Raw genomic sequence first — 69,457 nt, 5'->3', positions numbered from 1 at the left:
TATAATGGCATTCTCTCACAACAGACTTTAAATACTCAAAATAAATCCTAAAATCTTACAGTAAAACACATGAAAATGGCCAACTAATTGGGGAATGAGTGGGTTATGGCAGAACCCATGGCCCTACAATAATACCCATGCAACCCTCCTGCCCTTTCTTAAAGTAATCATTCCGTTACACTCTTTGTGTTGGCGACTCAGTTTGTATCATGTATTTCAGGTCTGTTGAAACTTCTCACCTAGTCACACATCTCTCTCTCACTATCCCCTGCGCCCCACCACACGCTCTGATGTCACATCCTGTCCACAACCACACAACTACCCCTTGGAAACTGTTTCCATGGAAACCTCAGCACCTTTCTAGAGGCTCAGGCTAAATAAAAACGCAAACAGACAGAAAGACACACTGTACACACGTGAAACATACACACCACAATCACACATTAACAAAATGCTCACACAACATGACCCACATACTGACTGACACAATTTCCACCAAACAAACACAGTCAGTAAACACTTACCAATGTACTGTGGGGTCCCAGATAGGCTCCTGTACTCCTCCCCCTGTTTGAGGTGGTGGGCCAGTCCAAAGTCAATGATCTTGATGTGAGGGTGTGGCATTGTCTTGTCAGCCAGCATGATGTTCTCTGGCTAAATGGAAAACAGAGAGTGTTACACACACAATGCCAAATCCTGACGGAATGAAAAACAGCCCAAATGGATTTAGGCAAGGGGCAACAGAGTCAGAAAAGGGGAGGCCCGTCCCACCTAATTCATGTTACGGGGAAACACTGCTTTCTCTCCGCTCTATTTCTATTCCTGTGTGTCTCACCTTGAGGTCAAAGTGGGCAATTTTCTTAGTGTGCATAAAGCCCACTCCCTTGAGGATCTGCTTCAGGAACTCTATGGCCTCCTCCTCAGACAGGCTCTCCTTCTCTGCTATGAAATCAAACAGCTCCCCACCACTGATACTAGAGCAGAGAGAGGGTGGGGGGGGGGGGGGGGGGGGGGGACAGTGAGAAAGAAGAGAGAGAAAAGGTACAAAAATGAAGTAGATGTAATTTTGTCAGGAGAATAGCTTTATCACCTACAGATGTAGGATCTTAATTTTGATCACCCTGTTGCAGGAGAACATTTAAAACTTGCAATATATTTCAGGTTTAAAAGGCTTCTGAAGTTAGTAATTTCCACTTTGAAATTAAGATCCTACATCTGTCGACTTATAATAACTAGACCAAGTTATGAAAAATTTCGCTTCAAGATCTCAAGGGGCTGTTGTTCAGTTAAATTCATAGGCTTTGAGTTGTCTGTCTGGCCTGGACTATTAGATTAGTGCCAGTAATGATAGGAGGATTAGATGGGCTGACGGGACCAAGTGCTTCTCATTGTGTTCCCATTAAACAAGGTGGGACAGAGCCTGCTGTGGGCATAGGGGGAGGGAAGACGGACGGACGGACGGACGGACAGACGGACAGACAGAGAGACAGAGAGACAGACAGAGACCAGCAGAAGTCTCTCCCTCCCTCCATCTGTCCCCACTTGACTCACAGCTCCACGATGAGCACCATCTCGGCGCGACTCTCAAACACGTCCCTGAGGGCCATGATGTTGGCGTGCTGCAGGCTCTGCAGTATCTCCACCTCCCTCTCCACGCTCCTCCTCTCCAGGCCCAGGCGGCTGCTGGCGCTCCGACGCAGCTTCAGGAACTTCCCCGCCCAGCGGACCCCGGACGCCCGCTCCAGCACCGCACGCACCTGCCCAAAGTGACCACTAGAGGGGGGCAGAGAGGGATGATATTGTAGGGAACTTTTGCATTGTGCTCTTATTACGCTGAACTACAGTCGTGGTCAAAAGTTTTGAGAATGACACAAGTATTGGTCTTCACAAAGTTCGCTGCTTCAGTGTTATGAGATATTTTTGTCAGATGTTACTATGGTATACTGAAGTATAATTACAAGCATTCCATAAGTGTCAAAGGCTTTTATTGACAATTACATTAAGTTTATGCAAAGAGTCAATATTTGCAGTGTTGACCCTTCTTTTTCAAGACCTCTGCAATCCGCCCTGGCATGCTGTCAACTAACTTCTGGGCCACATCCTGACTGATGGCAGCTCATTCTGGCATAATCAATGCTTGTCAGAATTTGTGGGTTTTTGTTTGTCCACCCGCCTCTTGAGGATCGACCACAAGTTCTCAATGGGATTAAGGTCTGGGGAGTTTCCTGGCCATGGACCCAAAATGTCGATGTTTTGTTCCCCGAGCCACTTAGTTATTACTTTTGCCTCATGGCAAGGTGCTCCATCGTGCTGGAAAAGGCATTGGTCGTCACCAAACTGTTCTTGGATGGTTGGGAGAAGTTGCTCTCGGAGGATGTGTTGGTACCATTCTTTATTCATGGCTGTGTTCTTAGGCAAAATTGTGAGTGAGCCCACTCCCTTGGCTGAGAAGCAACCCCACACATGAATGGTCTCAGGATGCTTTACTGTTGGCATGACACAGGACTGATGGTAGCGCTCACCTTGTCTTCTCCGGACAAGGTGTTTTCCGGATGCCCCAAACAATCGGAAAGGGGATTCATCAGAGAAAAGGACTTTACCCCAGTCCTCAGCAGTCCAATCCCTGTACCTTTTGCAGAATATCTGTCTGTCCCTGATGTTTTTCCTGGAGAGAAGTGGCTTCTTTGCTGCCCTTCTTGACACCAGGCCATCCTCCAGATGTCTTCGCCTCACTGTGCGTGCAGATGCACTCACAACTGCCTGCTGCCATTCCTGAGCAAGCTCTGCACTGGTGGTGCCCCGATCCCGCAGCTGAATCAACTTTAGGAGACGGTCCTGGCACTTGCTGGACTTTCTTGGGCGCCCTGACGCCTTATTCACAACAATTGAACCTCTCTCCTTGAAGTTCTTGATGATCCAATAAATGGTTGATTTAGGTGCAATCTTACTAGCAGCAATATCATTGCCTGTAAAGCCCTTTTTGTGCAAAGCAATGATGACGGCACGTGTTTCCTTGCAGGTAACCATGGTTAACAGAGGAAGAACAATGATTTCAAGCACCACCCTCCTTTTAAAGCTTCCAGTCTGTTATTCTAACTCAATCAGCATGACAGAGTGATCTCCAGCCTTGTCCTCGTCAACACTCTCACCTGTGTTAACGAGAGAATCACTGACATGATGGCAGCTGGTCCTTTTGTGGCAGGGCTGAAATGCAGTGGAAATGTTTTTTGGGGATTAAGTTCATTTTCATGGCAAAGAGGGACTTTGCAATTAATTGCAATTCATCTGATCACTCTTCATGACATTCTGGAGTATATGCAAATTGACATCATCAAAACTGAGGCAGCAGACATTGTGAAAATTAGTATTTGTATCATTCTCAAAACTTTTGACCACGACTGTACTCCTGTGATGCTAATAGGCCTAAAGCTTGTTTGAATTTGAGATGAGAGAGAGTAACAGAGTGGGGCATTGCACCTTTCTAGTACTATTTACTTAGAAGTGTATTCCTAGCTTTATATGTAAATTAAGTAAAGTTCCCCCAATTCAAATCAATTCAAATGAACATCAATTCAAGTCTAGCGCTGTTCCATTCTCTACTCCAAACCTTCTCACTCACCTGCCAAGCACCTCTCCAATCTCATAGTAGTCCTCCACATTCTGCAGCTTAATCTGAGCCATGCTTCCTCTTTTTCCCTCTCCTCCCCCCCTCACTCTTTTTCTGGTTGCGTATAGCAGCAAGATCGAGGCAGATAAACTATAAACGAATGGAAACAGACACAGACATAAATTGAAAAAGGCACACGCACGCACACTGACCCACACAACCATGGTCACTGGCAGATGTTTTGGGTTGGCGTGGGGGGGAGGGGGTTTGGAGGGATTTATCCACATTTATCATCCTCCCTACTTCGCGGCTATGCACACAACAGCGAAACCCCATGATTTGTATCACATTTGTTTTTTTAATCACTTTGCTGCGATTTTCACAAGTATGTGGTAGTTTCACAACAGTTAGTACAAAACTCAAAACAGATCCTCAAAAAGGCAGTTGTTTTAAACCACTAAGCACATTTTCAATTGACTCGATTCAATACTTAGCGTTGAAGATCTGCTCTGTAGTGCGATTGAAATCTAGGCCCCAATTCAATCTGTATTGCGAAAGTTCAGCGCTATAACGGTAAAGGTAATTTCTGATTGAGGCGACATATGCAGCGTTTACCGTGAATGCAGTCTCCCCGAACGTGGGAACATTGTCTTTAAATTTAAATCACGCTATAGCGATTTGATCACACATGGGATAGAAATTAGGGAAATTATATTTTTAGTCCATTTTTATGGGTAGTGCCAGTGTATTGACTAATGTGAAAACAGTGTAATATACTGGAATTTACAGTACTATAGGACAATTTTGCATCTTGCATTTTTTGCTATTAGATTAACTGTTAGTTAAAACAACTAAATTGTGAAGATATCATGATGTTGTGTTTTGGTGATTAAATCAATGTTCTCATGGTATTTCACAGTAAACTTATATTTTGGATCAATGGTAGTGTGGTGAAAGTTTCCAAACAAAATGAATACAAAATAAAAGGTTTTGAATAGAAGACTTGCTGTGTTACAAGTGTTACCAGTTTGGAGTTTTGTATTAAGAGTTTATAAAATTCTCCACATACTTGTGAAAAGAGCATCAAAGCGATTGAAAAGAACTGTCAATAAACAACTACACTGCTTCCTTTTAGGTATGCATTTCCTGTGTGTGTTTGATGGTTAGTCCTGCACTAACACTGATAACTTGAACAAAAGCAGACACTGACAGCGCCCTTATCCGGATGTTTTATATAGAACATACCTTTTCTGCTGTGTGTCTGTATATATATGTGTGTGTGTGTGTGTGTAGGTGTGTGTGATGACATCACCTTGCATGAGGTATGGAAGTTGTTTATGAATGGTAATGGTTTATAGAGATGTTATTACATCACGTTAATAAAGGCTTAACAAATGTTCCATTATGGCTTGTTGATTTAGAAACGAAAACAGAATTATTATTATTTACACACAACCACCCACACACAGCCTTCCCTGCTAATGCTGGAGTGCAAAGGCATGCTCTGTTTCTGTAAATATTTACAAATCCCTCATTTATCAGTGAACCCCCCAATGTGATGTCAGCACGCACACACTAACTAGCCACGGGCCAATGTGTTCTGCTTAACCACAACACAGCTGGAAATCCTTCTGTGAAAAAAGAGAAAGACAGAGAGAAGGTGTGTCCATATGCCCTGTGCATGTACAGTATGCGGTCTGTATGCAGGGCCTGGGGGATTTCTACTGTGTATGAGTGATGCATGGCATGATAACGGGATCCAATCAATAGTCAGATAATAAATCTATGTACTCCTCACACTCAGTCATGCCAAGTTCTATCACTACATATCAAATTGTATTTGTCACATGCGCTGAATACAACTGGTGTAGACTTTACTGTGAAATGCTTGCTTACGAGCCCTTCCCAACGATGCAGAGTTTAAAGATAATAATAACAATTAAATAGTAACACAAGAGGAAGAAAATAAAACACACAAGAATGGAGCTATATACAAGGAGTACCAGTACCAGATCAATGTGCGGTAGCAATTCGGGCCTTCCTCTAACACCACCTGATATAAAGGTCCTGGATGGCAGGGAGCTCAGCCCCAGTGATGTACTGGGCTGTTCGCACCACCCTCTGTAGCGCTTTGCGGTCATTTACCATACCAAGCGGTGATGCAGCCAGTCAAGATGCTCTCGATGGTGCAGCTGTATAACTTTTTTAGGATCCGAGGGCCCATGCCAAATCTTCTCAGCCTCCTGAGGGGGAAGAGGCGCTGCCGTGCCCTCTTCACTACTGTGCGGGTGTGTGTGGACCATGTTAAGTCCTTAGTGATGTGGACGCCAAGGAACTTGAAGCTCTCGACCCGCTCCACAACAGCCCCGTCGATGTGGATGGGGGCGTACTCTCCCCTCTTTTTCATATAGTCCATGATCAGCTCCTTGGTCTTACTGAAGTTGAGGGAGACGTTGTTGTCCTGGAACCACACTGCTAAGTCTCTGACCTCCTCCCTGTAGGCTGACTCATCGCCGTCTGTGATCAGGCCTACCACCGTTGTGTCGTCAGCAAACTTGATGATGGTGTTGGAGTCGTGCGTGGCCACGCAGTCGTGGGTGAACAGGGAGTACAGGAGGGGACAAAGCACACACCCCTGAGGGGCCCCTATGTTGAGGGTCATTGTGGCGGAGGTGTTGTTGTCTAACCTCACCCCCTGGGGCCGGCCCGTAAGGAAGTCCAGGATCCAGTTGCAGAGGGAGGGGTTCAGTCCCAGGGTCCCTAACTTGGTGATGAGCTTGGAGGGTACTATGGTGTTGAACGCTGAGCTGTAGTCTAGGAAAAGCATTCTCACATAGTTATTTCCGCTCTTGTCCAGGTGGGAGAGGGCAGTGTGAAGTGCAATTGAGATTGCGTCATCTGTGGATCTGTTGGGGCAGTATGCGAATTGGAGTGGGTCTAGGGAGTCTGGGATGATGGTGTTGATGTTTGTCATGACCAGCCTTTCAAAGCACTTCATAATTACAGATGTGAGTGCTACAGGACGATAGTCATTTAGGCAATGGTGGTAAACTTGAAACATGTTGGGATTACAAACTGGAACAAGGAGATATTGAAAATGTCTGTGAAGACACTTGCCAGCTGGTCTGCGCATGCTTTGAGAACGCGCCCTGGTATTCTGTCTGGCAGACGTTTTTCTCACATCTCACGCAAGGCACCATGTTATATTCCTCGAAGCAAGCATAAAAGGCATTTCGCTCGTTTTGGGAGTTCTGCATCGCAGGGCAACTCATGGCTGGGTTTCCCTTTGTAATCCATTATCGTCTTCAAGCCCTGCCACCTACAACGAGAGTCAGAGCCAGTGTAATAGGAGTCCTCCTATATTGTTATTTTACATGTTTGATGTCTCGTCGGAGGTCATATCGGGCTTTCTTGTATGCGTCCATGTCCCGTTCCTTGTAAGCGGTAGCTCTAGCCTTTAGCCCTGCGCGGATATTGCCTGTAATCCAGGGTTTTTGGTTTGGATACGTTCTTATAGTCACTGTGGGGACGACATGGTCTATGCATTTATTGATGAAGCCTGTGACTGTTGTGGTAAACTCCTCAATGCTATCGGATGAACATCGGAACATATCCCAGTCTGTACTAGCAAAACAGTCTTGTAGCCTCGCGTCTGCTTCATCCGACCATTTCCGTATTGAGCGCATCACTGGTACTTCCTGTTTGAGCTTTTGCTTGTAAACGGGAAGCAGAAGAATGGAGTCATGGTCAGATTTGCCGAAGGGAGGACGAGGGAGAGCTTTGTATCCGTTTCTGTGGGTAGAATAAAAGTAGTCTAGAGTTTTAGCTCCCCTAGTGGTGCAGGAGACGTGTTGGTAGAAGTGAGGTAGGACCACTGTACTACTTGGCTTTTCTGGGCTCATACATAGCCGCGGGAAGTAGGGATTCTGAGGGTGCTGCAGCACCCCCTGAAAAATTGAAGAAAAAAAAAAACATTCACAAAAGTAGTCACTCTTCCTTTACTAGTCCTGTATTAGCGGTCCGATATAGCCATCTGTAGCGCGGGCAAAATTGTTCAGCACCCCCAACATCTTCCTGTTGGCTCACAGTTCCTTTTGTGTCTATGTGTGTGTATCTGCTTGTCGTGTGTGTGTTTGTGTTCGCTCGCACCTGTGCGTTTGTCTCTCTGACTGTCTGTCTGACAATATGCATTGATGCAAATTTGAAATAATATGGTTACAAAAAACAGGGGGTATGTGTCTGTGTGGTGTGCATGCATGTGTGAAATGACAGGGTGTCTGTGTATGTGTGCTAGTTTGAAAAGAGAAGAGTCTGTGATGTCAGGTTGTTTGTGTCTATGCCTTTGTTGGGAATAAATGGCAGGACATGTGACGTGTATACAGTATGTGTGTGAACTTGTGACTGTGTGTGCGCGTGTATTTGCATGTATTTGACTGCATGTCATATGCATGACCCATTCTGGTCCACTACTAGACTACTGTTACACTAGTAAAATGTCTACTACAGTACATCCATTGTCAAGGACTGACTGTCCAAATGGAAAAACATATACAGATGCTGTATCTTAATTTGAGCCAGTTTTACACAACAGGAAAATAATCCTGGAGCAACAGGAAATGTGAATTGTTATGTGGATTATAATTAATGGACATTTTTTGTAGGGGTTGATTCCACAGGAGGCTGCTGAGGGGAGGACAGCTCATAATAATGGCTGGAACGAAGCGAATGGAATGGCATCAAACACATAGAAACCATGTGTTTGATGTACTTGATACCATTCCACTGATTCTGCTCCAGCCATTACCACGAGCCCATCCTCCCCAATTAAGGTGCCACCAACCTCCTGTGGTTGATACATTTTTCATTAAGGCAAATCAAGTCTGACATTTTTAAGTGGAAATTACAAACTTTAGAAGCCATTTTAAACATCAAATACACTACATATTTCAATTTCCTGCTGTGCTAAAACCATTCATTCAACAACAGGATGATCAAATTAAGATATGGCATCTGTATAGCCCAAGAGATTAGGACACAGATAAGGTATCACCAAAACGTTGTCCCACAAGACAACGAGAGAGAGATGGGGGGGAGGGGGAGGGAGAGAGAGAGAGAGAGAGAGAGAGAGAGAGAGAGAGAGAGAGAATGAAAGCCCTTAAATTGAAATTGAAATGAAAGCCCTTAAATTGAAATTGAATTGAAATTGAGAATGAGAGAGAGAGATGCTGCATGAATGAGAAGTGGATTATTTATATCAAACAATAGTGAGAATTGACATGAAGAACAGGAGGGGGATGCTTTGGCCACTTGTGTGTGAAGGATAGGGTCTAATGTGGCATCATCCATTCAAACCTGCAACAAGTGACAATTGAAAAGTTGATGCGTCATTTCTGACATTGTAACAGCTGTGTCCATTGGTTTTGTACACAGTATGACATTACACATCCCTAAAAAAACAAAAAAACAAAGCTTGATCTCCATCAAATGGAACCGACAGACAGACACGAGGGAAATGGCTCCTCATAAATAGGCCTATTCAAATAAACGGATTTTGGGTAACCTTTCGTTTGAGAAAAAGGTCTGTAGACGGTGGTTATAGTTAAACATACTCACCCAAATGAATTCACGATAGTCTCGGGCGCCGCTTTGATGTGAGGTTGGTCTTGTCACAACCTTCAACTTCTTAACTTGTGTAGTAGGCTTTACGAATTCTCGAATTTAAAGTAAAATTGTCTCCCTTGAAATTAAATAATTTGATAATAGAAGTGCCGTATTCCAACAGCAACCGGTTTCCGTGCTGGAGAGAGAGTAGGAGCCAGACTGCTTCGACGGCTCCCTTTATTTCAATGCTCTTTGGTAGCCCAAGCCTACAGGGGAGCTAGAGATACGCGACATACACGATGGCAAGCCCTCGCATACTTTTTAAATTTTTAAACCACATCAATATTCCTGTAGACTATAAAAGGTCCTAAATCAATCCACTGATTAGTCTACTACAATCACATTTATTCGATATGTTGCGTGCCATTTGCAAATAGGCCTACTGCACAGTACACAGGAGTAGTAGCCTAAAGGCAGGGTTGGGTAGGTAACTTTCTAAATGTAATCCGATACAGTTACTAGTTACCCGTCCAACATTGTAATCAGTAACGTAACTTTTGGATTACCCAAACTCAGTAACTTAATCTGATTAGGCTACTTGCAGTTACTTTTGGAGAAAAAAATTCCCATTAAGAGGCATTAGAAGAAGACCAAAAGGATCGATCATACGCATTTGGTGTGTCATCATAGTGGTGTCTCTGACTTGTGGTCAGACCAAGCACATATACAGTGGGGGGAAAAAGTATTTAGTCAGCCACCAATTGTGCAAGTTCTCCCACTTAAAAAGATGAGAGAGGCCTGTAATTTTCATCATAGGTACACGTCAACTATGACAGACAAATTGAGAAAAAAATTCCAGAAAATCACATTGTAGGATTTTTTATGAATTTATTTGCAAATTATGGTGGAAAATAAGTATTTGGTCACCTACAAACAAGCAAGATTTCTGGCTCTCACAGACCTGTAACTTCTTCTTTAAGAGGCTCATCTGTCCTCCACTCGTTACCTGTATTAATGGCACCTGTTTGAACTTGTTATCAGTATAAAAGACACCTGTCCACAACCTCAAACAGTCACACTCCAAACTCCACCATGGCCAAGACCAAAGAGCTGTCAAAGGACACCAGAAACAAAATTGTAGACCTGCACCAGGCTGGGAAGACTGAATCTGCAATAGGTAAGCAGCTTGGTTTGAAGAAATCAACTGTGGGAGCAATTGTTAGGAAATGGAAGACATACAAGACCACTGATAATCTCCCTCGATCTGGGGCTCCACGCAAGATCTCACCCAGTGGGGTCAAAATGATCACAAGAACGGTGAGAAAAAATCCCAGAACCACACGGGGGGACCTAGTGAATGACCTGCAGAGAGCTGGGACCAAAGTAACAAAGCCTACCATCAGTAACACACTACGCCGCCAGGGACTCAAATCCTGCAGTGCCAGACGTGTCCCCCTGCTTAAGCCAGTACATGCCTAGGCCCATCTGAAGTTTGCTAGAGTGCATTTGGATGATCCAGAAGAGGATTGGGAGAATGTCATATGGTCAGATGAAACCAAAATAGAACTTTTTGGTAAAAACTCAACTCGTCGTGTTTGGAGGACAAAGAATGCTGAGTTGCATCCAAAGAACACCATACCTACTGTGAAGCATGGGGGTGGAAACATCATGCTTTGGGGCTGTTTTTCTGCAAAGGGACCAGGACGACTGATCCGTGTAAAGGAAAGAATGAATGGGGCCATGTATCGTGAGATTTTGAGTGAAAACCTCCTTCCATCAGCAAGGGCATTGAAGATGAAACGTGGCTGGGTCTTTCAGCATGACAATGATCCCAAACACACCGCCCGGGCAACGAAGGAGTGGCTTCGTAAGAAGCATTTCAAGGTCCTGGAGTGGCCTAGCCAGTCTCCAGATCTCAACCCCATAGAAAATCTTTGGAGGGAGTTGAAAGTCCGTGTTGCCCAGCGACAGCCCCAAAACATCACTGCTCTAGAGGAGATCTGCATGGAGGAATGGGCCAAAATACCAGCAACAGTGTGTGAAAACCTTGTGAAGACTTACAGAAAACGTTTGACCTGTGTCATTGCCAACAAAGGGTATATAACAAAGTATTGAGAAACTTTTGTTATTGACCAAATACTTATTTTCCACCATAATTTGCAAATAAATTCATTAAAAGTCCTACAATGTGATTTTCTGGATTTCTTTTCCTCATTTTGTCTGTCATAGTTGACGTGTACATATGATGAAAATTACAGGCCTCTCTCATCTTTTTAAGTGGGAGAACTTGCACAATTGGTGGCTGACTAAATACTTTTTTCCCCACTGTATATACACTAGATGAATGATAGGGCCGCTGTGTTGAAGCCACCATGCCTCCATCTTCGCCCCCCACCATTGTCAGAAATATCTTGGAAGCTATAAAAATGCAATTATTAATGTCTACATTCGTTTTTGCTTCGTTTATTCTATTACACACACCTTAATGCATACTTTCAAATTATATTGTGTGAGCTAAACATATATATTTTAATATATCTCCTTCTCACGTCATTTCACACCTGATTCATTTAACAAAAGGCACATCTCAATAGGTGGTCCAGGTAAATCATGACATAGCACAAGTGGGGTGGTTGGCCTTTCCTCTTCTGTTCTCTATGGCTCCTCAAGCAAGGGGGATGCCAATGACATCACAGATTCCCATCAGACCAACTCCTTTAATGAATGTTACTTTTTTATTTTATTTTTACCCCTTTTCAATTGGTAGTTACAGTCTTGTCCCATCGCTGCAACTCCTATAAGGACTCATGAGAGGCGAAGGTCGAGAGGCATGCATCCTCCGAAACACGACCCAGCCAAGCCGCACTGCTTCTTGACACACTGCTTGCTTAAGCCGGAAGCCAGCCACACCAATGTGTCGGAGGAAACACTGTACAACTGGCGACCGAAGTCAGCATGCATGCGCCCGGCCCGCCACAAGGAGTCGCTAGAGCGCGTTGGGACAAGGACATCCCGGCCAAACCCTCCCCTAACCCGGACGACACTGGGCCAATTGTGCGCCGCCTCATGGGTCTCCCGGTCGCAGCCAGCTGTGACACAGCCCGAGATCGAACCCGGGTCTGTAGTGACGCCTCAAGCACTGCAATGCAGTGCCTTAGACCGCTGCGACACAAATTATATTTTTGCCCTTTAGTCTGTGTACTTTACTGTATTTATACTTGGGATTTCACTTTTCAACAGTAAAAGTAAAAAAAATCACTGGAGGACATCTTAAAAGTATAATTTTTTGAGACGACTAATGTTACTATCTGGCCCTCATACCATCATGGCCACCTAATCATCCTCAGCTTCCAATTGGCTCATTCATCCCCCCTCAATGACCTTTAACTATTCCCCAGGTCATTGCGGTAAAATGAGAATGTGTTCTCAATCAACTTACCTGGTAAAATAAGGGTAAAATAAAATACAAATGAAATAATGTCCCCACGATAACAAAAAATAAAACATTTAATTGACATACTGTAGAATTCCATTCATTCCTATGTAGGACTGCTCCTACTGGTGAGTGCCAATATGGCTGACCGGTGGCTTCAAAGCCTCTCAATGGCCAATACATAGCATCAGCAATCCAGGGTTTATATACATCATTGGTTCAGACTCGCTCAGGTGGAACAAACTTAAACTTGTGCCTTTTTTCAGTGCTGAATTGAATGTCATTGAGAAAACAGAAAGTTGTCATAACGTATTTTTATTTCTCACAAACATCATTTCTGAATTTAAAAGTAATCCAAGAAGTAATCATCTAGTTTTTCAAAAGTATCTGTAATCTGATTACTGTTATGTCTCGTGGGTTTCATAACCACGTGTGTATAACAACTCAATAATGATGAGAAGTAGACAGGAATTCAGTTCAACCATTTATATGAACTACTCATCTCAACACATATTACCATGATGCTCTGCGTATACAACTACGGTGCATATAGTACAACCCTAATACACAATAATTACAATATTTTTGCGGTTAACGTCACTGATAACGGTTACAGTTTTTTTGTAATCAGATTACATGTAACTGATTATGTAATCAGTTACTCCTCAACCCTGCCTACAGGTAGGCTAGGCCTAAAATATCCCTTGGCTGTTCTATAGGACCTCCGCTCTGTCTATGATCAACTCTCTCTGAAACCATTTAATTGCACCAAATAAGGCGAAGGAGGAGAGATGAAATATACAAGCCAACCCTCCCCTAGGAAACCCTAGGAAAATAAACAAAAGCTGTTATAGAAGTGTCATTCCTGGATGGAAATGCTGGAGAAAATAAGAGGATGCGCACTGTGGTAGAGTAGACTATATGCTTCCCGAGTTGAGAGAATGCAATTTCATCAGTGACACTGTGCCCAAATGGAATTGTGTGAGTCTTTGAGGTATTAAAGCCTATTCAGAAGAATAGGCAGTATGGTTTCTACTCCACAACACCACACATGAACATTAGTATTCCCAGGATATTACCAAATGACCTCGATTTTGGAACAGGCCCCTCTGTGCACTGTTATTATGTGTAGCCTATAAATTTGATCCAAAAGTGCATGGCATTTCATTAATTCATCTCACCTTTCATCACACTCATACCAGACAAAAATGTTCTGCAAGCCTAGAGTGTAGACACCTGTCAAACAACGATTCATATATACACTAGTTTTGAAGCCACCGCACCTCCATCTTGGCACTCTCCAACCGTTGTCAAAAATATTTTGGGAGCTATAGAAATCCGTTTATTAAAGTCTACATTTATTTTTGCCATGTTTATTATATTCCATATACCTTAATGCATACTTTTAAATTATATAATGTGAGCTAAATATATATATATATTTTAAATTTTAATATGTAAAAACATTTTCCTTAAAGTATACATTTTAGAAAGTTCTAATGTTACATTTTTAAATACATGGAATTTTTTCCTTTAAACATTTCATTAAAATACTGTAGAATTCCATTCATTCCTATGGAGGACTCCTTCTTCTAGGGAATGCAAATATGGCCGACCAGTGGCTTCAAAGCATCTCGCTGGCCAATACACAGCATTTGCAATCCAGGGTTTATATGAATCATTGGTGTCATCGGTTTACGTTCGGACCCCCATTTGTGTGTAAAATTCAGGTAAAGATATTGTGACCTCTACTGGTTTCATAAGGTTATAACACCATGGCAAACTAATTATTATGCAATTTATGTAGGCTACTAATACCTCTATAGTATATCATCCATGATGGGTATGGAAAGTGTTTGGCTGAGGCATTTGACTCATCTGAAGAGAAAGTAGTTGGAAGCTATCCACAATAAAATCGTATTACCATGCATAGACCTAGGCTGTGTTCAATGGTATTTATCAAACGAAGTAGTCTAGAAGTTACAGAAAAATTATTTGTCTTCCCGAAAATATAAATTATATGCGGGAATATTGCCTAATTAGCCTATTTTAAAGGGATAGTTCACCCAAATTACAAAATGACACATTGGTTTCCTTACCCTGCAAGCAGTGTATGGACAAGGTAACAGTAATCCATGCTTTGTCAGTGGAGGCTGCTGAGGGGAGGACGGCTCATAATAATGTCTGGAACGGAGCAAATGGAATGGCATTAAACACATGGAAACCATGTGTTTGATGTATTTGATACCATTCCACTGATTCTGCTCCAGCAATTACCACGAGCCCATCCTCCCCAATTAAGGTGCCACCAACCTCCTGTGGTTGGTTTTATTTCCCTGGCACTGTTTCCAAATGCTAATGTTTCAGTATTTGTGGCACAAATCTCATTCAAGTCATGGGACCGATATAAGCATTTTCCGCGCATCATGTACAAATCATACGAAAGTATAAAAAATGTAGCGTCAAGCTTATCAAAGTCACTTTATTTGAACATGATGCGCAAAAAAAATGCAAATATCTGTTCCATGACTTAAATCGGATTTGTGCCACAAATGCATTTGGAAACAGTGTCAGGGTAACTAAACCAAAGCATGGATTGCTGTCATACCTTGTCCATTGACTGCTTACATGGTAAGGAAACAAATATGTAATTTTGTAATTTGGGTGAACTACGCCTTTAAATGCTAAATAGATAACATCTACTGAAGAAATCTGATAGGCCTCTTGTAGCCTACACCAATATTTAGAATTCTCTGTTCATCTATACTTAATTCTGTCAGTGACAAGGCTGTGTGTCCACCAATATTGCTTTTGGAATTAGATCCAAGAAAGGGTAACCAACATAAGGTGCTACAAATATTACACACCAATACAATAACAAACACGTAACATTAAACAAAATATTTACTGTAGGCTATTTCCACAAATTCTCACTAATTATTTTCACCCCAAGAAAGTCACATATAAATATAATATAAGACTGCTTGAAATACACACTTTGCTGTTTTTTTGTACATTTGTCAGTAGGAAAATATTTTGTTCCTATCGTACTTTCCCTTTAATGTTTTTTTAGAAACATACCCTTTAATAATTTACCTGGCCATACCTGAATTTCCACCCACTGAAAATAAGTTGCACAAAAACAATAGAGGTGGGAAAACGACGTAAGAGACATTCCATAAAATTCCCACGCTCGTTGTTTGATAAGCGCTGAGGTTGGGTGAGTGTTACACTTTTATGTATTTTCAGTTGTATTTTCCAGCTTTGTATAACTAGCAGTCTTCTTGCGTGGTTGAAAGTCCAACATTTTATCTAGTGCGCTGGTATGAGAAACTTCCGTGTTGTGATCTGGAGTGCGCTTTGAAGGTCTGTGTACAACATTTGTCTTGACAGTTAACACATTCAGGCAACTTTATAACTCTATTTGTGTCTGTAATATATTTTATTTAGTGGTTTCATATTGCAAGCGTATTTTCTTTGTTAGTCATGCGTAAATAGAGCCTTTCTTCTCTTAGACTACTCAAACAGCACAGGCCATAATGAGATGCATTGGGCGGAGCTTTGTTTGCAAGGGGCAGGGAGGGATTCTACTTGTCTTATCGTTCTTTTAATTTTAATTTTATATTATTATTATACTTTTTTTCATTTATCAGACGCTATTATCCAGAGCGACTTACAGTTAGTGAGTGCATACATTTTTCATTCTTGGCTTACCTTACCTGTCGTGGAAAAGTGTCCACCTTAGAGACTTTTGTGTGATAATTAATGACACTAGAATGCTGTCTGGAGTTACATCTTATCGGTTTTGGGGCATCATCTCTTGCGTGGGAAGACATGTATGACCTATGAATGTGCACTCTGTAAATGTACTTTTCTTTGTAGGTGAAGAAGAGCAGTTTACCATAAAACCAATAGAGCTGGGACACAAAGAAAGAAACAGACAATGTGATGTGACTTCAGTCAAAGTAAAAACACTCAATCAAGCATAGACTTACCGGTACTAACAGATTCACCAAGACAGATGGACGAAGTCTGGAGACATTGAACACCTAAAAAAACAATGTCTGAGATCCTACCGTCAAACCTGGAGCTTCTAGAAGACAGCCCCTCCAAAACCAGCGGGGTGACTGCTAAACCCCAAACCCCAACATGGGGGGCAGAGGAGGAGAAGGTGATTAAAGAATTGGAGGAAGATTTGGAAAAGGGGAGGGAAGGAGTGGTGGAAGAAGAAGAAATGGTCAGCTCGGCTAAATTGGAGCCTACCACTCTGCAATGGTCGGATGACAGGGGTGTAGAGAAAACAACGAAGAAAGGAAGTGCATTGACTGCGAAAGAAGATAAGGGAAGGGGAAAGGGGGATGACCCAGAGGGAGAGAGGAGGAACGTGCGCTCCATGTGCACCTCTCTTCAAGAAGGAGAAAGCCGGACGGAGAGCGAGAGAGGGCTGGGGTTGGGAGCGGAGAGAATGGGGGAAGAATGGATGGAGATGGAGAGAGAGGTGCAGGACCCCGGGCTGTGTAAGAGAGGGAAGAAGGTGCAGGTAGATATAGAGGTGGAAGATGGTATGAACTCTTTGCCTGAGAAGGCAGCACAGGTCTTCAACCCATCCGTCACCATCCTACACTCCTCTAGTGCTCCGACGTCTCCCAGAGAAAGTGAGGCATTCTGGGTTGTGGACGCAGAGAAGAGCCCCCTCCTCGTTCCCCGCAGAACCCCACCTGATGGCTACTACCACCACTGGCCAGTGGAGGGGAGGTCCTCAAAATGTAAAGAGATGCACCAACATTTCATCTTTCTGTCATTTGGCCTTCAACCTCTCTTTCTCTCCATGTCTCTTGTCTTTCTCTTTGCTAGTCTCTCCCTTGTTCATTCGGCTCTGCTCAAATAATTTTGCGAGTGCAAATTCATCCTTCCCTCTTCCCTTATTTGAGGTAATCTAATCTATAAGTGGTAGTGTTTCCGTTCGCTTTCTTTTACTTCACAGAGGGCAGGAAGACTAATAGTCTCTCCTTTCTTCTCCCCTCCAGGTGGGTGTGACTGTGCCAACAGGGATGCTCTCAAAGTGGGCGTGTCTGTGTTCACTGCAGCTCTCATTTTCCCCCTCCTGGTGTGGGGGGGCTATGTCTTCCTGCCTTTTGATGCCCCACTGCTGGACAGTGCCCCCCTCAGGCTGGTCTATACGCTACGCTGCTCTGTTTTCGCTGTGGTGCCCATCATACTGGGTGAGTGGCTCATTGGTCATTCAGCAGATGTTCTTTACCAGAATTACTCAGGTGTGAACAGCAAGGTGGGTCGAACAACAACACTAACTTCACAAGCTAACCCTCATGTTGTCCTCCCAGGCTGGTTGGTGCTGGGTGTCTCCAGGATGCGGTTGGGTGACGTGAAGCCGCTGTGTGAGGTGGAGGCCTGGCAAGTGGGTGTGCACCGGCGCTATGTGGATGACTCCATCACCCTCTTCCTTCTCTACTTCCTGCAGCTGGCCGTAATGGCGCCCTACCTGAGCCAGAACCTGCTCAAACTGGTGCCCCTGCTCACCATCATCTTCGCCTTCGGAAGGTAAAGAAACAACAATTAAAGAAGAAAAAAAATAAGATGTTTCTTTTATTGTCACATACACAAGAGAGATGCAGTGAAATGTGTTGTCCAATTTCAGTGCTCAGTCAGTCATAACCCTATACCTACCCTATATGACATGTGATCTCAATATAAGGCGGTCTGGGCAGACTATAGAAATGACTGCATCTGTCTAATGTCCATCTCTCCTCTGTGCCAACAGGCTGATGTACTGGGTGGCAGCTGCACTGGGCAGCAGTATTCGGGGCTTTGGCTTCGGCCTGTCCTTCCTGCCCACCGTGGCCATGCTGGGTGCCAACCTCTACTTCATCGTCACCATGGACGCTGGGGGCACCATCTTCGCCCAGGATGTGGTGCACCAACAAGACCCACCCCCAGACTCCCGCCAGAGGTTCTGGGGATAGGGGGATGGAGGAAAAACAGAAGGACTGGAACGATGGGGAAGAGGGACAGGATCTGTTTTACCTACTGGTGGAATTTAACTTTCACAGGGTTACTATGTAAACGGTAGTGGATCGTTCTAGAGTGTGATTAAACCATACTGATGATGTGTATAATAGACTGGGCAGTGGTAGTCAGTGATAGAGCATGTAAAAACAATAATTGGAGAAAGGGTGTCTACGTTATATTTCATCTTCTTGCATGGCATTAAACCGTCACTTTAGTGAAAGAGTAGAATGTATTCTGTAGAATATCTGCTAATTGACAGAAGGACAATTAAGTACCATGGAATAATGTTGAAATCACAATTGTTGTCTCAATGCAAAGAGTTAATGAAAATAGAGTTTGTAGTTCCACTCAGAATTGTGCCACTTGGGGAAGTTTCGACAACAACCAAACCACTGTCTTCCTCAGAAATATCTAGCTAGGCCTGCTGCAGACAAATAGTTTGCTGAACTGTACTGTTTGGTTTGACAAGTATATCTGTACTTGAGGCATCCTGTAATCTATTGTATTTGGTAATGAATCTGGTATTACAGGCTAATAACATTAATTGTATTGACATTTGGGATGTAATATCAGGTTTATAGAGAAAAACTAAGACTTGCTCTAGACCTTATAGTCAATCAATTTCCTCTTGAAAATGTTCAATATAACCAATCAAAAAATCATGTTCTGTGATAAGGTCATCGACTACTGAGTGGACATTTTGTCTCATATCTTCATGACTGTATTTCCTTTTAAAAGGATGTCCACACATTAGCAATGCAATTTTAACAGCTAACAAGTCATTTAAAGATAATGGATTTAGTACAAAGATTCTGACATTGAGAACCATTTTACAATTGGAGAATGTGGATTGCATGGCATTTTGTGTCCCCACAAAAATGGCAACGTCCTTATAGAAATCCAACCTGTCCCAGCAAATACCTACCTGCCCAAGCGGTCCAACCTCCATGCCTTTATCTCTGAAAACGAATCCTTTCACAATACAGCACAGCCCTGTAAGGGCGATTGTGAATGGAGTTGTTACTGTATTTTAAAATAGACCAATAATAGAAATGTATCTATTTTTAAATGTTATGAATTAAATCTGATTTTTACAGTGCAGGTATAGAATTTATGAAATGTATAACTACACTGATTTCATTCTACATTTCCAAGTAAACTTCAGCTAATTACAGTCTAAAAGTGTAGAGTCTATTTAATGTCTATGATAGTCTTTTCTTATGATTTTCTTTTACTTTTTATATATTTTCTCAAAATGATAAATGTAAATAAATTATACTTAACAAGTGATATTTTTATTGGCCTTTCATTTGCATCTTTAGGGAAGCTGGCAATTTTATTGGTATGAAAGCTTTTTAGTGACCAATAAAAATCAGCAAGCATTTAAGGTAGACCTACAGTCGTGGTCAAAAGTTTTGAGAATGACACAAATACTAATTTTCACAAAGTCTGCTGCCTCAGTTTCGATGATGGCAATTTGCATATACTCCAGAATGTCATGAATCAGTGATCAGATTAATTGCAATTAATTGCAAAGTCCCTCTTTGCCATGAAAATGAACTTAATCCCCCAAAAAACATTTCCACTGCATTTCAGCCCTGCCACAAAAGGACCAGCTGCCATCATGTCAGTGATTCTCTCGTTAACACAGGTGAGAGTGTTGACGAGGACAAGGCTGGAAATCACTCTGTCATGCTGATTGAGTTAGAATAACAGACTGGAAGCTTTAAAAGGAGGGTGGTGCTTGAAATCATTGTTCTTCCTCTGTTAACCATGGTTACCTGCAAGGAAACACGTGCCGTCATCATTGCTTTGCACAAAAAGGGCTTTACAGGCAAGGATATTGCTGCTAGTAAGATTGCACCTAAATCAACCATTTATCGGATCATCAAGAACTTCAAGGAGAGAGGTTCAATTGTTGTGAATAAGGCGTCAGGGCGCCTAAGAAAGTCCAGCAAGCGCCAGGACCGTCTCCTAAAGTTGATTCAGCTGCGGGATCGGGGCACCACCAGTGCAGAGCTTGCTCAGGAAGGGCAGCAGGCAGGTGTGAGTGCATCTGCACGCACAGTGAGGCGAAGACTTTTGGAGGATGGCCTGGTGTCAAGAAGGGCAGCAAAGAAGCCCCTTCTCTCCAGGAAAAACATCAGGGACAGACTGATATTCTGCAAAAGGTACAGGGATTGGACTGCTGAGGACTAGGGTAAAGTCATTTTCTCTGATGAATCCCCTTTCCGATTGTTTGGGGCATCCGGAAAACACCTTGTTCGGAGAAGACAAGGTGAGCGCTACCATCAGTCCTGTGTTATGCCAACAGTAAAGCATCCTGAGACCATTCATGTGTGGGGTTGCTTCTCAGCCAAGGGAGTGGGCTCACTCACAATTTTGCCTAAGAACACAGCCATGAATAAAGAATGGTACCAACACATCCTCAAAGAGCAACTTCTCCCAATCATCCAAGAACAGTTTGGTGACGACCAATGCCTTTTCCAGCATGATGGAGCACCTTACCATAAGGCAAAAGTGATAACTAAGTGGCACGGGGAACAAAACATCAACATTTTGGGTCCATGGCCAGGAAACTCCCCAGACCTTAATCCCATTGAGAACTTGTGGTCGATCCTCGAGAGGCGGGTGGACAAACAAAACCCCCACAAATTCTGACAAACTTCAAGCATTGATTATGCCAGAATGGGCTGCCATCAGTCAGGATGTGGCCCAGAAGTTAATTGACAGCATGCCAGGGCGGATTGCAGAGGTCTTGAAAAAGAAGGGTCAACACTGCAAATATTGACTCTTTGCATAAACTTAATGTAATTGTCAATAAAAGCCTTTGACACTTATGGAATGCTTGTAATTATACTTCAGTATACCATAGTAACATCTGACAAAAATATCTCATAACACTGAAGCAGCGAACTTTGTGAAGACCAATACTTGTGTCATTCTCAAAACCTTTGACCACTACTGTATGTGCATTACAGTTGTTCTGAATGAGCACCTGTTTTCGGATGGTGCTATTGCTGCATTCATAACCAAGTGGGAAGGTGGTATTTATCACCTATGACTGGGAGAAATCCACTTGAACACACTTCCAACTCGTAATTACTATTGGAAAACCATAGAGATAGTTAGAGGATCCAACATTGTATCAGTCCCATTATGGCGTCTGTGAGAGCATGGGCTGCACCATTGAGGCCATCTCCATTTTGAAGTAGTACATTTTCTTCTACTACTACTATGAGTTGGTAAATAAACTGAAAGGGTGCATACATGCCACCTGGAGTGTGTTGTTTGAACAGGTATAAAGCCTTGGTGATTTAATGCCACCTGCAGTTATGGAATGTTTGCTCACGAGTGTAATTCATTGGCTGATCCCTCCTGATGACCTGGATGGAAATATATAATCTTTCCTTAACCTGTAGGAAGTCCCACCCAGTTGACTACTTAAAAATGGTGAAACTCCTCAACGGCACTGCCCATGCTAAAACTGGCTTTTAGGCACTAGAGTCCTCTATCTATCTCTGTGGGAAACTCGTCTATCACCCCTGATCGCAGACTTCTCCCACATGCTGACCTCTGACCTCACCTACTAAGGAAATTACCTTGATAACAGCATTTTCAGCAGTTAAATGTAACAACAAAACATTGTTTATAAAAAGCAATCTATTGATATGTTTTTTGAAAACTATAATTTGTTTACAAGCATGATAGCTGTACTTTTAGTTTATGGTTGACGCAGCTTGTTGGCCATTAGCCAACTGGCGTTTGTCAACGAGTTCAAAGCATGTGAATGCATACAACTGGTCGGAGATATCCGAGTTCCCAGTTGTTTTGAACGCGGCATAACATCAAGCCTATGACATAGGCCTACATTTTTCGAATAACTGGTTCCCATTTTTGTCGGAGGTAAAATATTGTTCACGTACACCCAAACTTCTCCTTTATTTATGGTCTGGCCACAGGGAAGTCTGTGTTCAGAATGACAAGAAAGCTACCCCTTGCACGTGAGTTTTAAAGTAGGCCTATCTCATCTGTACCCCAGGGGTATTTACCACTAAAGTTATCGAAGTGAAGGAACGAGGAGTAAAATATGGCAGCTGCCCCAGCTAGAAGAAAACACGGCGCATGTCTGCTTCGAATCAAAGAAAATTGTCCATTGCGAAAATTTAGGAAAAACAGGTGTTACGGTAAGAACACAATTGTTTTCAAGAATTGATGGATAAAAATATATAGCCTATAAAAATGCATAACATTTACGTATAGACGAATTATACCACCCAGGAAGTTAGAATTGAAGTTGACACCACAGATCCCTGTCGGCCTTGCACTGTATGAATTTGACAGTAAAACGTCTATTGAATTTGATAGCCTAAATGCTATAGCCTGATAATACATTAGGGGTAGGCCTATTCTAAATAATAATCTTACATTTTAAAGTTTTATTTACTATAAAGCTACACTATAAAATGTGTATAAAAGGGAGCAAATGCACACATTTTCCACATGCAAACACCTTTATATATAGTGCTGAAGGAATAACATTCTAGAAGAGAAACATTACATAATTTGTTTACCAGTATACATTTTATGTCAACATAAACATAAACAATGGAGTAAAACGGCCTTATATTACGATAAGACTACTGTACTTATCAAATAATGAATAATAAGTAATATTCATCCAAATCAAATGGTAGGCTATATTGCATTAGTTGAAATTACTGGAAATCTGACTGTGGCTTTAAAATAAGTAGTCTGTGTTGTTAACTGCCAATGCTGATGCTCCACCACCATTGTTTGCAACAGTTTTGAGGAAGTTGGAGGCCAAAGTAGTAAGGCAACATTTAGTCCCAACGTATCATGCGGTTGCTTAAGACTTGGCCATCAGGATTGCCATACCTGTCCGAAAGTACCCGCACTACTCTACGCCTACACCTGAACACCTCCTGTCAAGTACTTCAGTTGCACTTGCTGTCAAGAGCTGGTTGCCCAGGGTGGGTGCATGTCAGCAGTGTAAAAAGGCTTCCTGCATGGTCTCCTCTCCTTCAACTGGACTAATCTGAAAATAATTTGAAGTAAAATCGTTGAAGCTAACTACTGAAAATTGCTTTCACCAGTCCAGTTCTTTCACATCAGTGCAGATGAAGGAAATTAGATAAGGAGAGGAAATCACTTCAGAGTATTGATACTTAGGCCTAATTGTCTTTTTTACATTTCCCTTTGGCAGATGTTACAGCCGCACCTTCGGCTGGTGGTGGGGTGTGTTCAGGAGACTTCAGTAAGCACCCCATTTCTGCATCCAAAACCGGACCTATCAGCACCATCTATGTAGAGCCCCTCCCTCCCTCCTATCAGTCTATTTACCATCCCCACCAATCACAGGACCCCATTGGTAAGACCATTAAAACACTTGCATGGCCATCTTTCCAAATGTCTTGTTGAGTGGTCTCCAAAGGCTAATTGTTAACTGACCTCTTTTATCAGGAGCTGTGATATGGTAGTTACTGGTTATTATTAGTATTAGAAGTTACCTCTCTCGATCTCTCTGATAATCCTATTATAAATGGGAGCAATATTTTGGGAACATTGCTCTCACCTATGCAGCTTGTCAGATCAGTGATTGTTTTGTTGAAGTAATGAAGAATGTATGCTATTGGGAAGTGCTTCACAGAGCTATACACTGAGTATACAAAACATTAAGAACAACTGCTCTTTCCATGACAGACTGACTAGGGGCCTCATTTATAAACCGTGCATATGCAAAAAATAGACCCCAAAACATGCGTGTGCCAGTTTTCACACAAAAGTTGGCATTTATAAAAACTGAACTTGACATGAAAATGTGCTCACCTTCCCACAAACTTTAGACCATGCGTAAACACAGTTTCTAGTGGTTGAAGTATTGCATTGCAAGCAGGCAAGTAGATTAGTATTTTGTGTAAATAGGGGATATGAACAGGTTAAACAGGTTAATAACAAGATGCAATCATTTGACGTTAGTGAGAAGAGAGAAAATCTATTTAGTTTATCTTTGCATTTTAAAATAATTAGAAATAGGCATCTATTTCCTAAGCTATTATTTATTTAATTTCCATGATCATTGCATTGTAAATTCCTCACCTTCTCTGTGATGGTTTCATACTCACGAGGTAGCATAGGCGGTTGTAGGTTACTTCTGTAGCTTACATCAGAATACTGTAATTTCACATTTCTCGAGTAGACAATATTGCATTTATACACATAATCCATATTTTCATAACCATTGCAGAATAGATTAGTCACCTTTTCTGGCCATGATGGGTTCATATTCCCGAAGTAGCCATAGCCTACAACAAATTACCATGCGTATCTCATTTAATTGACCATTCGCTATGCCCCGCCCCAGGATTTTGGGCAACCAATCGTTTGAAACGCATCAAAGCTATTAAGGGATTTACAAAAACATTGTTTAAATGGCTAAATAATTTAACAGTGCACCAGGGGTACTTGCTACTGTGATTCCTGTAGGGCTGACCCCAATTAGTTGACTGGCCAGTTGTTTGGTCGATAGGCTGCTGGTCGACCAAGATTTTCTTTAGTCGAGCAGTAGCAAATATATATACAGAACCAGTCAAAAGTTTGGACACACCTACTCATTCAAGGGTTTTTCTTTATTTTTACTACTTTCTACATTGTAGAATAATAGTGAAGACATCAAAACTATGAAATAACACATATGGAATCATGTAGTAACCAAAAAAGTGTTAAACAATTCAAAATATATTTTTTATTTGAGATTCTTCAAAGTAGCCACCCTTTGCACACTCTTAGCATTCTCTCAACCAGCTTCACCTGGAATGCTTTTCCAACAGTCTTGAAGGAGTTCCCACAAATGCTGAACACTTGTTGGCTGCTTTTCCTTCACTCTGCGGTCCAACTCATCCCAAACCATCTCAATTGGGTTAAGGTTGGTGATTGTGGAGGCCAGGTCATCTGATGCAGCACTCCATCACTCTCCTTAATGGTCAAATAGTCCTTATACAGCCTGGAGGTGTGTTGGGTCATTGTCCTGTTGAAAAACAAATTATAGTCCCACTAAGCGCAAACCAGATGGGATGGCGTACCGCTGCAGAATGCTGTGGTAGCCATGCTGGTTAAGTGTGCCTTGAATTCTAAATATATCACGACAGTGTCACCAGCAAAGCACCATCACACCTTCTCCTCCATGCTTCACGGTGGGAACCACACATGCAGAGATTATCCGTTCACCTACTCTGCACCTCACAAAGACACGGCGGTTGGAACCAGATCTCTCAAATTTGGACTCATCAGACCAAAGGACAGATTTCCACCGGTCTAATGTCCATTGCTTGTGTTTCTTGGCCCAATCAAGTCTCTTATTATTATTGGTGTCCTTTAGTAGTGGTTTCTTTGCAGCAATTTGACCATGAAGGCCTGATTCACACAGTCTCCTCCGAACAGATGATGTTGAGATGTGTTTTTTATATTTTTTATTATGGGGTAGATCAGCTTTAATATTGCAGATAGATTGTAACTTCCATCAATGTACAGTGAGGGAAAAAAGTATTTGATCCCCTGCTGATTTTGTACGTTTACCCACTGACAAAGAAATGATCAGTCTATAATTTTAATGGTAGGTTTATTTGAACAGTGAGAGACAGAATAACAAAAAAAAAATATATATAAATTGATTTGCATTTTAATGAGGGAAATAAGTATTTGACCCCCTCTAAATCAGAAAGATTTCTGGCTCCCAGGTGTCTTTTATACAGGTAACGAGCTGAGGGAGTGCTCCTAAGCTCAGCTTGTTACCTGTATAAAATACACCTGTCCACAGAAGCAATCAATCAATCAGATTCCAAACTCTCCACCATGGCCAAGACCAAAGAGCTCTCCAAGGATGTCAGGGACAAGATTGTAGACCTACACAAGGCTGGAATGGGCGACAAGACCATCGCCAAGCAGCTTGGTGAGAAGGTGACAACAGTTGGTGTGATTATTCGCAAATGGAAAAAACACAAAAGAACTGTCAATCTCCCTCGGCCTGGGGCTCCATGCAAGATCTCACCTCGTGGAGTTGCAATGATCATGAGAACGGTGAGGAATCAGCCCAGAACTACACGGGAGGATCTTGTCAATGATCTCAGGGCAGCTGGGACCATAGTCACCAAGAAAACAATTGGTAACACACTACGCCGTGAAACCCTGAAATCCTGCAGCGCCCGCAAGGTCCCCCTGCTCAAGAAAGCACATATACATGCCCGTCTGAAGTTTGCCAATGAACATCTGAATGATTCAGAGGAGAACTGGGTGAAAGTGTTGTGGTCAGATGAGACCAAAATGGAGCTCTTTGGCATCAACTCAACTCGCCGTGTTTGGAGGAGGAGGAATGCTGCCTATGACAATATCCCCACTGTCAAACATGGAGGTGGAAACATTATGGTTTGGGGGTGTTTTTCTGCTAAGGGGACAGGACAACTTCACCGCGTCAAAGGGACGATGGACGGGGCCATGTACCGTCAAATCTTGGGTGAGAACCTCCTTCCCTCAGCCAGGGCATTGACAATGGGTCGTGGATGGGTATTCCAGCATGACAATGACCCAAAACACACGGCCAAGGCAACAAAGGAGTGGCTCAAGAAGAAGCACATTAAGGTCCTGGAGTGGCCTAGCCAGTCTCCAGACCTGAATCCCATAGAAAATCTGTGGAGGGAGCGGAAGGGTTCGAGTTGCCAAACGTCAGCTTCGAAACCTTAATGACTTGGAGAAGATCTGCAAAGAGGAGTGGGACAAAATCCCTCCTGAGATGTGTGCAAACCTGGTGGCCAACTACAAGAAACGTCTGACCTCTGTGATTGCCAACAAGGGTTTTGCCACCAAGTACTAAGTCATGTTTTGCAGGAGGGTCAAATACTTATTTCCCTCATTCAATTGCAAATCAATTTATAACATTTTTGACATGCGTTTTTCTGGAGTTTTTTGTTGTTATTCTGTCTCTCACTGTTCAAATAAACCTACCATTAAAATTGTAGACTGATCATTCCTTTGTCATTGGGCAAATGTAAAAAATCAGCAGGGGATCAAATACTTTTTTCCCTCACTGTAATTGTCTGCATCACTTCCAATCCCCCATTGTTGATGAATGCATCCAGGTCTCCCTCAACGGAACTGGGACCTGCCTGTTTCATCATGTAGCTCACAATGCCTTCTATGGGAACATGGGACAACATTAAATGAGTGATACATACACTAAAACACATACAGTGGGGAGAACAAGTATTTGATACACTGCCGATTTGGCAGGTTTTCCTATTTACAAATCATGTAGAGGTCTGTAATTTTTATCATAGGTACACTTCAACTGTGAGAGACGGAATCTAAAACAAAGATCCAGAAAATCACATTGTATGATTTTTAAGTAATTAATTAGCATTTTATTTCATGACATAAGTATTTGATCACCTACCAACCAGTAAGAATTCCGGCTCTCACAGACCTGTTAGTTTTTCTTTAAGAAGCCCTCCTGTTCTCCACTCATTACCTGTATTAACTGCACCTGTTTGAACTCATTACCTGTATAAAAGACACCTGTCCACACACTCAATCAAACAGACTACAACCACTCCACAATGGCCAAGACCAGATAGCTGTGAAAGGACATCAGGGATGAAATTGTAGACCTGCACAAGGCTGGGATGGGCTACAGGACAATAGGCAAGCAGCTTGGTGAGAAGGCAACAACTGTTGGCGCAATTATTAGAAAATGGAAGAAGTTCAAGATGACGGTCAATCACCCTCGGTCTGGGGCTCCATGCAAGATCTCACCTCGTGGGGCATCAATGATCATGAGGAAGGTGAAGGATCAGCCCAGAACTACACGGAAGGACCTGGTCAATGACCTGAAGAGAGCTGGGACCACAGTCTCAAAGAAAACCATTAGTAACACACTACGCCGTCATGGATTAAAATCCTGCAGCGCACGCAAGGTCCCCCTGCTCAAGCCAGCGCATGTCCAGGCCCGTCTGAAGTTTGCCAATGACCATCTGGATGATCCAGAAGAGGAATGGGAGAAGGTCATGTGGTCTGATGAGACAAAAATAGAGCTTTTTGGTCTAAACTCCACTCGCCGTGTTTGGAGGAAGAAGAAGGATGAGTACAACCCCAAGAACACCATCCCAACCGTGAAGCATGGAGGTGGAAACATCATTCTTTGGGGATGCTTTTCTGCAAAGGGGACAGGACGACTGCACCGTATTGAGGGGAGGATGGATGGGGCCATGTATCGCGAGATCTTGGCCAACAACCTCCTTCCCTCAGTAAGAGCATTGAAGATGGGTCGTGTCTGGATCTTCCAGCATGACAACGACCCGAAACACACAGCCAGGGCAACTAAGGAGTGGCTCCGTAAGAAGCATCTCAAGGTCCTGGAGTGGCCTAGCCAGTCTCCAGACCTGAACCCAATAGAAAATCTTTGGAGGGAGCTGAAAGTCCGTATTGCCCAGCGACAGCCCCAAAACCTGAAGGATCTGGAGAAGGTCTGTATGGAGGAGTGGGCCAAAATCCCTGCTGCAGTGTGTGCAAATCTGGTCAAGACCTACACGAAACGTATGATCTCTGTAATTGCAAACAAAGGTTTCTGTACCAAATATGAAGTTCTGCTTTTCTGATGTATCATATACTTATGTCATGCAATAAAATGCAAATTAATTACTTAAAAATCATACAATGTGATTTTCTGGATTTTTGTTTTAGATTCTGTCTCTCACAGTTGAAGTGTACCTATGATAAAAATTACAGACCTCTACATGCTTTGTAAGTAGGAAAACCTGCAAAATCGGCAGTGTATCAAATACTTGTTCTCCCCACTGTACTTATTATGGAGACGGTATGTTTTACATTACATTTACGTCATTTAGCAGACGCTCTTATCCAGAGCGACTTACAACATTAGTTATCTTGTTGTTATTAGTTGCTATTAGTCCCAACCTTCAGCTCCATTCAACCCCTCCCAGTATTATTATATTATTGATCAATTGACTATGACTTTTCAGATAATGTACGTTAGCTAGCTAAATTAGGAATACAACTCTCATCTGCTGTCAACATCAGGATTAGATTTGAGAGCACAAGTTAGCTCCAAAAGTGGTTAGTAGCCTAACTTTGACTGCATGCTGACAGTGCATTCAGCCATTCAGTGGCTAGCCACACTACAACCTTCATTTTACCAGATTTCTGTGAAGTAATTGTAATGACAGTCCACTACAACATAACAGAGAGTATCCTGATTAGCAAGGGGTAGTCTGTGTTTAATTTAATTGTATCTTGAAAACCCGGAAAATGTTGTCCGAGGTTGCAACCGTAACTAAGGGGGGCGGGGCTTAGCGAAGGGTCAATTGGCCTATTAGATATGCTTTTATTTAAAGTATATTGCTCTATGCATCAGGAAGGAAGCATGGTTTATAACATACCAACTGTCTGTTCACCTGTATGTTATAAACCATGCTTCCTTCCTGATGCGTGGTTTATAACATACAGGTGAACAGACAGTTGATATTTTGCATTGGCTACTGCTGCAAGGAGACAATGTTTCAGAATTTGGGCAGTGCGGCATAAGCATAGGTTCGAGAAAAAGTAAATGCAAAACATTAGGCCCTATTAAATTAAATTAGGGGAGGGGGAATGGTTAGTGGAAAATAATAAACGAAAATATATATTTTGTAAAATATATTTTAAAAATATATATAAAATCATTTTTACAGGTCCACAGCAATTTGCAATTGTTGTCTTTCATAAACTTTTTGTCTGTCGGATAGCCTAGGCCTACAGCAAATATCACTGCAAAAGTGTAACGTTCTGCCTTCATCTACAAAGACATTTGATCAAGTTCGCTATTGCTATTTCCTTTAGAAAACTGCCTCGGGTTAATTGTAATACTTCCAAAGTATACAGAAAATAAGGGCGCTATTGTCACCATAAAAGGTGAATGATGGGCATTTTTCAGGCGGAGTTTTAATGCTCGTTCACGCGCGCAGTTTCAGAACGGGTCTGATTTATAACGGAAACATGCGTATGTATGGCGTGCACCAAGTTTATAAATCTCAATTTTTGTACCTGCGAAGTCTTTTCAGAAATGGCGCACAAAGATATTTAGTGTGACATTTAGGCAACGTTTATAAAAGAGACCCCAGGTGAATGCTATGATCCCTTAAATCCACTTCAATCAGTGTAGATGAAGGGGAGGAGACATGTTATAGAAGGATTATTAAGCCTTGAGACATGGGTTGTGTGTGTGCCATTCAGAGGGTGAATGGGCAAGACAAAATCATGTAAGTGCCTTTGAACAGGGTATGGTAGTAGGTGCCAGGCGCACCAGTTTGTGTCAAGAACTGCAATGCTGCTGGGGTTTTCACACTCAACAGTTTCCCATTTGTATCAAGAATAGTCCACCCAAAGAACATCCAGCCATCACACAACTTTTGGAAGCATCGGAACGCTTTCGACACCTTATAGAGTCCATGCCCCGACAAATTGAGGCTGTTCTGAGGGCAAAGGGGGGATGGGGGGGTTGCAACTCAATATTAGGAAGGTGTTTCTAATGTTTGGTATACTCAGTTTATACTTCTCACATCACTGATCACTTCCCTTTTTCTGGCCCTCCGCTGAGAGCAGCCGTGGATATGGAGGTGGTCCAACCCCATGCCCCTATTACAGGGGTCATGAGTCTCCCCCCATCCTCTGTACTGGCTCCAGGGCCTCTGGTTCCCAACCTCCAGCCTGCCTGCAGGCACAGGCGCCTCCCCTCCGCAGCACCCAGTGAGGCCAGCATGGGTGAGTCAACACACTTAACAGCGGGTACCGTCTGTGCCTTGTACTCATTCCTTAATTAAACAGTGTCAGTCACAGGTGCGTAGGTTTTAAAAAGTCATATCATGCTCAAAAAGTTAAATCAAAAGATACATACCCACACACTGTTGAAGAGTTTGGAAAAATTCAACATGCTAATACCTTCATTGCTTTGGAATGACTGTGCCGATTTCCTCTCCAGAGCTGGACAGCGGTGTCGACCCAGAGACTGGAGAGAGAGCCCAGGGATGACACCACACTCTTCTGCTGTTTCTACTGGCTTGATCATGGAGATCTGGGTCAGATATATTCAGTGTTGCAGATTTGTCTAGAACAGGTCAAGTGGTTTGGAACCTGGCTGTACGGACTAGCCCAATGTTGTGAAATACTTTTCTCATCTCCTTTACATTGGTAGGTGAACAAGCTTTAAAAAGTATCCATCAAGGAATATAGTAGGAGTGTTTTTTATTAGGGTGTATTGAGGCTTTTGGTACACTGCTATATGCTTCTGTACAGGGCAGGGAAAGGCAAACCTTGAAAGGCATTTCATTGCTCCCGTTTCGCATATTCACTGAGCCACAGAAGTAGAAGTGGCCAGATGACAGTCTACAAAGTAGGCTCCCTATTGCTTTGAATGGTCTTCTCAGGTCAGCGTAGAGACGAAGCCCAGGACTACATGTACTTGCAAGGTCTGTTGACAAGTTTAAAGTTGCAAACATGAGTCTAAAACAGGTAAACCATGACTTCATCCTATTGCATGGTTTTATGACTTCCTAAAAGGCCTATTCAACACATTCAGGGATGGGAGTTATGGCCCAGATAAAATAGAACCTTTTGATGTAACCAGAAGTTATTTTTATTATCTGTTGTGTACGCAGATCTTGTTTATTTCAATATGCTGTGGTGAATTGCAATGTTTTTTTTCTCATGCATTTAACTTTAATAAAGTTGAAGAGGATCTTTTTCTTCTCCACATTTGTTGCTCACTGAGGAAAAACTATCCTTAACAAAAGGCTCAAAACAGTATAACCTGTTTTAATTTAACTGGGTACTACAGTGCTATAAACAAATTCAAGTTTATTTAATCTGCCATGACAAAATAAGAGATACAATTAACTGTGAGTGAGTCAGACAGCATTCGATTTGAATTTTATAGCAAATCAAAAATAACTCACAAAAGCGATACATGGCTACGGAGTGACGCTTGACTATCGACACATTCTTGGTTGAGAACAGACTAACATATGTCTTTTTGCTAAATAGTGTCGCAAAAGAGAACAGTAGGCTGTACTATGTACACTGCCAGTCTGTTTGCCCACTGGTCTACCAACCCATTCCTTTCCTCCTCCATTCCCCACCCTCTCTATTCGGCCCCCTGTCCTCCTCCAGCCTGGTCATCGCCTTTCTTCTTGATTCCAGACACGATGTCATCAATGCGGAGCAGCAAGATGGCCGTCTGAAAGGCAAGAAGAGACCAACATTACATTAGTGGGGTTCACTTTGAAACCAGTGACTGTTTATTCAATCACAAAAGAAAAATAGACACCAAATGTGCTCCAAGTTTCATTGTATTCACTTTGATGTGAAGGAGATGAGGCACTGGGAAGCACTCATCCTTTTTAGAGTAGTAGAAGTGAAAATATGTTGTTTTTGCATGGTGTCTGACTGCATTCACTACTGAGAAAGTAACACAGAATTCATCCATGCCTTGTACAATATTTGAAACTGTTAGTCTCAAGCATTTGTTGCAGATACATTTGAGGTGAATATCACTTTCAACAGCAGCCCATTGGCCCCTCTTACCTCCACAGCAGTCTTGTAAGTCTGGGCCTTGACAGCCAGTGGCTCACAGATGCCCAGCTCCATCATGTCTGCCAATGTGCCAGTCTCTCCGTTCACTCCCCATGATGCACAGGCCTCCAGGGTGTGCTTGGCCTAGAGGTGGGGGGTAAGATTCATTTTTTTTTTTAAATTCTGCTGTGCCCAACATAATTAAAAAAGGTACCTATTTTAGAGTAAACACACACATACCCTGAGGGAGGTGAGCACACGGATGGTGGAGGCTCCACAGTTTTGGATGAGTGTACGGGGGATAACCTCCAGGGCCTGGGCCACAGCGCGGTAGGGCCACTGCTCCACCCCGGTCAGGGTCTTGGAACGCTCCATCAGCCTCTTTGACACGGCCATCTCCACCGCCCCGCCTCCAGGGAGTAGAGAGGGGTCCAGTAGCACGTTACGACACACCTGCATGGCATCCTGCAAGTTACGCTCCACCTCCTGAGGGAGGGAGAGAAACATTATCAACACTGTTTGGATCCACAATGAAGCATTGAGTGATAAGATAGCATGAGGTCCTTCTGCTGTAACGGAGACGTCTTGCCATATTCTTTGTGCATGAGGGGTGAACTTGTTACGTACAGCCAGGATCTCTTTGCTGGCTCCTCTCAGCAGGATGGTGCAGGCTTTGGGGTCTTTGCACTCTGTGACGAAGGTGAAGTACTCGTCTCCAATCTTCTTGATCTCAAACAGGCCAGCGCCGGTTCCCACGTCCTCCTCACGCAGCTCGTCTGTACGGCTGGCGATGCGAGCCCCACATGCCCTGAGAATGATATTAGCATTAAGGCATTTAACAGACAATTAAAAAAGTTACCACATCTTCAGAATACTACACCGTGTGTGGAATGGACCTTACCTAGAAATGCGGTTGTTGTCAGTCTTTCTGACGCGGCGGATGGCTGTGATGTTGGCCTTCATCAGATAGTGCTGTGCCAGGTCTGGGGAGATGAGAGTGGAGGGATGAGAGGAGTTTCTCTGGTCAGTGCAGGGGGAGCTTTGGAGGATTAACAGCCCTTTCTAGAATTGTACATTCAGATTTTGTGTGTGTAGTACCTGAGATGCCCTTCTCTGTGAAGATGAGGTCTGGCTTGAGGCGGATGATGTCTTCACAGATTGTCTGGATGTACTCTTCCTCCATCTGAAGGATCCTGGAAAAGTCTTCCTCACGTGTGATCTCAATGTCAGTCTGCATAGGAACACCATTTATTGGATAGTACCTGCAACTGTTACATTTATCCTGCATGTGTGTGCTGGTAATGTATTTGTGTGCATGTGTGAATGACACATTGAGTGTGTGTACATGTGTTTTCAGTACCTGGCTCTCGCCCTTCTTGTACTCCAGGGAGCAGTCCAGCAGGATGATGCGGGGGTTCTTAATCATTCTGCGCATGCGTGGGTGAGTGACGTCCTTGTTGACCATCACGCCTTTTAGCACACATGAGTCCTCAATGAAGCCACCAGGCACCTATAACCATAGCAAAACCATGAGGAATCAACCAACCTGGTGTGTCATTTTCCCAATGACCACACACACACAACCTCTTTGGCATACTTATTGATGTCAATCTTGTAACTGAAAGACGTATAACAGATACATGCAAACGTTAAAGCTTACCTTCTCCACTTTAGCGTACAGCTTGATGTTGATCTCCTTGCGTCCGTGCTCCTCCAACTCCACAGTGCGCACGGCGTCCAGGGCAATATTACACGCCATGGTAGACCAACGGCTCAAGGCCTTGGTGCAGATGGCAGAGTTGATGATCTTCAGCATCTGGGCCCGGTCATTTACGTCCACTGGGGTGCTGGGAGGGAACAGAGACCGTCGGTCAATAGAACTGAGAGTAAAATTGTGCAATTGAGTGTTCATCAGTGAGTATGTAGGTGTATACAATCTACCTGATGTCTTTGAGCATGTCGAGCATGTCGTCCAGGGCGTGTCTGTAGGCACTGATGATGACTGTGGGGTGCATCTGCTGCTCCAAGAACTGCTCTGCTACAGACAGCATCTCTCCAGCTAGAGACAGACAAAAGATTCAAGATGTTAGCCAAGAGCTGTTTTAAAATGTGCACACTCAGTACGATGGCTTAGAGGAGGATTGATTCTTACGCATGAAATGAAATGCTTCCACTACCGGGACACTTACCGAGGATGATGACTGACGTGGTGCCGTCTCCCACCTCCTCATCCTGGGTGCGGCTGATCTCAATCATGGACTTGGCTGCCGGGTGCTGCACTTGGATCTGTGTTTGTTTACAGGCAAGAGAACTTTAACAGACCTGAATTTGTTTACATTCACCATCTTCCAAAGCAGTGTAAGGGTGCTTATGTGAAATGTAGTGCAGAAACCTCACCTCTCGGAGGATGGCGTTGCCATCATTGGTCATGACAATGCCCCCCATGGGGTCTAGCAGCATCTGTTAGTAGATGGGGAAAGGTTAAGACAGTTGTATTTTGGTGTTACTTCAGGATTTAAGTATCTAGGGGCAGGAATTGTGTATTGGTACAAACCTTCATCATGGCTCTTGGTCCCAGGCATGTTCTGATGACGTCTGCTATTGCCTGTAAAATTAGACTTTGTAAGGCTGCAGGCATTTTTCTTGTTTCATTACTGCAATTAACACAAATGTCAATCAGAAAGAAAATGATGGGGTAACAGGAAGTCGGAGAGGAGTGGTTTGTCATCTTTACCTTTGCTGCACCGATGTTCCCTTTCTGGACCTTACGTCCAGACTCTCTTTTCATATTCTGGCCTAATGAGAGAGGAAGATAATTGAGGTGGCAGGAGACGGAGTGTCTTAACTAGGTCTATGCTAAAAATAAATGACTGTGATCATGATACTGCAGTTTGTACAGTGTATTTGACAACATGACGGACAAAATGGTAGACCAATAAGTGTGTAGTTAGATAGGAGTACATTTCATTTCTGAAATTACATTTGCAACATCGTTAGTTATTGTTTTGCCACTGCCCAAACCAAATCCTGAGACCATCCCCCAAAACTGGAAGACACCAGGGAAATAGCGCATGGCAGCTAGCAAATCAGTATCCATTCAAATTACCCGAAGGGTTTGTTAGCTACTGTACTTAACATAACCAAATGGTTAAAAAGTTAGCAGCACAGTATCCCTGTTTATTCTCCAAGTTGGATAAAAGTTTCTAGCGGATTGTTCCGCTAACTACGCAGCATTACTGTCACATCACTGGCTAGCTAGGCCCGAACCCCGGGCATTAACATCGCATGAATGAAACAGCTCACAAATATAGCAGGATGTAACATACACTTCAAGCTCTTCTGTATTTAATTAATTGATAAATGTTGTAACTTTGTTTATCACTCACTCAACACGACGATTGGTCTTCCCATCATTTTGGCAGCGTGCGTAGATCAACCGGCTACCAAGTTCTCAAACGCAGCAAAGGGAAGGCTAATTGTTTGTGGCTGGGCGGGTCGGGCAAACAAATGACCAATTCAGGACGAGGAAATTGTGATGAACAGCCATACAATCCAATGCGTGACTACGAAAGAGGAAGTCGCCAGTGGGCGCTATCTTCAAGCTCATATTGTTTTCCCGGTGTGGTTACCCTATCAAATCAAATCCTATGTCGCAGTAGACATATGGACATTTTATAGAAACCCAATAAATTACCAGCTCTGTGGTATAAATTATGTGCATGAAGGCATAAAGCTACCTGTATCTTCAAACGTTTAGCTAAATTTACTAGGCTTAACATTTGTTGCTCTGTACGGAACTGTGTGGGCAGTGCATTATTCCGTACAACCTGCATCACTGTTACACGCGCTGGTATTGCATTTTTGTATATGTAGTCCAGAAAGAAACTGCAACGTCTGTTATTTTATCAAATAATAACCATGAATTGGACATTGCCCTATCTTCATGTTGATAACCCTCTTTTCATGTAAGAAACCACAAATTATTTCAGTAGTTACACAAATGCAAATAAAAGCTAAATGACATGTAACAGTCAAAATAGAGTGATATGGAGTGTTTTACAGTATGTAAAAATCTAATGGAGTTCAATGTGATAAATTCGGTACTATGACGAGGCATTTCAAACTTTAAGGTTGCCTCTCCTCAAGGTCCTCTGTAGCTCAATTGGTAGAGCATGGCGCTTGTAACGCCAGGGTAGTGGGTTCGATCCCCGGGACCACCCATACATAAAAATGTATGCGCACATGACTGTAAGTCGCTTCCAAAGCGTCTGCTAAATGGCATATTATTATAAGAAGAGCATTTATGGAAGATGCACAAAAGTGTGCAAATGTACAGTTGAAGTCGGAAGTTTACATACACCTTGGCCAAATACATTTAAACTCAGTTTTTCACAATTCCCGACATTTAATCCTAGTAAAAACTCCCTGTCTAAGGTCAGTTAGGATCACCACTTTATTTTAAGAATCTGAAATGTCAGAATAATAGCAGAGGCCAAACAGTTCAATTTTTGTTTCATCAGACCAGAGGACATTTCTCCAAAAAGTAAGATCTTTGTCCCCATGTGTAGTTGCAAACCGTAGTGTGGCTTTTTTTAATGGCGGATTTGGAGCAGTGGCTTCTTCCTTGCTGAGCGGCTTTTCAGGTTATGTCGATATAGGACTCGTTTTACTGTGGATATAGATACTTTTGTACCTGTTTCCTCCAGCATCTTCACAAGGTCCTTTGCTGTTGTTCTGGGATTGATTTGCACTTTTCGCACCAAAGTACGTTCATCTCTAGGAGACAGAACGCGTCTCCTTCCTGAGCGGTATGACTGCTGCATGGTCCCATGGTGTTTATACTTGCGTACTATTGTTTGTACAGATGAACGTGGTACCTTCGGTGGTACCTTCAGGGGTTAGGAAATTGCTCCCAATGATAAACCAGACTTCTGGAGGTCTACAATTGTTTTGGCTGATTTCTTTTGATTTTCCCATGATGTCAAGCAAAGAGGCACTGAGTTTGAAGGTAGGCCTTGAAATACATCAACAGTTACACCTCCAATTGACTCAAATGATGTCAATTAGCCTAACAGAAACTTCTAAAGCCATGACATCATTTTCTGGAATTTTCCAAGCTGTTTAAAGGCACAGTCAACTTAGTGTATGTAAACTTCTGACCAACTGGAATTGTGATACAGTGAATTATAAGTTAAATAATCAGTCTGTAAACAATTGTTGGAAAAATTAATTGTGTCATGCACAAAGTAGATGTCCTAACTGACTTGCCAAAACTATAGTTTGTTAACAAGAAATGTGTGGAGTGGTTGAAAAACGAGTTTTAATGACTCCAACCTAAGTGTATGTAAACTTCTGACTTCAACTGTATGTCAAAAAGGAAGACATACAGTACATAGAATAGCCCAGGTGAGATGCTTGGCATAAAAGTCCAACTGAAATCTAAGCCTGTCCATAGTGCTTCAGTAGTCTTCACCCTATTTTCACACAAAAATAAAAAAAATGGATAATAGTGTAAGAGTATCTGCTAAATCAGGGTGCACGCGGGGGGGGGGGGGGGGGGGGGGGTTGGGAAACCCCATGCTGAATGATTTGTAAGTCGCTCTGGATAAGAGCGTCTGCTAAATGACGTAAATGTAATGTAAATGAATGACCAACATGTAATGTCAAATGTATTTTTTTGTCTAAATCTTTCTGTATCAGATATTATAATTTTTTTGAATTTTTATTTAACCCCCCTTTTCAATCTTGTCTCATCACTGCAACTCCCCAACAGGCTCAGGAGGAGAAGGTCGAGTCATGCATCCTCTGAAACATGATCCGCCAAACCGTGCTTCTTAACACCCGTCTGCACCAATGTGTCGGAGGAAACACCGTTCAACTGACAACCAAGGTCAGCCTGCAGGCGCCCAGCCCGCCACTAGGAGTCGCTGCGATGAGCCAAGTAAAGCCCTCCTGGCCAAACCCTCCCCTAACCCGGCTGACGCTGGGCCAATGGGACTCCCGATCACAGCTGGTTGTGATACAGCCCGGAATCGAACCCGGGTCTGTAGTGACGCCTCAGACCGCTGCGCCACTCGGGAGGCCCCTGTATCAGATATTTGATTCCATTTTTATCTAATTGCTTAGCAGACACTTTTCTCTTTGTACCCATAAGCAACTTTGCAAAAACGGTTGCACATAATTTTTCCTTACTCAGAGTCAAGGACGCTACACTAGTATGCCTATCTTGGGAATATTACTAGCAACCACCAAGTCACCAGTTTAACTGCAAAGCCAATCTGCACGTGCTGCCTATTACTGTGCTTGCAGATATTCTCACATTGAGAACATTACTCTTTTGAAGCTCCATGGAAAAAAACTGCTGATTGTTTAATTTAGAAGTCCTCTATGTTATGAGTATTCAGTGTTGCTGGTGTGGCACAGAAAACCAAAGGAGATCTTATGGTCTGAAACTGTGTGTTGCAATGGGTGGCTCCTTTTTTTCCTTATAGTTCATGTCTTCTGCTTCTTTGCCAGTCCACCCTTGTGGTTTTCTTTTCTTTCTCTTCATTGCACTCTCATAAGTCTTCTCTGGCAGTGCCCAGGACAAGGGGATGTGTGGCCGCCTCCTTCAGGTAGTTGAGGAAATCATTCACCTCACGGCCACCCTATTGACAGATACGGATGGTTAAAGCAGTGAAGGAATGTATCAGAATATTGATTACAGAGCATTAAGTGTTACTTCATCCATGTCCTTTGGAGGAGGAAAGGTGGTGTTGTAGCCTCACCTCGTATTTCCGAGGTTGGTCCTTCTGTCCTGCTGGGACGAAGAAAATAGTGGGGAAACTGGGAAGAAGGACAACAGCAGATGAGATGAAAATAGCAGATTACAGAGTAGTGACTTGAAATAGACAAAATCAAACTACATAAGAAGAAGTACCCCTGGACATCGTAGGTTGGAGGAACGTCATTAGCAGTGGCATCCATCTTTGCTATAACAATGTTGTTGTCAGTGGACAGCTGTAATGAAGTAACATTTATTTCAAAATAATGAGCGTATGGATGATGGTTTGTAACTTTCAAAACCAGGTAAGCAACACTTTCAGATGTGAACCTCACCTGTTCCCCAAGCTCTGTGTATTTGGGCTCCAGGCTTTTGCAGTGGCCACACCAGGGTGCATAAAACTCCACCAGCACGTCCTTGGAAGGGTTGTTCACTATCTCCTCAAAGTTGTCCGCCACCACCACCTGCAGAGGCAAAAGGGTTTTGTTTAAATGTCTTCCTATCATCTTTGAAAGCGGCAAACTTTTGTTGGTTCTATTCCGCACACCTTGACTGGGCCGTCGTTGTTTTCGGGGGCAGCCTCTGACTTGACCTGCCTCTTCAGTTTACCAGCAAAGTAGTCCTCCAAGAACCTCTCCAGGGATTTCCCATCCCGTCTGCAACAGACAGACAGATGAGCAGTGTGACAGCTGGCCAGACTGCGTAAGGAAGGGTCTGTGATGGTCATGTGTTATTGTAACTCACGTGAACTCCTCCTGCATGCTGTACTTGTGGCCATCCCTGTTCCTGATGGTGATGAGAGGCAGCTCTCCCCCGTCGGACGGCCCTAGGCCAAACTCCTCCTCCAGCTCATCCTGGAACTCAGCCCTGTTGGCCACAGCATAGCTCAGCCCCTGAGACTGGAACTGAGTGGCCACTTTCATCACCCTAGAGAGAGAGAGAAGGGGTAGTGAAAGAGTGAGGGAGAGAGAAAAAGAGAGAGGAGGGTATCAGGTAAGAGCAGTTTCTTTCCCCGTGCTGTGGCCCTCACCAGCTGGCCATCAGGTTCATAGGGACTAAGTGACTTTGCACCATGCCATCATCATTCTGTAAAACCTATAACCGCACTATACTGCAATTGCACTTTGTACACCTCTGCACAACACTATATACACACACACACGTACATCACGGTAGCATCCCTCCCTGTGCATATATTGATAAATTCCTACTGTAAATTGTATATCCTCACTGTAAATCATCTTATACTGTAGAGTTCTATGCTTACTGTATTTATATTGTATGTAGACTTTGTGCAAATTCCTCTGTCTGTACATTGTCTATAGATGGCAGCCCCATTTCACTGAGTCAAATTCTAGGTATGTGTAAATGTAATTGGCGAATAAAGGTGATTCTTATTCTGAGAGGAGAGCAGCTCTCACCTGTTCCTCCAGTAGTTGGTGCCCTTGATGTTGCGGAGGTAATCCACGTCGTAGTAGGCCACCAGCAAGTCACGTCCCCTCATGTTGTCTCTGTTCTCAGCAGTCAGATGGGGGCACAGCCCAAACACATTACCTCTGATGAATTGACGGAGAGAGGCGGTCGATACAGCCTCATCAGACTTCACCACGCTGTCCTCAAACTTGCTGTTGAGTCGTGGGGGCCGGAAGAGCACCACCGTGCTGGTTAAGAGACACACAAGAGGAGAGTGGACATCATTATAAGGTACCACTACTTGGCAATGTCTATGATGTCATATCCAACTAATGTGCCTTCATAGGGCTGAAGGTTCAGAACCCAGGTGGGATTATATGTAAGGGGAGCTACAGCACATACTCTGATTCCACGCCATGTTTGCGGCCCAGGCTCAGGTCTGCAGTATGGGCAAAGCGGTGGCTGTCTCTCATGGCACTAGACGCCTTCAGAAACACAGCCAGCTGAGAGCTGTCAGCACCTGAGAAAAAACCTGACAGCAGGGCGGGAGAATAAGTCACTCAAATAGTTCACTAAAAATATACATAAAATACAAATAATCATGCAATTGTTTTATTTCAATACACTAAAGGATCTCTAATTTGCTGTGATTAATGAAGTGAACTCACCAACCACACTGGCTTCAAAATTGTTGATGAATGCATCCAGGTCTCCCTCATTGTGCAGAGGAACGGAACTGGGACCTGCCTGTTTCATCATGTAGCTCACAATGCCATCTATGGGAACATGGGACAACATTAAATGAGTCATACATACACTAAAACACATACAGTGGGGAGAACAAGTATTTGATACACTGCCGATTTTGCAGGTTTTCCTACTTACAAAGCATGTAGAGGTCTGTAATTTTTGATCATAGGTACACTTCAACTGTGAGAGACGGAATCTAAAACAAAAATCCAGAAAATCACATTGTATGATTTTGAAGTAATTAATTTGCATTTTATTGCATGACATAAGTATTTGATACATCAGAAAAGCAGAACTTAATATTTGGTACAGAAACCTTTGTTTGCAATTACAGAGATCATACGTTTCCTGTAGGTCTTGACCAGGTTAGCACACACTGCAGCAGGGATTTGGGCCCATTCCTCCATACAGACCTTCTCCAGATCCTTCAGGTTTCGGGGCTGTCGCTGGGCAATACGGACTTTCAGCTCCCTCCAAAAACGTTCTATTGGGTTCAGGTCTGGAGACTGGCTAGGCCACTCCAGGACCTTGAGATGCTTCTTACGGAGCCACTCCTTAGTTGCCCTGGCTGTGTGTTTCGGGTCGTTGTCATGCTGGAAGACCCAGCCACGACCCATCTTCAATGCTCTTACTGAGGGAAGGAGGTTGTTGGCCAAGATCTCGCGATACATGGCCCCATCCATCCTCCCCTCAATCGTCCTGTCCCCTTTGCAGAAAAGCATCCCCAAAGAATGATGTTTCCACCTCCATGCTTCACGGTTGGGATGGTGTTCTTGGGGTTGTACTCATCCTTCTTCTTCCTCCTCCAAACACGGCGAGTGGAGTTTAGACCAAAAAGCTCTATTTTTGTCTCATCAGACCACATGACCTTCTCCCATTCCTCTTCTGGATCATCCAGATGGTCATTGGCAAACTTCAGACGGGCCTGGACATGCGCTGGCTTGAGCAGGGGGACCTTGCGTGCGCTGCAGGATTTTAATCCATGACGGCGTAGTGTGTTACTAATGGTTTTCTTTGAGACTGTGGTCCCAGCTCTCTTCAGGTCATTGACCAGGTCCTGTCATGTAGTTCTTGGCTGATCCCTCACCTTCCTCATGATCATTGATGCCCCACGAGGTGAGATCTTGCATGGAGCCCCAGACCGAGGGTGATTGACCGTCATCTTGAACTTCTTCCATTTTCTAATAATTGCGCCAACAGTTGTTGCCTTCTCACCAAGCTGCTTGCCTATTGTCCTGTAGCCCATCCCAGCCTTGTGCAGGTCTACAATTTTATCCCTGATGTCCTTACACAGCTCTCTGGTCTTGGCCATTGTGGAGAGGTTGGAGTCTGTCTGATTGAGTGTGTGGACAGGTGTCTTTTATACAGGTAACAAGTTCAAACAGGTGCAGTTAATACAGGTAATGAGTGGAGAACAGGAGGGCTTCTTAAAGAAAAACTAACAGGTCTGTGAGAGCCGGAATTCTTACTGATCAAATACTTATGTCATGCAATAAAATGCAAATTAATTACTTAAAAATCATACAATGTGATTTTCTGGATTTTTGTTTTAGATTCCGTCTCTCACAGTTGAAGTGTACCTATGATAAAAATTACAGACCTCTACATGCTTTGTAAGTAGGAAAACCTGCAAAATCGGCAGTGTATCAAATACTTGTCCTCCCCACTGTAAGAGACACAAACCATAACATAATGATTTTGCCACCTGCACTCCTGGGTCCATCATAAGCAGCAGAGTCCTCTCCATTGCGGAAGATTTTGAGTGTGGGGTACCCATTTACCCCAAAACGTCCGCACGTCTCAGAGTTCACCGTGCAGTCTACCTGGGGAAAATGACAGAAACCATTGATCAATTTAGCAAAAGACTGTTTAATAGCAGTGCATTCACAATGGCGGTATGCAGAGGCAGCCCTTATGTTAAAGCTACTGTGTGAACTGATCTCATTTCACCAACAAATATAAAAGGGAAGCGACACAGCTATCATGGACAGTTGACCCCAAAATTTTAACGCAATACCCATCCTGTGGAACAAAAACTGGCGAAAAAATAAAGGGTAGGGGTACACATTTTGAACAAATGGATTGTAACTAATCTGGATGCAAGAAAATACAATGCATCCTCTGGGGTATCATATGTGCACAAACTAGTATACTCACTTTAGCTAAAGACACTTTCCCTTTTAGTTTTGTTGCTGCCGTTTCATATTCTGGGGCTAGTTGCTGGCAGTGACCACACCTGAAAGAGATGAGATGAAGGGAGGAGCCATACAAAGAAAAGGAAGATAATTATCAAATGCTAAAGAGAGGCAATAGTGTGACAGCTGAGATATCTGGTGACTCAGAACAGTGTTAAAGAGACCTAGCCTAGTCATAATCCAGTACTCAAATATATCAGAGCAGAATGAACCGACTCAAGTCACGACTCCAATTATAGCTAACTAGATCCAATTATAGCTAATGATTTCAGTGTCAGATCACTCTCAGAAGTGAACTGGTAGTTTAATAGCTAACACGATTAATCTATCTAGAATTAGTATGCACTGCTTATGACGAAAATAATAATGTTACACTGTTATAGTTTGAATTGAGCAGACACATTGGGTCAAGATAGCGAGCTAGAGTGGAAGACCGCTAACGTTAGCCGATATAACTAACAAAAGCTGCACAGTTCTAAATGCAAATAGTTAATCTACAACACTGTGCGGTTAATCGATACTAAAATCAGGAATGAGTTTGTATTTACTATACATCTTTAGATGGCTGTCGTTCGTGCATGCTAATGAATTCGCTACAAAGCTAGCTATAACATTGCTTACCAAGGGGCGAAGAACTCCACCAGCACAGTCTCGTACTCTGCTACCGTGTAATCGAAATCAGAATCCCCGAGCTCGAGCACATCGCTGGCGGCTACAAATACGTGCTGCTGAGCGAACGCAAAAAGCAAGAAAATATTAAATGAACCCAAGGTACCCATCTCAGCTGAATTAATTGCTCCCAATAGCGATATACTGTAGCTGAAATCCTCTGCTTTTCACTACCTCTCACTGCTCTGCATTCAATGAGAAGTTCACTGCGGGGTGGTAGTGAGTGTAGTAGAGCCGTGACATGACCAATAACTTGTGTGGGTCTAGTAGACGTCTAGTTGTGCGCCTTGGAGATTGCACACCATCTCAGTCATAACGTAAATAATGAATCAAAAAAGCAAACGGATAAATTACGTTTATTTTGTATCAAATATAAAACTCTTATACAGGTATTATTACCGTGCATATTTCACATATTGTGCCATACATGCACAAATCAGGGAATTGAAAAAAGTATACAAAACATGTACATTCTTGGAATTATGTATTTATAAAACTTTTGCTACACTAAGAGACTATGTTCCCTTGTCCCTCAGTAGTGCATTTGAGTGATAACTTTTAGACAAAGGTTGTATTTCTTTCAATTAATTAGTAATGTACAGTTACACAGTGGCCACTGTTAACATTGGTTCTGGTAAAATTGAAAAGCTTCCATCTTCTTTCGAGCTGCTGGTGTTGCTTCAGCTCAGTGAAGGCTCAGGTGATTCTGATATGAGTTTATTAACAGTGTTCATATCCCCTCAATGTTGCTTCCAGATTTCCCCAGCCTTGAACTGGTTTGTGGAATATTTTTTATGTGGTATGAATATACTGCAGTCATGTGTAGAAGTGTCTGAACTTGGTTCTGTCCTTTTTGGGTTAGTTCTGTCCAGTTCAGTCCTGCTCCTCGTCTGTGACGATCTGCTGTTCAGTGTCCACAGCTTCGTCCTCTAAGTTGACCTGGCGGGCAGCGGTGTGGAACAGGCACATCAGGTCCCGAAACCGCTGAGACACCTGGACAAGAGAGAGGTAAAGGAGTCTGTGGACTAGGGTTCATTTCACAAGCCAATAATTTAACAAGTGCATTACTGTTGGATATTTTATAGTTTGGTTACAAAAAACAATCTTCACCTCATTGGGTGTCTTATTGCCAAGTTGGGTGGAAATTGCCTGGAAAGTACTCTGATTGGCACCTTGCTGCTGACAGGTGGTTAGAATGACACGGTCAGCCTCCCTGTAACCCAAAGAGGATTATCACTCTTTAACAAAAACCTTTTAAAAACATTAAACAAAGACCAAACATTTTCAGGCTTGTCTCTCTCACCTTGTCCAGAGTATGACTTTCTCCCCACTGGCAGTGAGGGAGATGTTTTTGGCACACACAGGGGGATCGGAAGGGGGGCTGGGACAAGGCTGCAGGGGGGTCAGGGGGTTCTCCATCTCCCCGCTAAGGGGTGTTGGGGGGCCATCAGACACCCCCGAGCCTTCTCCATCTCCCTTACTCTTCTTTGGCGAGGGGCTGTGTTCTCTCTCCCCATCCTTCCATTCTTCCTCATCCTCCTCAATTTTGTCATCTTCCTCTTCCTCTTCCTTCTCCTCAGGGAGGGGGAGTGAGCCTTCCTCAGGACCCTCCCATGAAGGGGCTCCTTGCTCTTCTGAAAAGCATAATGGTTGTTTATCTGCAACGTGTGAAAAAGTTTAAAAGGGGGCTGAACTTCCTGATTTGGCCCTAGTTTTTCAGCTTCACTGCCTGTTTTTGAGAATTTGGCAGTACGTCCAATCGGCCATCACCACCAGACCACGTGTATGGCGTTGTGTGGGCAAGCGGTTTGCTGATGTCAAAATTGTGAACAGAGTGCCCTATGGTGGCAGTGGGGTTATGGTATGTATGGGCAGGCATAAGCTACGGACAACAATTGCATTTTATCAATGGCAATTTGAATGCACAGAGATACTGTGACGAGATCCTGAGGCCCATTGTCGTGCCATTCATCCGACGCCATCACCTCATGTTTCAGCATGATAATGCACGGCCCCATGTTGCAAGGATCTGTACACAATTCCTGGCAGCTGAAAATGTCCCATTTCTTCAATGGCCTGCATACTCACCAGACATGTCACCCACTGAGCATGTTTGGGATGCTCTGAATCGACGTGTACAACAGCGTGTTCCAGCTCCCGCCAATATCCAGCCATTTCACACAGCCATTGAAGAGGAGTGGGACAACATTCCACAGGCCACAACCAACAACCTAATCAACTCTATGCGAAGGAGATGTGTGGCGCTGCATGAAGCAAATGGTGGTCACACCAGATACTGACTGGTTTTCTGTTCCAAGCCCCTAACTTTTAAAAAATAGGTATCTGTGACCAACAGATGCATATCTGTATTCCCAGTCATGTGAAATCCATAGATTAGGGCCTAATGAATTTATTTCAATCCTTATATGAACTGTAACTCAGTAAAATCTTTGAAATTGTTGCATGTTGCATTAATATTTTTGTTCAGTATAGATAACTTGACCAGGTCTTGTGTCTTGAAGTCGTCTAGGCTAGCTAGTGCTAGCAAACTTATTTCCCTATTTAACTTCCAATGTGAGCGACTGTGGCAAAGTTGGTTTGACATTGAATAGCCTCTCTGGGGCTAGTCAGGGACAGTCAATGAATTACACAATGGAAATGGGACAATATTTTAACGTTGTACATCTTTTAGTTGTCTCATTAAATGCTTCCAATATTTGTATACCCAATTCTAAAATGTATAGTTGGTTTGAGGTTTTTAAGTCATAGAAATATGGCACCATTGACATGTAAAAATGTTGTCCCGTGTACAATGGGACATTTACTGATGGTCCCCAACTAGCCCCATAGTGATATTGAATGTCAAACCAAATTGACCATAGGCATTTCAATCAGGTCGCCTGCAGCTGCTCCGAATTGATGATTACTTGGGTGCTGCCAGCTGTGGGCAGGATTGAAATAAACCCAAACCAAGGAAAACAGTACCCTTCATTCTGTGACATACCATTTTTTCCTACCATCTAGCAAATCTCAGTTTTGGACAAGACTGACTTTATGACTCATATCGATGCCACATAAGCCGTTTTCCCAAAAAAACTTTTCTCCCCAATTTCTATCTCGTCTCATCGCTGCGACTCCCCAACGGGCTCGGGAGGCGAAGGTCGAAACATCACCCGCACCAATGTGTCAGAGGAAACACCATTCAACTGATGACCGAGGTCAGCCTGCAGGCACCCGGGCCACTACAAGGGCGCGATGAGCCAAGTAAAGCCCCCCTGGCCAAACCCTCCCCTAACCCGGACGACGCTGGGCCAATTGTGCGCCGCCCAATGGTACTCCCGATCACGGCAGGTTGTGATACAGCCCGGGATCGAACCCAGGTCTGTAGTGACGCCTCTAGTACTGCGATACAGTGCCTTAGAACGCCGCGCCACTCGGGAGGCCCACGAAGTTGCTTTTTAGGGGCAGTCGCTCTTTAAAGTTTAGCATTCTATAGGTAACATAGTGTTTTTCAGCCGTTACTTATGTAGATCGGTTTTACTTTAGTTGCTTTTAACCAAATAATGACAACATTAATTCACACAGAAAAGGAAGTGCAATTCTTACCAGAATGTGGACTGTTGGCCCCACTGTCGACTTCATCTTTTACTTCAGCGTCCACCTCTTGCTCCTCCTCTTTATCTTCCTCCCTCTCCTCCTCTTTCTCGTCTTCCCTCTCTTCCTCCCTCTCCTCCCTGCCTGTCTCAGTGTGGAGGTCAGCAGTGGGGCTGGTTGCCGTGGGGTACAAGGGGTCAAGGCTCTTCATCGCCCTGGAGACGCCATCAGAGGCCTGAGAGAAGACCGCATGTCACATTCTGTCATCTCCATAACTCTCACTCATTTTATTCACAGACAGTTTAGAACAACAAAACACTAGACTATGAGGCTACCTTGTTGCCGTGGCAGCGAGAGCATCCTTTCCTCTTGTGTCTGCGAAGCTTGGCATCATGGCTGGCACCATGACAGAGGCAGAAGCAGTCCTTTTCTGGCCAACCACATTCCTGTGAAGGAAGACAACCAGACAAATCAGAATCATAATTGCAAATGCAATTAGAAATCAACTAACTACACCGTCCACATTTCCTCAAACCTTGTAGATGCCATGAGAACCGATCTTCCTCCTCCGTCTGCGACTGGTCATTGGTGGAATATCTTCTTCCTCTAGATCAGGGAGGGTCACTTCTTCAAAACCACCACTTGCCCCTCCCCCTGACCCCAACCCAACACCCTCGCCTCCGTCTATTCCGCCCCCTGCCTCCTCCAGCCAACAAGCCTCCTCAAACTGCCCTGGACGGGCTGAGGGTGGGCGGAGCTCGTCAAAGAATACCCAGAATTCCCCTTGCAAGTGGGTGTGGCCTTTCAGGAGGGAGGACATCTGTGCTTTAAGCTGTAGAAAGCAGAGGTGGATTACATTGGTGATTTAACATTGGTTTACTGTGGTGACAACTAATGTGAATGGTATAGAATACTGACATACCTCCTCTATGCTGGCAGGACTGAGGCCAGGTCCCCCCTGCAGAGCACGTACGATTTTCTGGTAGTGAGACAGGTTTTCCCCAAAACTAATCTCCAGCTGCCTCAGGAAGCGTCGACTGCGCTCAAATGCCTGCTGCTCCTCAAACTGGACAGGACAGAAAACATCACATAGTTGAAGAGTATTAATGGCTTTTTCAGCAGTTAGAACTTTTCAGATTCACTACAATGTATTCGGCTACATGAAAAATAAAAATGTTTGTTCTACATAATTATATTTATATATGAACGTTCTGTTACATTGGGCCTGAACCTTAATAAGTACCTGAATAAGCATCTATGAAAATATCCAATATTAAATGATAAGCGGCTGTGATGTCATCCTTACCAGGCCACACTCCAAAGCCTGCTCCGGGAGGAGGAAGGCAGCAAAGTCTCTGAGGAGGTCTGGCCATTCCCCCAGGACAGGACGGAGCTGGGAGAAGAGCTTCACTGCGCTACGCCCCTCACCCAGCTGCTCAAACTCATATAGTATCCCCAAGAACTCCTCCACCTTACCAGGTACGTCCTGAAGGGCTTCCCGCACCTGAAGGAGGAAGATGGGGTCAAGGGTTAAAGTTTACCTTTTTTGTTTTATTGGATAACTGCAACTAATGCTATGCAACTTGTTTTGAAGTATGTCATTTCGAGTATGCTACCCGAGATCCAAAATACACTATACAAAAAACACCAAATCCATTTTTGTCCCTTACCCTGTTGAGGTAGGCCTGTGCAAAGGCGAAGTCCTTGCTGTCTCTGAGGGGGTCGTTGTCTAGAATGTGGTCGTCATAGAGCAGCAGCAGCTTGGACGTGTCCTTACTGTCTCGCTCCGGACGACGACTACGCCTCAGACTGCGAGGAGGAGGCCTGCCTCGCCCTGAGGGTACCCAACCACAGGAAAAGAGAGAAGATACAAAACAAGGATTATATAATTAGTACTCATATGGAACTGAATACTTAGTAGACCATTTCTGAGAACATGAAAACATTTTGTAGTGGGTCTCCATCACCCCTAGACCTGAGACTGACCTCTGCCGCGTCCAGCTCCCTTCCCACTGGCTCTGGGGGTTCCCTCCCCAGGGGGCACGTCCTCCTCTCCAGGGACCTTACTGACACTGCCGTCCCCAGACTCAAGCTCCTCCCCCTTGGTGGGCCCCTCCTCCTCCTCAGAGTTCTCCTCCTGGGAGTTCTGGGAGACGGGGGAGTTGGGTGAGGTGGGGGAGTTTGGAGAGTTGTCCTCCTCGGAGTCACAAAGCCTCCCCTCTGAGGCCAGCCATGTCAGCTTCTTCATGGTCTCCTGTGGGATGGATGGTGGGCGACTGTTAGCAGGCTTATGGAGAACTAATGAAGAGAATATTCATAACTTTCTAGATATATTAAGGTAGAATGTTGTAAAAATAGAAAAATTAGCTAGCTGTCTGAACACGTAACCTTATGCTACTTTCATGCCAAAAAAGTCAGACAAACTTTTAAATCATGTACCTGCAGCTCGGGCACTGAGAGAACAGACTCCTCTGAGGCTGATGACATCACTTCTTCTTCATCTTCATCCTGAGTAAGGTCATCAAAGTCCTCCTCTTCCTCCTCCTCCCCTTGCTTCTCCTGCTCTCCATCCCCGTCTTTCTCTCCATCCTTCTCTCCTCCTCCGTTCTGTCCTCCATCTTTTTCTCCCGCTTCCTCCCCCTCTCCACTTCCCTTTCCATCTCCACCCTGCTCTCCGTTTCTCTCCCTACCTCCATTTCTCTCCTCTCCTCCACTGTCTCCTTCTCTTTGGTCACCCTCTTCTCCATCGCTCATCTCTCCTCCTCCAGTTTGTTCCTGTGCTACAGTCCTTCCACTCAGCATGCCCATGCCATGCACACCACACTCTCCCTCCTCTTCTTCCCATCGCTCATCCTCTTCACCACGATTTCCCTCAGGTGGTATGTCAGGTCTGTGCGTTGATGTAGCTGCCATGCACCACCTTTCTAACCCCACCTCTCTCCTCTCTTCTCCCCCTATCCTCTTCACCCCATCCTCCCCTTCCTCCATCTCACCAACCATCATTCTCTCCAGGGCATCAGCATGGCTTTCCAGGCTGGAGCAGGGGCTCCCAGAGGACGACTCAGAAAGTGTCAGGAGAGGACCCTCCACACCCCCCCATCCCTCCTTCTCCCCATCTTCCCGTAATCCCTCCACCAATCGGTGCAGCTGCTCCTCTAAACTCGACCTGGGAGCGTCTCCGCTGGTCAGAACACTGTCGCTGGGCAACCGGACACTCAGTGCTTGCTGGTAGCCCTGGGTGCCATTAGGTAAAGTGGTGAGTGGCGAGAGGCAGGAAGGTATGCCATTCGTTAACCCAGTAATATTGAGTTGGGGTGCAGGCGACAGACCAAAAGGAAGGCTTTCAGACCGGTGAAACCCATTCTCTGAAGCAGTGGATGACACAGACCCGTTTGAGATCAGGCAGTTTTTAGGCACCCAAAGCATTTGAGTAGAACTATGGGCCGCAGTTTGTACCAGTACATACTGGTCATTCTTAGGGGGTGAGAGGCTCTGGATGATTGACGGAGACATAATGGCATGGGAGCTGCTAGACTGGAGTGTGACAGCATCTGTATTTGTAGCATTCGGAGTGTATCCAGACAGGTTCTGGGAGTAGGTTAAGGATGGGTCAAACCCAACGTCATCTTTGACCTCTGCATGGATTGGTTGCCCCCAGTCGCTGTTCTGATTGTCCAGGGAGGGGTTCATAGGGCTGGCTTTGATGATAAGAGGAGGAGAGGGCGTGTGAGAGAAGAACATGGGGCTAGACTTGAGCTGGAGCCTGCTATCCAGGGGTGTGGGGGGATAGTTCAGGGAAACTTCCATGCTGGGTGGGGCAGGTAGGAGGGGCCTGGACAGAGTACGGGCGAGAGCTGCTCTGGTCTTAGCCTGAGTGTCCTGGTGGGAAGGGGTGGAGCGTGAAGGCCGCTTGGCCAATCTTGGAGCAGCACAGGCACGACGGGCAGAGTTAGTGACCAATGAGGGAGTACCACCATTCTCTGCTGGAGGAGCAAACAGGGGGGATGGGGGTGATGGCTTTGGGGTAGCTGGCTTGATGGGCAGCAGATTGCGAAGCGGTGCCCGGTAGGGTGTTTTTTTCTCTGTATGATTGGGCCTCGTTTGCATCACTGTGACCACACCCTGACCAAAGAGGGGGACTCCCATTGGGATGGAGGGTAAGACCTGGACCAATGGCACTGCTCCATGGGCAGGAGTGACAGGAGCCTGGGACAATGGCAGGGCCCTTCGGATTGGAGTGCTGGGGGCCTTGGCCAATAGGATGACCCCTTGCGAGGGGATAGGTCCAGGAACATGGGCCAGAAAGCGGAGTGTATCTGGCGGGGCTTTGGCTAGGGGCGGAAGGGGGGCGGAACGGGTGAAAGCGTAGAAGGGACGAGGTTTGGGGGCGCTGGGTGGGCGCTCGCCTTTGTAGTTCATGCAGGGGTGTAGGCGCAGGGTGACATTTCTAGGGAGAGATGGGGGATATCGCGTCCCATTGGGGAAGGTGTAAGGGGGTGCTGGAGGAGGAGGAGGTATTCTGGATGGCTTATTATACTCCATCACCACCCTGTGGATGAATGGTAGACTCTTCTATAGAGGAGAAACAATTTACATAGGAATTAGTACCTATTAGTAGTAATAGGGAAGTAAAATGGAGAATGACACATTTTCTAATACTGATAGTGGTGGTGGTGAGTTTCGTACCAGTAGCCAGTTGGGCATGACGGACATCTCTCTCTCCACTGGGGGGCGCTCCTCCCCTGGCATCACCTTGCCACAGGTCTCCTGCATGGCAGGAACTATGTTGTGCTGACAGTACAACTGAGAGTGAAGAAAATAACAGATAAAGCTCTATCTTTCCCATGGTTTCATGGTCCACCCAACATGGCAATAGGTGGTTACATCAAGGCATGATCAAAACATTAAGACTGATAAGTATCAATGAGTTGTGAGGTCCACACCTTGATAGTGTTGTCAGATGCCTTGGGGCCACACAGCTCCTTGACACGGGAGCGTAGCTGGTCCTGCTTCTTGGTACGGATGAGGTAGCGACACATGAGCTGGTAGGGGAGCTCTGTCTGGCGGAAGTGCTTCAGCCCCAGTACAATGAGTCTGGAACAAAAATCCACATTGTGAGTAAATATCTAGTTTTTAGTCTAACGTTCAAACATGCAAGGAGGAATTTGATGCTTGGTTGTAGCAGTAAAGATGACATAGGTCCTCATAGTTCCAACTATGTCGGTGAAAGGTCAATGAACGGCTTTGGAGCTAGCTAGAGAGACAGACCCTCTCATTTCAGGACGTGCAGCACGTGTAAATGTGTGTGAGTGCACGTGTACCTGTCCTCTCCGCGTGTGTAGAAGTTGTTCTTGGCGCGTGGGGGGTGCAGTGCGGGGTCCAGGCTGCAGTGGGGCAGGAGCTCTGGGTAGAGGAAGACGGAGCGGGTGGCGAACAGCCAGGCCGTCTCAGCAGACAGCAGAGGGTATGTACGCACTGCAGGGACAACCACAAACACACCATCAGGCAATTCACTAAACCAACCCTCTGACACATATAGATAACACCAAACAGCTACACACACAGGCTATCGATACCATTTACAAAGACACTATCTTTAGTACATACAGTACAGACAATTCAGACACTCACGTCTTTACATTACATATGAATTACACACATACACACACTAGACCTCCCTGTTCATTACCATTGTTAGAGCGCGTTTGAGGCCTGGCAGGGGGGGTTGGAGGAGAAGGAGCAGATTGCGAGACAGAGCTCTCCTGCTCCTGGACCAGAGACAGTGCCCCCTGGAGGTTACAGGCCCTGAAGATGCTGCTGAAGCCTGGGTCCCGGACTGACCTGATCGCTTCCTCACGCTGGGCAAACGACTGGAGCTCCTCCTGGGTGGGGGGCACACAGAGAGAGGGATGAGGAGATGGAGGGGAGGAATGGAAGACTAAGACTTGAGAAGGGTGGAGAGAGAGCGGGAGGGAAGGCAACAGGGAGAGAGGGGAGAATGGAGAGGAAAGAGAGAGAACAACAGAGAGAGAGAAGGAGAGAGAAGAAAGAAAGGTGAGAGAGAGGGAGGGAGCATGAGAGAGGAGAGTAAGACAGAGACAGAGAGAGAGACTGCCTCAGTAACTCACCAGGTATTGTTTGGTGGTGTGGGCCTTGTGGTGCAGGGCCTCCACAGGGCTGCACAGCAGGTGTACCTGGGTCAGCAGCTGGATGTGCTGAACAGAGAGACAAAACAGACAAGGGGGTCAGTGAGTCTACCAGTGTCATGTGTCAATATTTCAACAATTAGAGAGGAATGAACATGATTGGTGTCAATAATAAGGCAACTTGAAAAATCTAATGTTATATTCCACCAACTTCACTTCCTCAGTTCTTTTAAAATGAGGTTTTACGAGCGAGCCTGCCTACCTGTTGGACTTGCTGCTGCAGCTGTAGTTTCTGGGTGTGGTCGAGCATGAGGGCGGGGCAGGGCAGAGGTGGCAGCAGCACCATGGGGGGTGATCCCGTGACGACGGGGGTGGAACGGCCAGAGGTCTCCTGGAGGGCTCTCCGCTGCTGCAGAGCCTCCATCTGCTCCCTCACAGTACGCCGCCTCTCTGTTAGCATGTTAGCCAGTGGCTCCTGAAACCTGCAGAGATCAGAAGGCAGGGGTCAGGAAGGGGAATAATAATCATATTGATGACATAATAATAATAATTTCAACTTTTATAGCACTATTCATTGCATAAATAATCTCAAATAAAAAAAGAGAAGCAATTTAGAATAGGATCATTCATGAGATGGAAGGTCATGAGTAGGTGGGGAAAGTTCATGGCTTGAATGGTCATCGGAGGAAGGTGGTCATAAGGGAAGAGCAAGCAAAGATCGCAGGCAGGCAGCACAGTGTCATCAAGGTGTCTCGCTGTCCCTGCGGCTTCTCCATAGTAGGGCTCGGATGAAGTTTGAGCTCAGCTACTGCAGTTCATGGACTCCGTAGTAACGTTAGGTGTAGCTAGCTAGCTACTCCTTCACTACTACCAAAATGAAGTACCCATTGGGTGAATCTACAACAGTCATGTGGCGCCAGAAAGCACACCACATTTCAATAACAATTTAAGAATAGCCTTGTAGGGAGTAGTCCTCCCTACGATCCTCATCACTGCACACCTCTGCTGTGCCGTCTTGTTTCAGGCTTCTCTCCATCCCCAACCTCTGGACACTGGCTGGCATTCGATTATGGTCATTTAGCAGACGTTATCCCAAAAAATTATCGGTACATGTGGCCCATGGGACTGAAGACACACTTGACTGGAATTATACTGAACGAAAATATAAACTCAACATGCAACAATTTCAAAGATTTTACTGAGTTCCAGTTCATATAAGGAAATTAGTCAATTGAAATAAATAAATTAGGCCCTAATCTATGGATTTCACATGACTGGGCAGGGGCGCAGCCATGGGTGGGCCTGAGAGTGCATAGGCCCACCCACTGGGGAGCCAGGCCCAGCCAATCAGAATATGTTTTTCCCCAAAAAAGGGCTTTATTACAGTCAGAAATACTCCTCAGTTTCATCAGCTGTCTGAGTGGCTGGTCACAGATTATCCTGCAGGTGAAGAAGCCAGATGTAGAGTTCCTGCACTGGCGTGGTTACATGTGGTTTGCGGTTGTGACATACTGCCAAATTTTATAAAATGATGTTGGAGGCAGCTTATGGTGGAGAAATGAACATTCAATTCACTTTTAACAGCTCTGGTAGAAATTCCTGCAGTCAGCATGCCAATTGCACGCTCCCTCAAAACTTGAGACATCTGTGGCATTGTGTTGTGTGACAAAACTGCACATTTTAGAGTGGCCTTTTACTGTCCCAAGCACAAGGTGCACCTGTGTAATGATCATGCTGTTTAATCAGCTTCTTGATATGCCATACCTGTCAGGAGTATCGTGGCAAAGGAGAAATGCGCACTAACAGGGATGTAAACACATTTGTGCAGACAATTTGAGAGACATAAGCTTTTTGTGCGTATGGAACATTTCTGGGATCTTTTATTTCAGCTCATGAAATATGGGACCAAAACTTTAAATGTTGCATTTATATTTTTGTTCAGTTTGGATTATGAAATATACTGCTTAAAAAGGCTCTACAGTCTACGCAACGGATCCGACGGAGGTTCGTTTGTGTAGCTCTCTACGTACTTTCGTACGGCTGAACTTTTGGCACGCGACGACAGCGTAGCTCCGCTTGCGTAGACTGAAATCACTGTGGAGAGACTTAACACTCTCTACACACCTCCATTATCCTCTTCTACTTTTCCTAACGTTGCTGAGTCATTAGTGGTAGCACTGTCACAGAGCCCAGACTCCACACAGTGTGGAAAAACCTGTCTTCCCCACGTCATACTGCATCGTTAACATTTAGAGACACCCATTACAGCCAGGACCAGGACACAGTAACGTGTGTAACAGAGGTGTGTGTGTACGTGTGTGGAGGGTTGCTGGAAGGAAGTAAAGCGCTCTCTGCTCCCGTCAGTTCAGAGAAGTGGCCTGAAAACGGCACGTCGCACACATAGAAACCTCTCAACAGACGCACAGTTCAAACATCAAAGTGGGCACAGGTGCCAACCATCTACTGAACACCTGGCGCACTGGGAGTGTGTGAGAGACACAAAGTGAGTTTGTTAGCGGTGTTGTGTGTGTGTGTGTGTCTTTTGTTAGTAAGTGTGAGTTGCTGTAGCTCCAATGTGAGTCCTGTGTGTTAGTGTGGATTGTAGCTCTACTGTGTGTTCTGTCCACCTCCTGACACTTCAGAGGAAGAGAAAACACCAGAGCATTTCTCTGCCTCCCTACCCAAGCAGATACAGCACCCCTCTGCTGCTCTGTCCCGAAGGGAGGCCTTGGTGTGTGTGTGTACGTCATTTCAAGTAATTCCTAGAATGTCATAGATGGATAGGCTCAAACGCATGGGCGGCTGCAGTCACGTGTCCTGCAGTTGTTCATAACACATACGACAGATGGCCAACTTGGCTCACCAACCAGCACAAAGTCAACAAGAGGAGGACCGTGTGTGTGTGTGTAGAAAAAGGAAGCAAGGGTGAGCTAAACTGTCACACATTCACATCCATTAAGTGCTGAGATAGATAGCACCGTTGACTCAAGGAGGACCAGGAAACAATGGATTATATGGCTCATCATAACGCTATTTTATGAAACATAAGCGCATCTCAAAAGTCTAGTTGCTTCCTCTTGTTGTTTGCTCTGCATTAAAAGCTCAATATCACTATTAATATGGGGTACTGGGTTGGTGGACCAACTCAGTGACCTTGTGGTTAGTGTCCACCCTGAGATTGGAAGGTTGGGAGTTCGATTCCTGGCCGAGTCATACCAAAGACTGTAAAAATGGGACCCAATGCGCCTCTGCTTGGCACTCAGCATTAAGGAGATAGATTGGGGGTAAGGCCCTGCGATAGACTAGCGTCCTGTCCAGGGGGTCTACTTGTACATCAAGCTGCCTCATGCTACAGAAACAGGAGATCTGCTCCTACGAGCTGTTCCGGCTCAAGGCTACTTACTTACTGGGTTTGCGGTACACTTTTTGAAAGGCCTTTCTTTCCTGAGAGAAATAGGGAGAGGGTTAGGGTGGAATCATACCGAATGGCTTGTGGAACGTTGAATTGAGGAGCGCTCTGGGGTGGAGCTGCTTCCTCCCTCTCTTCATCTTCTTCGTGCCCATCGTCATCCTGCCCATTCACTATTAGCTCATCATCCTGGAACTAAAGGGGTTAAAAGACAGTGAGATTCAGAAAAAGAAAAAATATTATTGAAAAGAGAGACTTGCAGATATAATACCATAATCCTCCTCACCGTCTCGAAAAGCTCCTCCAATAGCTCGTTCACTTCCTTTTCTGAAAGAGAGGGAGAAAGGAAATAGGTTGGTTTATTTTTTTCCTTAAATTAAACAAATGGAATTTACCAGGCCCCCATATATCTGTGGTTAGGATTGATGTATGGAAACATTATGACAGAGACTCACTGGTGATGCGTACAGCCCGGTCGTTCCTGTAGTCCTCTCGGTCAGGCTCATCCAGATCCTCCAGGAAATTATACTCTGGGTCATCATCATCATCACCCTCTTCTGCGAGAGAAAAGACAAGGCGGAGATAGCGAGAGACACAGAGAAACATTTATTTTAAACTGTTTAAAAGTTAAGAAAGATACAGTGCCTTGCAAAAGTATTCATCCCCCTTGGCATTTTTCCTATTTTGTTGCATTACAACCTGTAATTTCAATTAATTTTTATTTGGATTTCATGTAATGGACATACACCAAATAGTCCAAATTGGTGAAGTGAAATGAAAACAATAACTTATTTCAAACAATTCTAAAAAATTAATAACGGAAAAGTGGTGCGTGCATATGTATTCACACCCTTTGCTATGAAGCCCCTAAATAAGATCTGGTGCAACCAATTACCTTCAGAAGTCACATAATTAGTTAAATAAAGTCCACCTGTGTGCAATCTAAGTGTCACATGATCTGTCACATGATCTCAGTATATATACAGTGAGGGAAAAAAGTATTTGATCCCCTGCTGATTTTGTACGTTTGCCCACTGACAAAGACATGATCAGTCTATAATTTTAATGGTAGGTTTATTTGAACAGGGAGAGACAGAATAACAACAACAAAAATCCAGAAAAACACATGTCAAAAATGTTATAAATTGATTTGCATTTTAATGAGGGAAATAAGTATTTGACCCCTCTGCAAAACATGACTTAGTACTTGGTGGCAAAACCCTTGTTGGCAATCACAGAGGTCAGACGTTTCTTGTAGTTGGCCACCAGGTTTGCACACATCTCAGGAGGGATTTTGTCCCACTCCTCTTTGCAGATCTTCTCCAAGTCATTAAGGTTTCGAGGCTGACGTTTGGCAACTCGAACCCTTCAGCTCCCTCCACAGATTTTCTATGGGATTAAGGTCTGGAGACTGGCTAGCCACTCCAAGACCTTGATGTGCTTCTTCCTGAGCCACTCCTTTGTTGCCTTGGCCGTGTGTTTTGGGTCATTGTCATGCTGGAATACCCATCCACGACCCATTTTCAATGCCCTGGATGAGGGAAGGAGGTTCTCACCCAAGATTTGACGGTACATGGCCCCGTCCATCGTCCCTTTGATGCGGTGAAGTTGTCCTGTCCCCTTAACAGAAAAACACCCCCAAAGCATAATGTGTCCACCTCCATGTTTGACGGTGGGGATGGTGTTCTTGGGGTCATAGGCAGCATTCCTCCTCCTCCAAACACGGCGAGTTGAGTTGATGCCAAAGAGCTCGATTTTGGTCTCATCTGACCACAACACTTTCACCCAGTTCTCCTCTGAATCATTCAGATGTTCATTGGCAAACTTCAGACGGGCCTGTATATGTGCTTTCTTGAGCAGGGGGATCTTGCGGGCGCTGCAGGATTTCAGTCCTTCACGGCGTAGTGCGTTACCAATTGTTTTCTTGGTGACTATGGTCCCAGCTGCCTTGAGATCATTGACAAGATCCTCCCATGTAGTTCTGGGCTGATTCCTCTCCGTTCTCATGATCATTGCAACTCCACGAGGTGAGATCTTACATGGAGCCCCAGGCCGAGGGAGATTGACCGTTCTTTTGTGTTTCGTCCATTAGCGAATAATCGCATCAACTGTTGTCACCTTCTCACCAAGCTGCTTGGCGATGGTCTTGTAGCCCATTCCAGCCTTGTGTAGGTCTACAATCTTGTCCCTGACATCCTTGGAGAGCTCTTTAGTCTTGGCCATGGTGGAGAGTTTGGAATCTGATTGATTGATTGCTTCTGTGGACAGGTGTCTTTTATACAGGTAACAAGCTGAGAATAGGAGCACTCCCTTTAAGAGTGTGCTCCTAATCTCAGCTCGTTACCTGTATAAAAGACACCTGGGAGCCAGAAATCTTTCTGATTGAGAGGGGGTCAAATACTTATTTCCCTCATTAAAAGGCAAATCAATGTATAACTTACATGCGTTTTTCTGGATTTTTGTTGTTGTTATTCTGTCTCTCACTGTTCAAATAAACCTACCATTAAAATTATAGACTGATCATTTCTTTGTCAGTGGGCAAACGTACAAAATCAGCAGGGGATCAAATACTTTTTTCCCTCACTGTATACACCTGTTCTGAAAGGCCCCAGAGTCTGCAACACCACTAAGCAAGCGGCACCACCAAGCAAGCGGCACCATGAAGACCAATGAGCTCTCCAAACAGGTCAGGGATAAAGTTGTGGAGAAGTACAGATCAGGGTTGGTTTATAACAAAATATCAGAAACTTTGAAAATCACACGGAGCACCATTAAATCCATTATTTAAAAAATGGAAAGAATATGGCACTACAACAAACCTGCCAAGAGAGGGCCGCCCACCAAAACTCACAGACCAGGCAAGTAGGGAATTAATCAGAGGCAACAAAGAGACCAAAGATAACCCTGAAGGAGCTGCAAAGCTCCACAGTGGAGATTGGAGTATCTGTCCATAGGACCACTTTAAGCCGTACACTCCACAGAGCTGGGCTTTACGGAAGAGTGGCCAGAAAAAAGCCATTGCTTAAAGAAAAAAATAAGCAAACACGTTTGGTGTTCACCAAAAGGCATGTGGGAGACTCCCCAAACATATGGAAGAAGGTACTCTGGTCAGATGAGACTAAAATTGAGCTTTTTGGCCATCAAGGAAAACGCTATCTCTGGCGCAAACCCAACACCTCTCATCACCCCGAGAACAAAGCCAAGTTAGTGGGTTCGATCCCCGGGACCACCCATACACAAAAATGTATGCACGCATGACTGTAAGTCGCTTTGGATAAAAGCGTCTGCTAAATGGCATATTATTATTTTATTATTTAACACCATCCTCATTCTTCCAGAGATTTGAGACTGGGCCGGAGGTTCACCTTCCAGCAGGACAATGACCCTAAGCATACTGCTAAAGCAACACTGTGGTTTAAGGGGAAACATTTAAATGCCTTGGAATGGCCTAGTCAAAGCCCAGACCTCAATCCAATTGAGAATCTGTGGTATGACTTAAAGATTGCTGTACACCAGCAGAACCCAACCAACTTGAAGGAGCTGGAGCAGTTTTGCCTTGAAGAATGGGCAAAAATCCCAGTGGCTAGATGTGCCAAGCTTATAGAGACATACCCCAAGAGACTTGTGGCTGTAATTGCTGCAAAGGGTGGCTCTACAAAGTATTGACTTTGGGGGGTGGGGGGGGTGAATAGTAATGCACGCTCAAGTTCTGTTTTTTTGTCTTGTTTCTTGTCGTTTCACAAGAAAATATATTTTGCATCTTCAAAGTGGTAGGCATGTTGTGTAAATCAAATGATACAAACCCCCCCAAAAAAACAATTTTAATTCCAGGTTGTAAGGCAACAAAATAGGAAAAATGCCAAGGGGGTGAATACTTTCGCAAGCCACTGTATATGGCCTAAGGGTAAAAGGGCTGTCAACACACAACCATAGCCATAACCAGTGAAGAAGAAGTGAGAGAGATGAGGCAGAGGGAGGCAGAGTGGGAGAGACAAACAGGAGGAGAGCAGAAGTGGGAGAAAGGTCAAAATGAGCAAAACATGACAGAGCAAACAGACCGAGAGCAATTAAACCGGCAATACACACACATACCTCCCGTAAAACACGTGTACACACACAGGTTAAATGCAGCCCCATCTGTCTCCGTCTGCCTGCTTGACACTTTTCAGTGTTTGGAGGAGTGCCAACTTCTTTGTGTATTTCACTAATAAAGTATTTGCTCCAGAACAACTGAATCCATGGCCCATTTTTGAGAATGATGTGTTCCATACGCAACAGTGTAAAATCCTATTGCATCGGTTTCTACATGATTGGACCATTCCATTTCTATAGTACATCGCCCATCCTTGAACCCTCCCTCTCTGCCATCATCCCTTTCTTTGACTCCTAACCTTCATTCTCCATGTCGGATGTCATGAGGCCCTGCAGCCACTCGCTCCAGTCGCGGTCCTCCAGGGCCAAGCTGTAGTCGTACATGTCAGGCGTGATGTCAGGGGCATGTAGCTCCGCCTCCAGCTTGCCCAGGGGCACGTTCCTCAGGGTCCGTTTGGAGCGGGTACGACACGCCACCAGGCTAGACCCTGCACCTCCAGTCAGAGGCTGGAAACAGAGAGATGGAACCAATGAAGAAACAGACACATTGATCCTGATATGGCTGAATAGTCTCCTGATAAGAGTCAGGTGATTTCCTAGTATAGCTGAATAGTCTGCTAGTATTCACGGGTTGTAAGGTTCATTACAATTTTGTTTTGAACGTTCTCGAGGACTGATGCCCGAATGAACGTTCTACTCAATGCATTGTCAATGGGGTTGATGAAGATGCCATCAAAAGTGCATTACAGTGGCTTGAAAACACGATGACATTTCAAAAGGAGGCAAATAATTAGTAGGAAAACCTTTTGTCATAATTGTGATGTCGCCAGATTGACTTTAGATGCAGTATAACTTTAGCTAGCTAGCCAAGATTGAGGGGACAGCACTGAATTTTTGCTAGCTATTTTTGACAAACTTTGCTAGCTAATGGCAACATTGCCCTCTCTCTAAAGTAAGTTTAACGACATCATAATGATGGAAAAGTCATTTTCGACTAATTATTTTCCTACTTTAGCGCTGTCATCCTATGTCCAAGCCACTGTAGTGTAATTTAGACTAAACAGGCAATTAGCCCCCGTCCAAAATGACTGGGCATCAGTTCGGGCACCAATATGGCTGCGGCGTCTGTATAACGTTCATAACAATGGCAACGACGTGCCCACGTGACGGAAGTGCAATCTATGAATAGTTTAACAGTTTCAGTACCTGGAAGGGTTCGGTGGAGATGGGGCTGAGTTCCAGCTCTTCCTCCACTGCATGAAGCTTCTCCAGGAAGGTGCAGTCTTGGGCCCTGAGGGGTCGTGAGGGGCCAGTGGAGGACGGGGGCGGAGGGGGCCCCATAGGAACAGTATCCACCCTCAGATGTCTGGGCTGCCTTGGCTTCTAAACATAAACCAAGACCAACATTACAGTTAACTCTTACTCATCCAGTGCACATTGTAAATATTAACTCCGTCAGTTAACTCTGACCCTGTATATAGAATGTTTACTTACTTTCTTGTGTTCTTATTTCTATTTCTTGTGTGTTTTTGTTCTACCTTGTGTTACATTTAGTATTATATTTCACTGTACTTGTGCATGTGACAATAAAAAATTTGTTTTCTTCTTTTCTTTCGAGAACTTTCAATCAAAGGCCAAATGCAGAGGTGCGGTGTGTTACCTGTCTGGGACTGTCAAATCTGTCCTCCTCACACTCAGAGTGTCCAGGGGTCCTGGGCCGCGCCCCTCGGGCACATCGTGGGGACGAGGCTGTGCTGTCCACGTCGCTCCAAAACGTCTGAAACAACAAAGTCACAGGCATGACATCTTAGTCATATAGCACACACTTTTGATGGAACAAAAATGAATTGACTAACGGAGCAGAGATGGAATTTTTCCACACCTCCTCTGCAGTCTCATCCTCCTCATCCTCATCGGGGCAGTACTCTTCATCAGAGGAGTCCTCCTCCTCCTCCAGAGGGATGTCAACAAACTGAGGGGGCTGGGGAGAAAGTAGGGCGCGAGATGAAAGTGGGAAAGAGCGAAACAGAGATAGACAAAGCAACAGAGACTACACACAATAGTGAGGAGTAATAAAGGACTTTGCTCACAGAAAATATTTGACATGACACTAGCGCTATGTGTGACAGGGACATACCTTCACTTCAAGGGCCCTTCTGATAGGAGAAATATTCCAGGTGGGGATGCCCTGCAAGAGAAGAGGAAGCCACTTTAGACTATTGAGATGCACCCAGGAAAAAATATTAAAAAGGTTGCTGCAAGTTGTGTTACTGGACACTCACCACCCCCTTTTCTACCACCTCCTTCAGTCTGGAGCGGGTCATCTTGGGCTCCTGAGGGAAGCAAATAGAAGATAAAAACAACATTGAATTCAGGAAGAGGAGAGAGAAATTATTTAAAACATGCAACTCCCAAGTGATATTAGCAACCAATTTCTGAGTTGTACTGTCAGTATTACTTGCTGTAAGTTGACACTCACAAATAGGGGTAGGTCCTGCGTCTCCTGGATGGCTGCTTTCATCATGGCCACTACATGCTCGTTGGTTATCACCTCCTGAGGGCAACATTCACAAGTGTCAGTCAAACATTTTCAACACTAACATTAGTACTTGGCAGTTAGTATTAACCCCTCTTTTGCCTGGATTGAGACTCAAGCTAACTCACGTGGAGGATGGTCCGGACATTGACCGAGGTCAAGTTGTGTTGGTGTGACTTCCTCTCCAGATCCATATCCAGCTGCTCAAACTCATCCTCCTCGCTGTCACTGGATGAATCTTCCGACGACCTTTTTCCATCCACAGAGTGTCCCTCATCCTGCCCATTGTCTAAAGCGCTCTTCATTTTTGAGCTGCTCTTCCTCGTCATCAGCCTCTGGCCCCCACAATCCTCTCCATCTTCAGACAGAAGTAAGTAATGAATTTGTGCACATCAAAACAGAAACATGAAATCCAATTCTCATACACTACAAATCTGATTCAGTGTTTCCAAAATGGTGGGTATGTCCACTTCCTATAGAGCAGGGATGAGCAACTTTGATGGGGGTGGGGGCCACAAAAAAATCTGAACTCCTCATGAGGGGCTGCAGTGGCTCGCGGGTCTGCGTACCAACATCCATACCCACACATGCAGTCAGAGCAGGCCCTAGCCTTTTGGGGACACTAAGTGACATTTTGTTGAGAGCAAAACATTTTAGCGGCCCCCCACTTGACAGCGGAGAGAGCTAATTTCCTGCAATTCCACACATTTTGCCAAGGGGTGTGAAAGCATTTTGCCAAGGGGTTTGAAAGCAAGTTTGCTGCAATTCTACATATTTTGTCATGGGGCGGAGAGAAGATTGAGCAATTTAATAACTCATTTCATGCAATTTTTTAAAAAATGCCATGGGGCAGAGAACAAATTGCAGTTTTATAGCTAATTTCCTGCAATTTCCCCAGGTTGTTAATTTGACCATTAAATGTTTGTCATTTAGCAGACGCTCTTATCCAGAGCGACTTACAGTTAGTGAGTGCATATATATATATATATATATTTTTTTTTCATACTATACTGTTTTTGGAAATTGGTCTTGTCTATTTGGCGTGTCACAAGAAGCAGAGTTGAGAAGCTCACCTAAGGTGATTACCAGGCCCAGTCCTGTGTCCTCTTCCTCTGCCTCGAAGGGGCTGGGAGATCGCTGACAATCCTCCCCATTCATAAACTGACCTGCAGCAGACACAAAACAAACAAAGATTTAACAATGAGAAATTCCCCACCAACCAGCCAAGTACAGGTATTCAGACTGATGAATACTCCATGAGATAGGAGTTGATCACATTCCCACCACCGAAGCATGTAAAACCAATGAAATTCCCCTGCACACAAACTCCCACATCCCTTCATATCTCCGCAACACACACTATGTGTTACTTGTCATTCCTCCCTCTAGTTCTCCATTCCCCCTTCCCTTTCTCATCCCTCCATACCTGAAGCAACAGGCTTCTGCTTGAACCTGGGAGAGTTCCTCCTTGGTGACAGCCCATCTGGGACCGTCATCCCAGAGCCCTTTCCCTTAGCTGGGGTGGGTATGGAGATATGTCTGTTAACTGAGAGAGTGCAGAGTGGACCACCATTGGAGATCTGGGGGGCACAAGTTGTCTCATCCCTCTTTAAGGCTTTAGAACGCATGGGCCGTGGTTCTGGGGTGCTCGATTTGCGTTTCTGGCCTTTCATGCTTCGAGGCCTGAAAGAACACCACAACAGCTTAACGTTACAGTTACATGAGGGGGTCTAACGTTAGCAGACTGTAAAATGCACTTTGTTATAGAATAAGACAATAGGATGAACAATTTGCAGTAGTTACTAGCGAGACAAAATTAATATAGCCGAGTAAGACAGCTAGCTGTGTCTCATTTGTGTGCAAATCCAAGCTACTATCTAGTTAGCTGTTATTAGCTAGCCAAGTTAGCAGGCTAGTTGTGCCACTTTCTCGGTTGCGCTGAGGTTAGAGTATAAAAAGCACAACCAAGTCAACACAGATATATAAAACATTTCTTAGTAGCTAAAATAATCTTATGATACAAGTCACGCTAATGACCCTGATGTAGTTGTTTGGTAACTTTAGTTAGCTTGTGTTGTTGTTATTAGCTTGCTATCTAACGACTTATATTTGTGAACAAGTAACCTTGTGTGTTTGTGTGTCTCGAAACTGGACGCCCGACTTTTCTAGGATGTCAGTACATTGACCTTTCCAATGTAGTAACTTTATTGGTATCACTTACCCGCAAATCGGCATTTCGTGCCATGAGAAGCTAGCGAGCTAAGCAAATCTTTACAGCGCCCTTTCCCGCGTGTCACACATGAATCCATCCCCAGTTAATTTTCCAATAGCGTTACAGATCCTACCTCAAGTACGGTAGGCCTGCTATCGGCAGTGAAATGGTTGTGGTATGCCATTCAGTTCACGTTGGTTCAGCATCCTACAGTAAATGTTTGTGTTATTAACCACACACATCTTTCAAGTTGTTTTCTTACAGTTGTGGTTTTCTTACAGTTGTGTTTTTTATGGATGGAGGAAACATTAACAATTGCGCACATGCACACACACGCACTTAGATTATTTATTAGATTATTTGTCGTGGTTGTTTGTTAAAAAAAAGAAGAAGAAAAAAAATACCCCAAAACATTACTCTATTTATGTTATTTATTTGGAGGGATCTGGATAATCTTGCACCTTGATATCTGAAACCAACCATATGACAGTAAAGCTGCGAGCTACTAGGAATGGATGCTCCAAAAATCTATCTATGCGCACCTCGATTATGATGCATCGTTCCAGAATCCTTGGAGAAGCACCAACAAAGTATATGAATATAGAATAAACATAGCTACGGATGAAACTTAAAATAACTGCTTTTATCAGCAAACTTCCATTGAAAGCTTTTTTAAAAATTAAATTTTCTACATATGAATGCCTGAAATGGAAACTGTGAGTATTAGTATTGTATTCTTTACAATAAACACGTTTAAGCTACTTTTATCCTAAAATGTTAGTCAAAGTGGACTGGTTTTGCCTGTTAAAGCCATTCTAAAAAAGTGCTTTATAATGTTCAGTACTGGTCAAAGTTCACCCTCAGCCTTCCAAATCAAGATATTAATGTATTTAGTGTCAATTCAACTTGTTTGTAAACTCAGAATATGCTCTCTCCAATTTACAGATATCCATAGCATACAAGTCAGGGAACCCCAGGCTCCAAAGTGACAGAGGCCTAGAGGTCAAGTTTCTGGTCTCCAGGGGTAACAGCGAAGCCACACCTCCATCTTTTGGCTCAAAGGGAAAAGCCACTCACAGCGCTACTGCTGACCTGTACCACCCCCGAAAGCCCCAAAAGGCTAAAGTCCTATATGAGTCCATCCTGCTTGTTGACCCCAGTAACCCCAATGAAATCAGGATGATCCTGAGGAAGATTGGCTGCCCCTTGACAGAGAAGCAGCTGAACAACATAAAAAAGAAAGAAATTAAAAGATTGGAAGATATCAAAAAGAAAGAAATGAAAAGAAAGGAGATGGAAAAGAAATGGAGCCAGCTGCAGAGGCCTAAATGGATCCTCAAGCTCATCAAGTTGCGACAGGGGACAAAACCCGCCCATGGCAGCAGTGGACTGAAGACAACAGCCAGCCAGAGTGTCCGTACATCAGATAAGGCGGCTAGCAACAAGGGGCAAAAGAGAACAGCCAGCCAGATGGAAGGAGAAAGAACATGTACCTTAGAGGCATCTGGAAGGGGACCGAAAAGAGCAGACAGCCAGCTGGAACGAGTAGAACTCAACTCATCCAAAAGCTTCTTCAATATCCCTCCCAGCCAGAAGAAGTTGAGAGTCATTGATATTTACTCATATGTATTTGCACCCAGCCACATAGCCGATCACACATATGCACGCAAGAATAGTTCTTAACTTGAAGATTGCAACAAATAAAGTTGGTAACAAAAACTTGACATAACAGTCATCAGTTTTGATTCACTATTCTTAGCAACAACAGCCAGAGAGAGCTGCCCATTGGACATGTAACGTAGTAATGTAACCATCCTAGAGCTATACTGCTGATAAAATCTTCAATGCTTGATATAATAATAATATGCCATTTAGCAGACTTACAGTCATGTGTGCATACATTTTTTCTACGTATGGATGGTCCCGGGGATTGAACCCACTACCCTGGCGTTACAAGCGCCATGCTCTACCAATTGAGCTACAGAGGACCACCTAGTTAGGTTTTGTTTGTGCTCTATAAACCATTAATCAACACGATTAATGGTTGAACGTTTTCGTAATCTTTTAGCACTTATAAAATAATGGTTTATGACAGTGTCATTGATGATTTGAATGCACAGAGGTGCTTATAAAGTTAACCTCAGTATGGCAAGGGCATCTGTTAGACAACCCCGTGGGAGGGGTCAGTTCAGATGTTGACTGACTGAAAAAGACACCGTTTATTGACGTCAGGAAGTAGGGGATAGTTCATGGGAACCATTGAGGCATGTGATATACCTGTAATTTAAATATATGGGCACTGCTTTATCTGTCACTTCAGAAGCATATCTCCGATAAATTGGACACTCCTTCATTCCTTGACTAGTCTGCAGTCGA

General features: G+C 44.2%; 6 protein-coding genes across 7 annotated transcripts in view; 2 read left to right on the top strand and 4 right to left on the bottom strand.

The window, feature by feature from the left end:
- LOC311139100 (death-associated protein kinase 2-like) overlaps nt 1-3,751 on the bottom strand; it is a 6,538-nt gene extending 2,787 nt beyond the window's left edge. Inside the window, exons 1-4 of the mRNA XM_084173986.1 lie at nt 3,620-3,751; nt 1,552-1,773; nt 836-974; nt 525-654 (exon numbers count right to left, since the gene is read on the bottom strand). Of these exons, the coding sequence (XP_084030112.1) occupies nt 525-654; nt 836-974; nt 1,552-1,773; nt 3,620-3,681 (553 nt within the window). The 5' untranslated portion in view covers nt 3,682-3,751. The remainder of the gene's footprint in view (nt 1-524; nt 655-835; nt 975-1,551; nt 1,774-3,619) is intronic.
- Nucleotides 3,752-15,739: 11,988 nt separating this feature from the next.
- Nucleotides 15,740-19,956, top strand: LOC311140747 (transmembrane protein 79-like). Its single transcript, XM_084175961.1, has 5 exons — nt 15,740-15,861; nt 16,524-17,407; nt 17,669-17,863; nt 17,984-18,200; nt 18,421-19,956. Exons 2-5 carry the CDS (start codon nt 16,702-16,704, stop codon nt 18,620-18,622), a joined length of 1,320 nt encoding a protein of 439 aa, XP_084032087.1. The 5' UTR covers nt 15,740-15,861; nt 16,524-16,701; the 3' UTR covers nt 18,623-19,956.
- A 2,570-nt stretch (nt 19,957-22,526) lies between these two features.
- LOC311140853 (uncharacterized protein) lies at nt 22,527-32,482 on the top strand. 2 transcript variants are annotated; one of them, XM_084176123.1, is made up of 4 exons: nt 22,527-22,855; nt 23,896-24,060; nt 31,338-31,496; nt 31,714-32,482. In XM_084176123.1, exons 1-4 carry the CDS (start codon nt 22,759-22,761, stop codon nt 31,761-31,763), a joined length of 471 nt encoding a protein of 156 aa, XP_084032249.1. In that variant the 5' UTR covers nt 22,527-22,758; the 3' UTR covers nt 31,764-32,482. The 2 variants fall into 2 exon arrangements, with proteins under 2 accessions (XP_084032249.1, XP_084032250.1); XM_084176124.1 differs by having other exon boundaries at nt 22,561-22,672.
- Nucleotides 32,483-32,571: 89 nt separating this feature from the next.
- LOC311140852 (T-complex protein 1 subunit gamma-like) lies at nt 32,572-36,790 on the bottom strand. The gene is made up of 14 exons (XM_084176122.1): nt 36,689-36,790; nt 36,037-36,098; nt 35,857-35,907; nt 35,700-35,762; nt 35,492-35,588; nt 35,244-35,361; nt 34,963-35,149; nt 34,663-34,812; nt 34,401-34,533; nt 34,204-34,285; nt 33,930-34,110; nt 33,543-33,788; nt 33,315-33,446; nt 32,572-32,967 (listed from the first exon to the last, which is right to left on the bottom strand). The coding sequence occupies exons 1-14, from the start codon at nt 36,714-36,716 to the stop codon at nt 32,875-32,877; spliced, it is 1,623 nt and encodes a 540-aa protein (XP_084032248.1). The 5' UTR covers nt 36,717-36,790; the 3' UTR covers nt 32,572-32,874.
- Nucleotides 36,791-38,602: 1,812 nt separating this feature from the next.
- LOC311139193 (protein disulfide-isomerase A3-like) lies at nt 38,603-45,285 on the bottom strand. Its single transcript, XM_084174088.1, has 12 exons — nt 45,045-45,285; nt 44,386-44,464; nt 43,934-44,051; nt 42,147-42,254; nt 41,881-42,010; nt 41,487-41,726; nt 40,810-40,992; nt 40,613-40,721; nt 40,401-40,529; nt 40,222-40,301; nt 40,070-40,127; nt 38,603-39,949 (listed from the first exon to the last, which is right to left on the bottom strand). The coding sequence occupies exons 1-12, from the start codon at nt 45,200-45,202 to the stop codon at nt 39,860-39,862; spliced, it is 1,482 nt and encodes a 493-aa protein (XP_084030214.1). The 5' UTR covers nt 45,203-45,285; the 3' UTR covers nt 38,603-39,859.
- A 145-nt stretch (nt 45,286-45,430) lies between these two features.
- LOC311139736 (GON-4-like protein) lies at nt 45,431-67,158 on the bottom strand. The gene is made up of 31 exons (XM_084174666.1): nt 67,091-67,158; nt 66,296-66,552; nt 65,943-66,035; nt 64,998-65,227; nt 64,813-64,887; nt 64,616-64,666; nt 64,471-64,521; nt 64,216-64,314; nt 63,994-64,110; nt 63,540-63,716; nt 62,633-62,840; nt 58,697-58,798; nt 58,528-58,568; nt 58,315-58,436; nt 55,095-55,314; nt 54,815-54,901; nt 54,376-54,568; nt 54,008-54,161; nt 53,630-53,780; nt 53,373-53,489; nt 51,126-53,258; nt 50,673-50,940; nt 50,357-50,520; nt 49,993-50,190; nt 49,609-49,752; nt 49,222-49,518; nt 49,022-49,132; nt 48,699-48,921; nt 46,396-46,726; nt 46,203-46,305; nt 45,431-46,085 (listed from the first exon to the last, which is right to left on the bottom strand). Exons 1-31 carry the CDS (start codon nt 67,102-67,104, stop codon nt 45,966-45,968), a joined length of 6,651 nt encoding a protein of 2,216 aa, XP_084030792.1. The 5' UTR covers nt 67,105-67,158; the 3' UTR covers nt 45,431-45,965.
- Between the last annotated feature and the right edge of the window lie 2,299 nt (nt 67,159-69,457).

This window comes from Coregonus lavaretus (genome assembly GCF_964263955.1).
Source record: "Coregonus lavaretus genome assembly, chromosome: 13".
Taxonomy (NCBI): Eukaryota; Metazoa; Chordata; class Actinopteri; order Salmoniformes; family Salmonidae; genus Coregonus; species Coregonus lavaretus.
Note: the sequence above shows the minus strand (reverse complement) of the source record. Positions and strands in the feature narration are given on the sequence as shown.

Excerpts from the sequence above, each read along its gene's own strand:
- LOC311139193 (XM_084174088.1), bottom strand. The coding sequence starts at position 45,202 with ATGGGTACCTTGGGTTCATTTAATATTTTCTTGCTTTTTGCGTTCGCT. Across the intron at positions 44,465-45,044 it reads GTGGAGTTCTTCGCCCCTTG|GTGTGGTCACTGCCAGCAAC; the intron begins GTAAGCAATGTT and ends CATCTCTTTCAG. Across the intron at positions 41,727-41,880 it reads AAACATGGCGTGGAATCAGA|CACGGTGGTGCTCTTCCGGC; the intron begins GTATGTGCTGTA and ends TCTCTTAACCAG.
- LOC311139736 (XM_084174666.1), bottom strand. Across the intron at positions 53,781-54,007 it reads TACACACGCGGAGAGGACAG|ACTCATTGTACTGGGGCTGA; the intron begins GTACACGTGCAC and ends TTTTTGTTCCAG. Across the intron at positions 49,519-49,608 it reads GTCCTGCCAGCATAGAGGAG|CTTAAAGCACAGATGTCCTC; the intron begins GTATGTCAGTAT and ends TGCTTTCTACAG.
- LOC311140852 (XM_084176122.1), bottom strand. The coding sequence starts at position 36,716 with ATGATGGGAAGACCAATCGTCGTGTTGA. Across the intron at positions 35,908-36,036 it reads GGAACATCGGTGCAGCAAAG|GCAATAGCAGACGTCATCAG; the intron begins GTAAAGATGACA and ends CTAATTTTACAG. Across the intron at positions 34,813-34,962 it reads TGTACGCTAAAGTGGAGAAG|GTGCCTGGTGGCTTCATTGA; the intron begins GTAAGCTTTAAC and ends CTATGGTTATAG.
- LOC311140747 (XM_084175961.1), top strand. The coding sequence starts at position 16,702 with ATGTCTGAGATCCTACCGTCAAACCTGGAGCTTCTAGAAGACAGCCCC. Across the intron at positions 17,864-17,983 it reads TGTGGTGCCCATCATACTGG|GCTGGTTGGTGCTGGGTGTC; the intron begins GTGAGTGGCTCA and ends TTGTCCTCCCAG. Across the intron at positions 18,201-18,420 it reads ATCATCTTCGCCTTCGGAAG|GCTGATGTACTGGGTGGCAG; the intron begins GTAAAGAAACAA and ends CTGTGCCAACAG.
- LOC311140853 (XM_084176123.1), top strand. The coding sequence starts at position 22,759 with ATGGCAGCTGCCCCAGCTAGAAGAAAACACGGCGCATGTCTGCTTCGA. Across the intron at positions 22,856-23,895 it reads TAGGAAAAACAGGTGTTACG|ATGTTACAGCCGCACCTTCG; the intron begins GTAAGAACACAA and ends TCCCTTTGGCAG. Across the intron at positions 31,497-31,713 it reads ACCCAGTGAGGCCAGCATGG|AGCTGGACAGCGGTGTCGAC; the intron begins GTGAGTCAACAC and ends TTTCCTCTCCAG.